Source organism: Vespa mandarinia, chromosome 1, assembly GCF_050613455.1.
Source record: "Vespa mandarinia isolate Hongniang chromosome 1, ASM5061345v1, whole genome shotgun sequence".
Classification (NCBI taxonomy): domain Eukaryota; kingdom Metazoa; phylum Arthropoda; class Insecta; order Hymenoptera; family Vespidae; genus Vespa; species Vespa mandarinia.
In genome coordinates, this window is record NC_140810.1 from 4,388,060 (window position 1) to 4,459,239 (window position 71,180).

The 71,180-nt window shown below is 29.7% G+C and overlaps 8 protein-coding genes across 22 annotated transcripts; 2 read left to right on the forward strand and 6 right to left on the reverse strand.

The window, feature by feature from the left end:
* Positions 1–662: 662 nt before the first annotated feature.
* Positions 663–3,693, reverse strand: LOC146873266 (protein Red). The gene is made up of 3 exons (XM_085655251.1): positions 3,139–3,693; positions 2,499–3,015; positions 663–2,175 (listed from the first exon to the last, which is right to left on the reverse strand). Exons 2-3 carry the CDS (start codon positions 2,988–2,990, stop codon positions 1,114–1,116), a joined length of 1,554 nt encoding a protein of 517 aa, XP_085511377.1. The 5' UTR covers positions 2,991–3,015; positions 3,139–3,693; the 3' UTR covers positions 663–1,113.
* Positions 3,694–3,956: 263 nt separating this feature from the next.
* LOC118444861 (N(4)-(Beta-N-acetylglucosaminyl)-L-asparaginase-like) lies at positions 3,957–6,200 on the reverse strand. Its single transcript, XM_035873565.2, has 7 exons — positions 6,061–6,200; positions 5,621–5,651; positions 5,349–5,553; positions 5,112–5,268; positions 4,803–5,028; positions 4,381–4,688; positions 3,957–4,290 (listed from the first exon to the last, which is right to left on the reverse strand). Exons 3-7 carry the CDS (start codon positions 5,479–5,481, stop codon positions 4,026–4,028), a joined length of 1,089 nt encoding a protein of 362 aa, XP_035729458.2. The 5' UTR covers positions 5,482–5,553; positions 5,621–5,651; positions 6,061–6,200; the 3' UTR covers positions 3,957–4,025.
* A 219-nt stretch (positions 6,201–6,419) lies between these two features.
* LOC118444856 (thioredoxin-related transmembrane protein 2 homolog) lies at positions 6,420–7,743 on the forward strand. Its single transcript, XM_035873558.2, has 5 exons — positions 6,420–6,563; positions 6,645–6,825; positions 6,920–7,106; positions 7,176–7,371; positions 7,490–7,743. The coding sequence occupies exons 1-5, from the start codon at positions 6,420–6,422 to the stop codon at positions 7,586–7,588; spliced, it is 807 nt and encodes a 268-aa protein (XP_035729451.2). The 3' UTR covers positions 7,589–7,743.
* Positions 7,744–7,934: 191 nt separating this feature from the next.
* On the reverse strand, positions 7,935–13,246 carry kz (putative ATP-dependent RNA helicase kurz). The gene is made up of 17 exons (XM_035873557.2): positions 12,893–13,246; positions 12,637–12,816; positions 12,256–12,540; positions 11,778–12,189; positions 11,456–11,691; positions 11,032–11,383; positions 10,714–10,942; positions 10,419–10,608; positions 10,115–10,347; positions 9,796–10,019; positions 9,477–9,722; positions 9,187–9,376; positions 8,981–9,118; positions 8,723–8,926; positions 8,388–8,606; positions 8,211–8,308; positions 7,935–8,138 (listed from the first exon to the last, which is right to left on the reverse strand). The coding sequence occupies exons 1-17, from the start codon at positions 12,965–12,967 to the stop codon at positions 8,062–8,064; spliced, it is 3,588 nt and encodes a 1,195-aa protein (XP_035729450.2). The 5' UTR covers positions 12,968–13,246; the 3' UTR covers positions 7,935–8,061.
* Positions 13,247–13,568: 322 nt separating this feature from the next.
* mask (multiple ankyrin repeats single KH domain) lies at positions 13,569–32,808 on the reverse strand. Of its 6 annotated transcripts, none has more exons than XR_014983410.1 (29): positions 32,443–32,808; positions 28,637–29,080; positions 27,852–27,999; positions 27,266–27,546; positions 26,871–27,156; positions 26,478–26,779; positions 26,176–26,391; positions 25,335–26,051; positions 25,054–25,234; positions 24,387–24,949; positions 24,054–24,248; positions 23,587–23,800; positions 23,134–23,493; positions 22,681–23,016; positions 22,403–22,594; positions 21,884–22,249; positions 21,598–21,752; positions 21,345–21,520; positions 21,103–21,235; positions 20,031–20,773; positions 19,567–19,875; positions 19,190–19,384; positions 18,917–19,064; positions 18,564–18,771; positions 17,449–18,362; positions 16,071–17,312; positions 15,783–15,971; positions 14,941–15,535; positions 13,569–14,347 (listed from the first exon to the last, which is right to left on the reverse strand). XR_014983410.1 is itself a non-coding variant. In XM_035873797.2 (28 exons), the coding sequence occupies exons 1-28, from the start codon at positions 32,644–32,646 to the stop codon at positions 15,512–15,514; spliced, it is 9,435 nt and encodes a 3,144-aa protein (XP_035729690.2). In that variant the 5' UTR covers positions 32,647–32,808; the 3' UTR covers positions 13,569–15,511. The 6 variants fall into 6 exon arrangements, 4 of the variants coding, with proteins under 4 accessions (XP_035729690.2, XP_085519282.1, XP_035729689.2 ...); XR_014983408.1 differs by having other exon boundaries at positions 14,920–15,535; XM_035873797.2 differs by having other exon boundaries at positions 13,569–15,535; positions 24,387–24,943.
* A 1,995-nt stretch (positions 32,809–34,803) lies between these two features.
* Positions 34,804–44,862, reverse strand: Sirt1 (NAD-dependent protein deacetylase sirtuin-1). Its single transcript, XM_035873556.2, has 10 exons — positions 44,715–44,862; positions 43,209–43,338; positions 42,900–43,134; positions 42,592–42,807; positions 42,287–42,494; positions 41,772–41,930; positions 40,964–41,240; positions 40,028–40,881; positions 39,695–39,931; positions 34,804–39,492 (listed from the first exon to the last, which is right to left on the reverse strand). The coding sequence occupies exons 1-10, from the start codon at positions 44,860–44,862 to the stop codon at positions 39,398–39,400; spliced, it is 2,559 nt and encodes an 852-aa protein (XP_035729449.2). The 3' UTR covers positions 34,804–39,397.
* A 1,764-nt stretch (positions 44,863–46,626) lies between these two features.
* Positions 46,627–50,408, forward strand: Noc3 (Nucleolar complex protein 3). Its single transcript, XM_035873621.2, has 10 exons — positions 46,627–47,073; positions 47,267–47,535; positions 47,605–47,896; positions 48,034–48,325; positions 48,441–48,775; positions 48,845–49,215; positions 49,302–49,466; positions 49,545–49,902; positions 49,979–50,076; positions 50,168–50,408. Exons 1-10 carry the CDS (start codon positions 47,068–47,070, stop codon positions 50,391–50,393), a joined length of 2,412 nt encoding a protein of 803 aa, XP_035729514.1. The 5' UTR covers positions 46,627–47,067; the 3' UTR covers positions 50,394–50,408.
* Positions 50,409–51,597: 1,189 nt separating this feature from the next.
* Positions 51,598–60,590, reverse strand: Ranbp16 (Ran-binding protein 16). Of its 10 annotated transcripts, none has more exons than XM_085662636.1 (15): positions 60,368–60,536; positions 58,538–58,778; positions 58,260–58,426; positions 57,920–58,144; positions 56,954–57,824; positions 56,590–56,875; positions 56,368–56,512; positions 56,140–56,287; positions 55,899–56,058; positions 55,396–55,798; positions 55,147–55,309; positions 53,750–53,827; positions 53,490–53,683; positions 53,299–53,426; positions 51,598–53,164 (listed from the first exon to the last, which is right to left on the reverse strand). In XM_085662636.1, exons 1-15 carry the CDS (start codon positions 60,368–60,370, stop codon positions 53,065–53,067), a joined length of 3,312 nt encoding a protein of 1,103 aa, XP_085518762.1. In that variant the 5' UTR covers positions 60,371–60,536; the 3' UTR covers positions 51,598–53,064. The 10 variants fall into 10 exon arrangements, with proteins under 10 accessions (XP_085518762.1, XP_035729466.1, XP_035729463.1 ...); XM_035873573.2 differs by having other exon boundaries at positions 51,599–53,164; positions 60,462–60,590; XM_035873570.2 differs by having other exon boundaries at positions 51,600–53,164; positions 58,538–58,954; positions 60,462–60,584.
* Between the last annotated feature and the right edge of the window lie 10,590 nt (positions 60,591–71,180).

A 71,180-nucleotide genomic window follows, 5' to 3' on the forward strand; every position in this document is an offset into this window, starting at 1 on the left:
TTTATCAATGATCGTAGATTTAGATAAAAATACGTTTCGAGATAAATTCATTATGTTTTTATTTAATGAAAAATCACTTGATGTTTTTAAAAATTCTACGAAAAGAAATTTGAAAGGAAAATTGATGTGTCTTTTAATATATATAATCATTTAAGCAGTACATTAAAACTTATCTATGCTTTCTTTTCCTTTTTGAAGAGTACATCTTCATGAAACTTTTATAATTATTAGTTCAACAAAATCTAGAATAATCCAGTTCATTAAAAAGATTTCCTAGTATCTATTGGTCATAGATCAACGATAAGGTGTTTACAAAATGCATGTTCAACGAATTAAGGTCACAGATTTGTAAAATTTCGTACGATTTAATTATTGATATGTCTTGTCAAAGAATTTGATATTTCTCCGTTACTTTTTTTCAAGTTATTCATAATATATTTTATAAATAAATAGGGACTACTGAAGACATTTATGTTTATTTTTTCCTGTAATCTATTAAAATATAAGAAGTGTAATTTTGTTTATATTTAAAAGTTTTAGCGTGTATATATATTCAAGATATTTTATTTATGTATAATAAAATCTGTAAAAAATAATAAACAATTAACTTTGAGCAATAATAAATATATATGTATATATATATATATTTGTGGGCATTATTTTTATTTGTTATATTCATATTTATGTCAATATATTGCAATAATACTTTAAATATATGTATAATTACTATATGTACAATGCAAAATACTACATAGTATTGTAGACGTATAAAAAAATGGGTCTCTGATTGAACCAGGTTTCTAAGTATCCCGAATCTCAGCATTTTGCGTATGGTATTCTAATCACTAAGCCACCCAAGAATTCAAAGTTTTGATTAAATAATTTATTAAAATGATCTTCTATATAGATGGACATTTTTAATGTAATACAAAATAATTTTTTTTTAATGTTTAATTTAATACAATAGTTCTAATAAAAATCTTTTTCAGTTTTAATTTTTAAAAAACCTATAGTACCTTAAGAGATATTACTATTACTTAATTCTTTTATTATAATCCTTTTATTAACATATAATATCTTTGCACTAAAAAGTTTATAATCATTAAAGAATATTTAATATCTCGGTACTTTAAATTCCGAGCCTCCTTCTAAAGTAGCAGCCGGTTTTCTTTTATTCATTATATTTTGAATTTTCTGCCATTCGCGATCCAGTTCTGCTTTTTCATTTTTTTCTTTATTATATTTCCTAGTTCTTCTACCATCTGCCATTTTCACACCATACTGAAAAGCTGCTTTTGGTAGTGCTTCTTTATTATTCATATATTCGCTATATTCTTCTGGTGTATCAAAATCCCATCTACCAATAGGACCTTTTTTATTGCCTAAATCCATTTTGGTATAATCTACTTCATCGTCGGAATCATCTATAGCATCCTGCATTTCATCCAAACCTGGATAGCATTCTGCATAACCTTCAGGTTCAGCAGCCAATTTATTAAGAAGTGCTCCCTTTTTAGGTGCATTAGTTTCGACAATTTGAGGTAAAGTACTTGGTAATTGTGGAGTATTTGCTTTATCATCTGTGTCTAAATTATTCTCTGGCTTATCAAAGTATGAACCTTTCTTTTTGTCACGATGCTGCATATTGTCCTTTCTTCCAATAGTGGGAACATAATCACCAATATCCCCATATATACTCTCATCCTGAGGTCTTGGTGGAAGATCCATATCATTTGTATCATCCGCTCTAGAGCGACCATCCTTATTTTTCTTACCTTTTTTTCCATGTCGATTACCTTGCCTTAGGTATGATAAAATTTGTGCTAATTTATTTATTACTATATCATTGGTTGTCAATGTTGGCGTATTTTCCACAGTAGGAACATCTGCTTTACTTCTAATTAATGTTGTTGGAATATCTACATCAGCATTTTCATCATCCAATTCTATAACATATGCCATTCGTCCTGGAGTAAAAAGTTCATTCCTTTCTATTTGTTTAGACTTCATGGTTAAAATAGTTTTATAAATATTGCGACCAATTTTAGTTTTAAATTGCATTTCATCTTCCTTTTTTTCTGGTTCTTTCTTTTCCTTTATTTTTTCTTTTGGTTTCACTAACTTTTCCATTTCTTGCTCTTGTTCATGTTCTTTAGCTTCTATCTCACTACGAACCTATTAAAAAATAAATTCTTTATTTCATAATGAAAATATAATCATACATTTAAGTTTAACTCTTTGCAAATCTAAGGTAGGCTATGCCCAATGTGCTTAACATGCAATGTGAAAAATAAAATAGGCAGAAATAAATAATTGTATTTAAAATAAGAGTAAAAAAGTTTTATTTTATTTAATAAAAAAAAAATTATAGGTACAATAGGATAATCTTTAATTAGATGTATCATGTCATTTGCTTCAAAATAATTCTGACTAGTAGAACAACCAATGCTCAGCACACTATGATCATAAAGAGTTATTTCATATTTTATTATTATTACCTTTTGTAAAAGGGCATAATCTAATCCTTTTACTAAATGAGTATGTTCCATGTCACCTCCTAAGAATTTAGATTGTTGAATCATTTGTCTTCTACGTTCTGCTGCATCCATGCCTGATTTTAAATCAGGGGCAACAGCACGATATGCGCTAGCACTATTCATAGGATCTTCTGCTTGATAGTCTTGATTAGTTCCATCTCTGCGCTCTCTTGCTCTATCTCTATATTTTTCAGCTAACTCTGCCATTTTATCTTCCTCTTGTTTCTTTAATTTAGCATAAAAACTCTTTTTCTTTCTACGTAACTCTGCTCTACTACCTCCGGTAACAAGAGGTGTTTGAGCAGTTTTAGCACTAGCATCTCGAGCTGTGCCTGGAACTGAAGCTGGTGTAGCTGAAGGAGCAGCTGCTCTTGGTGTCATCAATAATTTTCGAAAATCATCGTTCGTTAAACGAACTGACATACTCATATCTTCCTCCGTTGTATCCGGCATTTTTATTTAATGTATTTATTCTAGCCTACAAAGTTGAAGTTTTATTAACATAGATATGTAAAATGCATACTCTTAAATAAATAATAAGATCACACAGATCTTGTAATATAATTTATTAATGTTATTATTTTATATTATATAATATTACCTTTGGTTATTAATAAAATAAAAGTATTAATTTAAACTTTGTATTAATACAAATTTTATTTGATATAATAACAGGTAAGCACTTTTCGGTCCTTTATGTGATATGACGCTTACGTAAGAATTATAACACTATTCTAATTTTTAGCTTCAAAGCTAAAAATTTAAGTAAATAGCAAGAACATCTAAATATTATCGATTTAACGTGTATTATCTATTTTACATTAAAAAGAAAAGGTGCACATTGAGTTTTTTATTTTGGAGTAAATTTATTTGTATATATGTCGTAATCCAAGCTCGGCATCTTGATGTCACAAAACCCCCCATCAGATGTTTTAATCTTTTTCCGTTCGAACGAAAATCAGTTTAGTAAGAATATAGTGATAAGTGAAAGAAGTACATTGTGCATAATTCAAACCATAAAGATATTTTTATCGTAATTATTATGATTATTATTGTTCTTTGCTTTATAATAAAGTTTATGTAAAGACAAAAAGTAAATAACTTTATAAGTCCACGCAAAGCAACCACCAATCAAAAAGCTACAGCGATTGCGCAAGCTAACTCGTCATTGGATAAAATAATAGAATCTCCAATGAGAAGAAAAATTAAATTGACTTTCTTATATATATAATATAGATATTAAATTCTTTTGTTCTTATAAAATAAAAATTATTGACTCAGAAAAAGGAAAAAAAAATTAATTGTCTGCTGTTATATGAACTGTCATAGGTTTCTTCTCGATATTGCTATTTGGCGGTAAAAAATAATTATTCAAATGAACGAAAATTAACTTCTCTGAATTTGATGTATCTTAATATTTAATTATTCAAAATATTCATTTTTCATTTATAATTATTTATATACTTCATATATTTTTAAAAAGACCTATCAACAAATATTGTTAGTATCACTAACGCAATATGTTTGCTGTATGCAAGATACGCTATGTAATTTAGGCTCTCCGAATTCAAGATTGCTAACATAAAATGGAAACGAAGGGATGCCATTGCATGCTGCTCCAAATTGACCATCCTTATTTAATGCAATAACTCCACCAGTAAAGTGAGGATAATGTTCGGCAATTCTACGAATAGCTGTTTTAGCTGCGTCTACGGGCGTGGCACCATGACGCATTTCTTCTACTGCAAGAAAACTAAAAAAATAAGAAAAAAATAAAAAGATATAACATTTTAATTATTGTATCACTGCATTTTCTTAATAATTTAATATACAATTATAATACCTGGGCAAGAACCGCATCATAATATCTCCATCACCAGTACCAGCAGCTGCACCAACCTGTTGATCGGCATATGCACCTGCACCTGGTATAGGAGAGTCCCCAATGCGACCCGGAATTTTATGTCTTGCACCATTGGTGGAAGTTCCAGCAGCTATATGCCCATTTTTATCTATTGCTATGACTCCTATTGTATCATGATTTTCTTCATTTGTATATGATACTTTTCCATTCTCTTTTTCTATAAATGTATCCATAATATTATTTTGTTTGTAAGGGCCACAAGTGGTTTTTGGATTTGGTACAACATTCTAGAAAAAATAATACTAATGACTTAAAAATTAAACTTTGTTATAAAATATTATGATTCATGGAAAATGTATGTTCAAAATCTGTGATCAGAATTATGCATAAGTAAAAGAAACCTTCCAAAAATTGGGTTGGCATTGATTGTCTTTCCATTTTTTCCACATATCTTGGGATTCATTAGTTCCTAAAGATTCTGACTTAAATCCCATTTGTATAGCAAAATTTGTAGCAAGACTTCCACCAAGCAAAGAATGGTCTGTATGCTCTAACACTTTACGAGCAACGGATATAGCACTTTTAATATTTCTTAACCCTCCAACACCACCCACATCCATTTTGAGACTGTTACAGTTTATATCAAGTGAGTAAAAATATAAATACAAAATTTTATATTAACAAATAAAGAAACATATTAATAATTGTACCCATCCATGATCATAGCGTCCAATGTTGTTTCTCCTGATTCATCTGGACTACCACCGAATCCTACGGTTTTACGACATTGCATTTCCTCACATAAAGAACAACTAGCTTCAATTGCATCTAAAGCACTTTTCCCTTCATTATTTAAAACATCCCATGCTTAAAAAAATAACTTGGTCAATTTATAAGTTATATACATAAATCTTATATTCTTATAATGAAATTATTCATAGATATACCTTTCTCTGTAGCATCTTTATAATCCCAAGTTATAACTACTAAAGGAATGTTTTTATTGGTATCTGTTAATATGCATGAAAATAATGAAAATATTGTAAAAATAAAAATTGCAATATGCTTTGTAGAATACATCTTGAAATTATTAAACACAAACTAAATTTAATCACTGTGCAGTCATCTTTTATAGTACTTAATCTTTGACCACTGAAAAAATAAAGATATTAAAAATCTAAATATAATAGCGATATTATGTTAAAATATTAGTACTGACCAATAAATGATAACTTGTAGCTGTCAATGACCTGTAATCAGTAGTAATACTAATAAATAACTGTAAGATTATCTCTGGAGTTACACGTACATGTGTGTAGTAATATTATTACTATACTACGTTTATATATAATTTTATACCAAAAACTATATATTTAATAATAAATAAATAGGATTTTATATAAAAAATCTCTACCATTTTCTATATATTATCTAATTATACTTTAATCATATATGTATATTTATCTCAATAATTTTAATTATCAATATCAATAAATTTTATCATTAAATAAATGTTTAAAAAATTACGATAACAATAAAATAAATGTAATAATATAAATAAAATTAAAAAATACGCGCGTTTTTCGAACTGCCTTATTATATGTTGATTGACAATAAATATTTCATAAAAATACACGAGTTAGTATATATAATTCTTACAAATGGTTTCAATATTTTCTTTTAATTGATAATTTTTTTATAAGGTTTTTTCAAAAGATTTGAAGATCATCGTCGATAATTTTACAATCGATATTGAACAAATAGGTCAAAAATCTCGATAATTCTCGGATATTTTGTGTCCATTTAGCAGAAGCTGTGATGATAATTTATAAAGATATGTGCCTAATTCGTGAAGTTGAAATTAATTAACAAGAGATAGACTTATGTATTGTCATTATTATTGACTATAATTAAAAAATACATTAATTCAAAGTCATTAGTAATCGAATGTTTTTTTTCGAAAACTTAACCTAAAATTTGTATTAGTGTTATTTCATACGTATTACTCCATCGTTACAATGTCTTTTAAAAAGGATTTGAAGTTACTTTTACGTCCATATTATCTAATAAATATTATTCTTAGTATTTCTTATATCGTTGCTAAAAGACTTCCTTTAATTTGTCATTATATCTTCGCACAATCAGAGTGTGAACTTGATGGGGTATGTTATAGAGAAGTATATATTTTCTGTTAATTATAAAGAAATTAAAATTAAAATAATTTTTTTATTTTACATTTTCAGAAAGAAACAGAAATCTTATTTTTCCTCATGATAGTAATAATGATAAGGACAAGAAAAACTGGAAGCGTAACTATGATTAATTATTTATCATCCAGTTTTGTTTACACAAAGGTAGCCAATTTGGTCTTGTGGTTTTATGCCGATATACGGATGGGAATTTTGTTTGCAATTATTTTTATTCGTAAGCATTTGAGAAAAAATACATGAAATTTTTCTTTTTTTTATAAAATTAAAAAATATATGATAAATATCATTAGACGTATTTGAATTTATAGTATGTGGTTTAATACTGCCTGAACCTACATATCAAGGACCAGAAAATGTTATTTATTTGCGTGGTGCAAATGGATTAGAAGAAGAATTAACACGCGATACTAAAATAGTTTGGGTTGTAGCATTTTATACTGCGTGGAATCCCTCTTGTGTTAACTTTGCCCCAATTTTCTCTGAACTCTCTGCAGAGTGAGTATATCTTGAATATACAAATGTTTTTGTATATTGATATATTAAAAACAAGAATATATGATACAGGTATAGTCTGGACAATTTAAAATTTGGTAAAGTGGATATAGGAAGATATCCTGATGCAGGTGCTAAATACCACATTAGTGATGCTAGTACCAGCAAACAATTACCTACCGTGATACTGTTTAAAGATGGAAAGGAAATAGAAAGAAGACCACATGCTGATCATAAGGGCAAACTCGTTAAATTCCTTTTTTCTATGGTATACATTAATTTAAATAATTTTTAATATTTATCTATAAAAGTATAGTAATATAATACATATTCCTATATGATTGTAATTTTTTCATCTTTTTATAATCGGAATATTATTTTTACAGGATAATGTAAAAGCAGCATTTGATCTCAACAATGTCTATAGAGAATGTAAGAAGAGTCATACTAAAAGAAAAGAAAAAAAAGCAATAAAAGCTGAGTAATACTATTTAAATATTTAATAGTGTAAGAAAATAGTGAACTTTATTGGAAATGGTTTCTACTATGTAGAAAACCATTCAATATAATCTTTATAAACCAAAGCTTAATTCAAAACAAACTTTAAAGCTCTGTAAATATTTCCATTATATCCATTATTGTTTTAAAAAGTTTTTATAACAGTCAAATTTGCTGTTACATTTTTATTGTTAATCTGTTGCATATAAATTTTCTTTAAATGCATTTATCAATAATCAATTGCTTGTTATGAACGTATTAAAATACATAATGCACACATAATTTATCTGTACAAAATTTTTTAGTATTCATATACTTTTCATGAAAATTTATTTATAATATTAAGTTACCAAATGTATAATGCCAATTAAAAAATGATCAGCACCTAATTATATTATTTCGTTATTAACATATTCGTACATTACAAATTTACAAGTTTACAAATGGACAATATAAATTATTATATTGGTGGCCATAATGAAACTATTTCTGAATGTGTCGATTCAGGTAACCACTTTTGATAAGCAGATAAAAGAACTAGAAAACAATAAAATTAATAGATAAACATTAAATTAAAAATTAGTATTGTGTTAAAATATATATACTTACAGATTTTATCTTTATCCCAAACTTCTATTAATTTACATTTTGACATAACTCCTTCTGACAATAATGTTTTTGTTATTGCTTCTGTACGTGGTAATAATCTAAAAGACAGTTTTTATTTACTAATTTATGATATTAACTAATAAATTGCAATATTTAAGGTAATATACAAAAACATACTTAGCCCACGATTTGTTTACACTGCCTGGTGTTGATAACAAAATAGGTACAAATCTTTTTAATTTTGGACACACTTCACCTTCTAAAAAGAACCGTGCAAACCATTTTACTCCTTCTACGTTCATTGGATATTCTATTTCTATCATTGGTAATTGCCAACCAGCTCGACCAAATGTGCCTGTTATATGACACAAAACTTTTCCAGAATGAAGATCATATCTAGATTAAAATCGTATTTTATTGAATAAATCAATGACTTATTAAAAAATTCATATAAGATTTTACTGACAAGTATAAATATTACAAGTTACATTCTATGAGAATATAATACTGACCTTGGAGAAGGTTCAATCAGAGGCTCGCTTAATGTACATAAGGTTGGAGCGAACTTCGGAAGCCATTCTGGTTCTATTGCGGTTACACCACGCATATATAATTTATTAGTTTCATATATCTCTTGATAAACAACCCATTCTGGACTTGTCTTCCGAAGAACACACGACGAATGCATAAATACAGGGTCTTCCATTTCTACAGTTCTGAAAATGTACTATATTAGTAAAGTAAAATAAAAAACATTTTTATATATTTACTTATAAGCATGTTTCCATTTCGTTTTATCTTGATCTTCAACCTCATCTGAAAGTACTTTCCGCGCGACTTGATCTGCCATACCAGCAAGAAGTATTTGACGCAATAATTTTGTTTGTATATCCGTAGGTGGAGACATGCTATATCAAACAAAAAGAAATGCAGAAAATATTTGCTTTGTTACATTTGGTTCTTAAATAGTACTTACTTTGGATCGATAATAAGATTTATGTTCGGCACATTTAAGTTTATTTCGTTAGTCAGTTGCTGTCTGAGTTTTTTAATTTCTACAACTGCTTTATGACGCAAACCATTTTCTTCACAAAAAGGTATAAGCTTTCCTTTAAACCCTGCATATTCAGCAGCTCCAATAGCTTTTATCAAAACCATTGGATCACCTTTATAGTTAAATAACATACATTACATTAAAACAAATACATTAAGGGATAAACATTGTAATTATATTATAAATATAAAATTATTTTATAATATACATACCAAGAAGTAAACTATTCCCAATTCCAGCCCAAATACGCCGCGTTTGCAACCATTTATTTTTTAATTTACCTTCCATATTAAGAACTTCTATTAATACTTCTTGAACAGAAAGAGCTGCAACCATACAAATTGTATATTGCAATAAATTATGTTGATACGACAATGCTAACATTTTGCCATATCGAGGAGCAACTGGGAATGCAGCGATGCTCCGTCCAAGTGGAGTCACTTTTGCGTTAAATGCATCTAAAATATGGTGATAATAGTTAATGAAAATGAACACAACAACTAAATAATCTGAAATCATGATTTGTTTTACCTTCTTTGTAAAGAGAAGACTGTTCTAGTGCACCTAGAGTTAGAAGACGTGTTTCGGCTATTCTTAGTTGTAAAGGATCTGGCGCAGTTGGGAATGGAAAATTAACAACTTTATTAATATTCATAACTTTCATTTGTAAAACTAAATCATCAATTGGTTTTCTTTGAATCTCAGACATACTAAATTGTGCAAATTGATCATTGAAAACTGCAGAAGAATACAATCTAAAAACAAAAAGAAATTAATAAAAATGATATACTCATGTAGTTTGTAAGTGTTATATATTGTTAATAAACTATAATACATATTATTGTGTTACCTATAACAATGACCAGCTGCCGTTCTGCCAGATCTACCTGCTCGTTGATTTGCAGCAGCTTTGCTTATATAACAAATATGATATGTACTCACACCAGTAACTTTATCATACATTCTCATTTTGCATCGGCCGCAATCGATGACATATTTGATATTTGGTATTGTTAAAGAAGTTTCTGCTACGTTCGTTGATACTACACATAAACGACAATTTTCTGGAGGTTGTTCAAAGACCTGTAAAAAATATTGCTCATTTATTTCATTATTAAAATAATATTGTATAATTATTAAAAGTTTTTAAATACCCTTGCTTGTTTATAACTAGGTAGTAGAGAATAAAGTGGTAGAACCCATAGTGGTTGTGTATTTGATAATCCTTTTAAAAGGAAAGCATCTTCATCTTCGCTCTCATCTTCATCTAAATTGCCTTCCTCATCTCCACCTCCAATATCAACAAAATCTTCATGCGTATCATCCGTAGGCATTACCGAATAACTTTAAAATTATTTCAAAAAATATTTATAGCTCTTTATATATCCATTACAAATTACTTTAAAGTTATATATATAAATATAAATAAAAATTCGTATGTATACATACTTATCTAGATCAATACGTGGTAAATTAAAAAATTGTTTTTTATGTTGTTGTTTATTTCGTTTAATTGCTTCTTTGTCATCGAAATCATCATCAGAATTTTCTTCATCATGATCACTTGTATCTGTTTCTTTGTTTTCTTCAATTTTTGCTTCTAATGAATTAGTTTTATCTTTTTTAAATGGAAATGCTTTACGTAACTTACGTACAACTGAATTTACTTCTTGTTGACCTACATTTGTTAAATTGTATAATATTATGAAAATATTTACTATATATAAAAAATATAACGATATTTGACATAAAATATAAAAAAAATACCTGTTAAAAATATAAGAATGCCTCCTTCTGGTAAACGTGTATGAATTTTTATTGCTTTTCTTAAAGCATCACTGACATAATCCTCACTGGTTCTTCTATTAAAATGTATTGTTACAGGAAATTGTCTTGACTCTACTGTTATTACTGGGGGTTTCACTTTAAATAATTTAGAATTTTTAACAAATTCTTCAATGCATAATGTTGCTGACATAATTATAAGCTTAAGTGGATTTTTCCTTTTGTGACGCAGTGGTACAATACGGGACAATAATCCTATTAAAATATCAGTATAAACACTTCTTTCGTGTGCTTCATCCAAAATTATCACAGAATACTTTGTCAATAGAAAATCCTAAAAAAAAATGTATGTATTTCTTACAATTTTTATCTATTATAACGTATTGATATAAGTGTCATTACATACACTTTGTATTTCCTTTAATAAAACTCCATCTGTCATAAATTTGATTTTTGTTTCTGGTGTAACATTTCCTTCAAAACGTATAAGATAAGAAACTTCCTTTTCAGTAAGATTCATTTCTTCTGCTACTCGTTTACTCATAGACATTGCTGCTACTCTTCTAGGTTCTGTTACACCAATTAATTTATTTCTTGCATAACCTGCTTCATATAAAAATTGGGGTACTTGTGTTGTTTTACCTATAATCAATTGTTTAAATTAATATTTTCATATAATAATTATTTTTTTTAACTGTAATATTTTAATAACAATGTTATGCACATACCACTTCCTGTTTCTCCAGTAATGATTACTACTGAATTTTCATTAATAGTTTCTACAATAACTTGTTCATCTGCTACAACTGGTAATTTTAATCTGGCTGCTTGAATTTCTGCTTTTCTATTCAATGCAACATAAACTACTGGTGTTTTAGTAGTATTACTCGTAGCTAAAGTATTTTGGGATACTTTTACTTTTGATTGCACACCTGGTAAAATCTTTTCATGTTCATTTTCAACAGATTTGATTTCTTCTAAATTAATATTTTCTATTTGTGATTTGTTCCTTTCCACTTCTTCTTTTATATAATTTTTTTCATTCATATTATCAATTTCACTTTTCTGTTGTTTATCTTCCAGATCATTTTCATTCTCACATTCACCACTACTACATTCAGATTCATTCTCACTAGAATCCTAATAAAAGTTATACTTTAATACACCTATTCATATCTGTATCTAGAATTTATATCTATAACTTACATCAAATCCAACCGTACTTAAATCTGATTTAGAAAACTCCTGTTTCTCATTATTAAGTATAGACAGTCTTTTTCTTTTTCCCCCTTTAATCGCATTTAAACCAGATTCTGTATTATTTATTTCACATTCATCAATTGGATTAATTAAAGTTTCTGTAGTAGATACATTTAAATCTCTAAAGTGACGTTTCAATCCTTTTGTTTGTACTGCAGTCAAAGAAACATATTTCTTTAATTCTTCCTGTGGAGCTTGTACTTTAGCTAATTCTTCTAATAATGTTGATCGCTGTTCAGAATATACAAATATTATAGATTTTATATAGACATTATACAGAATTTGTATTTAATAATAAGATTTTATATTTTATAGTTTACAACTTACTTGTAATTTTTTTTGTTTCTTTTCTACTATTTTTTCTAATTGCTTTCTACGCTTTTTAGATAATATACGTGTTACTGATATCTTTTTTTCTTTATTTTTAGTATTTCTTTTTTTATTTGGTAGTACCAGAGCATTACAATTATCGTAATTATCTTTTCTATATTCGATATCTAAAGGTATCTGTAAAAAAGATTGGAAACATTTGTAATAAAAAAAAACAAGAAGTAATACAAAATTATTTTCAAAATAAAAATACCTTTTTCGTTTCATTATTATCTATTTCCATGTCAGAAATATTCCTTGCTTTCCAATTGTATCTTTTCTTTCCCATTTTTTTAATTAAATTCTATTGTATTTAGCCACTTATAATAGTTATTACAGAAATAATTGAATAAATAATTATTTCACACACAGAATAATATAAAAATAATTTAAAAGTTGAATCATCCACACAAAGTTACATTGCAAGGTGTGTAATACCATGTGCTTTCCTACCACTATTTACAATATTGAAAAATATAGGTTATGTTCGCATCATGCTTTTTATTCCTACTAATTCCGCTCTCTATTTTAAATCAATTAAATAGTTATTAATAATTAATAATCAATGATAAATAATTTAAACGATTCAATGACAAATCGGATAGACATGAAAAAATTAAAAATAATAATAAAGTTTATTTTAGCGGAAAACTCAAGAAAAATCATATCAAATTATAACTTTAAAATTTCATATTTTTGCTACCTTTAACAAATACATATGGAAAAATATAACTTTTTATATTAAAATGGTTAAGAAAATAAAAAAGAAAAAGAGATTAATTTAAATATAATCATAAATGTATATTATATTTACTTTTCAAAAGAAATGTAAAAATGTACATAAAAGAATGAAGTAGGGTAATCAATGGATACACTTAAAAAATTCAATCTACCATTAAATCATTATTTATTTAGTTGCTTTATTGTTATATGTCATATAATAGTTTTGTATCATATATCGCAGTTATCATAAATCAAATTTGAAAATAGGCTTTAAATTATAACAATGTATCTTAGAGAATAATTGAAGCGCTCCCTGGAATATAGGTCAAAGCCCTCGTATGATTTTTCATGAGCTTAATTGAAACTTATACGGGGACCGTTTCAATTATAGTATCGTCGTTATGTATTGAACACTTGCCGAAATCCCCGCCAAGAAAGATTTTCAAATGTTCAATTAAAATGAACATTTCATATATCGAGTGTATCTATATTATTTAGTATATCCTACTAGTCCAGCCGAGACAGCAGGTGACACATTCCTATGCACCTTCCTTTCCTCTAGTTGTTTTTTTTTTCTTTTTTTTTAATAATAATCATAATATAATAATAAACATTACCACCACAGCAATAATAGTATTATAATAGCACTGTCGCTAGGACACGCTCAGTTATATTACGTGTTGGCGGTCCGCTACCACTTTAATGATGAACAGTATTCATTGATCTGAATAGGATTCAGTATACGTAATATAATGTATTATTAATACAATCTTATATGTTGGTTTTTGCCAACATCATTGCTTACGTAGATTGGGTTTTAAGAGCCTGGTCATTTCCTTGCGTTGTGCTCAAGTATAAATTTCTCTTTGCTAACAGTCATACGATAATCTGTGCACGTAATAAACTGTCACATGGTGGTGGTTATTATCTTGTTAATAAGGACAATCTGAAAATAATATATCCGTGTATGCTTGTATCAGCGAATGGTGAACTAAAGCCCCGAACTAGCATAGTCATTGAATATTGCCAATGCAACACCAACGTGTGTTCGTTGCAATCTATACAATCAGTTCGCTATAGGTTTTTCATTATCATCGCTGCTAACAATGATATTGAACATGAGTTTTATAGAGCGCAGTGGAATTATAGTACTAATAGCATCAATTAAATGATTATGAGCGAGTATAGAGGATATAACAGGAAGAACGAATATATCGATTATACGAAATTACATAGGATTCTGAACTCCCACTTATTTTTATCAGTATCTTCCAGCATATGGTTGTATTCAAATTTTAACGCAAAGCCATGGAATAAACACGACTTTGTGAAATTCGCGAAAATGTTTAATGCTTATATCGCGTCTTTTATATATTAAAGAATTATCAATAACAGCATACTTATATTCAATGAAACTAAAAACATATAAGAATACAGAATATAGAATACAGAATAGTAGAGAAGCATCAAAGAGACTGCTGATAATGATGAAATAATTGATCATTGGCAAAGTCTTACGTGTTATGTAGGATTTACTACCGTCAAAATCAAAGCTGAACATTTGTCTCTGGTGCATGTGTATTACAAGTGTGCATATTTGCATTATAATATACGCGCACACGTTGCATCGAATGGTAAAGAATATTATATTCGTATTTCGCAAATTGGCAGAGTATTCCAATGACAGAGTAACAGAGTCACCATCATCAACATCGTTTCGATTCTTGTCGGTTAGTTCTAGAGCGTGCTACTACCGGCGCTAAGGATCGACTTATGAACGAACGAAGTAACTTAATTGTTACATTACTTTCTGTTTTGTCGATCCTTCGCCGTCGTTGATCTGTTTATGCCGTATTCAATATTTATCGGATAATTACTCTAGATAATAGCAATAAGCTGTAGTAAGGATTTGCTATCTTATCTTCTACCATGACAAGTAATATTGGATCTGTAGTTTAATGAATATAATAGGTAGTAATGTAGTTGATGTGCCTAGAAACAACGCTTCGTTATGTCAGTTCCATCTATCGCTACTTTGAATTGCGAATCTATTTCTCTTCATCCAGATCAGACGATAAAGAAACATTATCTTGAGATGAGAGATCTTTGTTTAATGAGTCCATTTATTCCACCCCTAAAAAGAGAGAATAACACAAAAAATTATAATATGTGAGCATACATATTGTTTTTAATTACAATTAAAATATATTACGATAATGAATGTGTAAAATTTATTATACGATTAAAATTGTTGAAGTTATTTCTATAGCGTATGTACCTGAACGAAGTACGCCATTCTATATATCACGAAGAAATAATTATTGATCTTATGATATTTATAAATTGATTATCAAATATAAATCGAAAATGTATAAAAATACCGGATGTTGTTTGTCTTGGACAGCATCAGGAATTCCCCAAGAGGGAGCATCTAATTTCGTTGGTTCAGTAGGAGGCATTTCTGCTAGTCCAGGTGCCCCAAATTGTCCAGGCAACAAAGTTAAACCTGGCATTAAAGATAAAGTGGCAGCACTTCCATTAGGAAAAGGTTGTTGAGCGTCCACATGACCCTATACAATTACGAAAATAATCATAAAATAAATTATTTTCTAATAGAAGATTTTCATTGACAAATCTACTAGTAGTTAAAATAAATCATAGATATATACCTGGAAGGAAGATTCCATCATTTGATGAAGTTCGGCATCAACATTAGATATACGGTTGTAAGTAGCATTTGAACGAAACATCTGATGCCTATCTATGCCAGGAGCTAAACTTGCCCAAGATCCCACTAGTTTTTCGTTATTAAGCATCCAATTGAGGGATTCGGCATCACCACCAGGTCCCATTCCTGTAGCTGTATAATTCTTCCACGCTCTTTCCGTACCAATCGGCCGCGGCACTTTTCTATCTTCTATTTTCAATTGATTAATTTCCTGAGCAACCTGTGCCGGTGACGATGGTGATATTGTTGGTGAGCCTCCATTTTCCAGACTTGTAATTAAGTCTATACTACCAGGTTGTGCGGTCATATTTGCCATATGATTCGAAAAACTAATTTGTCCCATCATTGGATCCTGATGCGGAGGATAATTAGTATGAGGAGGTGCAAATGGCCAACGAGTTTGACCATTTGCCGAGATGCCAGTACTAGGTGTTCCACGTGATGGAGCTTGATATTTTCCTAGAGGGAAATTACCCAGCATGGCTAAATTATTGGTTTGCATCGCGGATGGAGGAGGTGCTGGTACGGTAGCAAACATATTGGGATGAATTCCTGATCCTGTGTTAAACATAGTCACTTGAGGCTTGCTACTCAAGTGCAATGAACTAGAGAAGTCGGGCGCTCTGGGGTTCAATCTGGACATACTAACGGTAGTATTTACAGAAGCAGACTGTGGTATAGTCTGTGTATAACTTTGCATATGAGGATGAAAGGGTAATAAAGGATGCGCTGCTTGCCCTTCGTTTGGTACCATTTTAAGTAAACTCGAATTTACGCTTGGATGTTCGTAACTGCCATTATTAGTTTTGAATAGACCAACGTCTAGCGTAGGCTGAGACGTAGAGGGCATAACGTGTGGCTGATGCGTTGTCGCGTTCCGGGTTGTAAGATCACCTTGAAAGACTGGCCGATTAAATTGCGTGATTGTCGAACCCATTTCCATACTTTGCTGAGGAATCACTGGTCGAGCTACGGCTAAACTACCCGGTGGCTTATTCGGAAGAGGATGTTCGTTATAATTCGCGGAGGATTGGAATTGAGGAGGCTGTATTGGATTATGTACGGAGGATGAGATACCACCGCCTATGGCATTTCCAGACGTATTCGTTACGCCGCTAGATTTACTTGAAACGGGAGAACACATAGCTGTTCCTCTGTAACCTGGTGCCTTAGATGCATCCACCTATACAAAGTAAACAAAGGTCGAAATAAATTATATCTTTGTCAAAAATTTAGCAACCGATTATTATCATATTACTAATGACAGAAATTCCTGGTAAATTCTATTGCAGAAGTATTCAACAAGACAATATGCTAACCTGAGGTGGAACACTATCGATGAATTTGGATGTCGATGAGCCAGATGTATTTACTGATACTCCACCTCCTGCGACCGTGGCGAAGTTCATACTTTTTTGAGATTCATTTTCTCTGCCACCCCACATTGATTGCTGTGTCACTTTTGTGAAACTATCATTAAATAGGGAATACTCAAGTGGTGCATTGTTCGGTTGTTGTTGCTGCTGCTGCTGTTGTTGTTGCTGTTGTTGCTGTTGCTGCTGTTGTTGTTCTTGCAATGTAGGCGCAATAGGAGTAGAACTACGCACTTGCTGTTGCTGCTGTTGCAATTGCTGTTGTTGTTGTTGCTGCTGCTGTTGTTGTTGTTGTTGTTGTTGTTGTTGCTGCTGTTGTTGATGTTGTTGCTGTAAGTTTTGAGCTTGCGATACAGCAGGCGGTGAGGGTGTTACACGTACAGAATTAGCAGAAGTTGACACCACATTGGTTTCTGAACAGGTCGACGTTACGTTTATGCCAGACGGAGTTACACTTGAGCCAGACGAATAATTAGGTTTTCCAGTATAATGAGGTGCAATAGTTGGCGGGGCAGACAATGTAGCTAGTGGTCGGCAGTGCTTTGGCGATGTACTAACTAGAGACTGTTGAGAAGATGTCTGAGCTGTACCTGCGGCTGTGGCCGATACTATGGTCACAGTGTTGGCTTGTAGAGACTTTTGCTTGTTTACAGTAGTATGAGTCGATTGCATGACAGTGGTAGAAGTATGTGTCGAGGCAGTGATCTCAGAAAGTTTAGCTGCAAACGTTTGCGTGGTACTTGTTGTTACAATTTTTGTTGCCCTTCCCGCTGTCATGATTGCGCTGGTATAAGACATTGTTGTCTTCGTATTTGATGATGAAGCCATTTGGGCAGCTGCAGCTTGTGCACGTTTTTCAGCTACGAATGAATCAATGTAGTTATTATTAATGTATTTATATGACGGATAAATACAATACACAGTTGATCGTATTTATATTGCACTTGATTCATTTTCGATTTCTATTTTTTTTTTAAACTAAATGGCTGATATTTCTCACAGTGCATTTGATAAATATTTAACGAGAGATGATTATTCTTAATAAGAAATTTTGAACTTACCTGCAGCTACCAATCTAGGCGCTGTAGCCCTTGGTAAAGATGTTGGAAAGGCACCGGCAAGTTTAATAGTGGACGCGCTCCGAAGAGGAATCAGCTGATTGACGGTGGATACTCCCGATGTGTATCCTGATTTGTTCGATTGAGGATTACTGGTAGTAGATCCCAAAGTAGTAGGCTTATTTACAGGACCAACTTTAGCCTTCGTTGCCTATAAATTTATATACGAATTTATTAGAAAAAAGATATTTATTTAATTTAATGAGATGTTTTTTACACGAAATTATGAAACTTACGGCAAGAGTGGAGACAGCTTAATGAGGTTTTTTTTTTTTACACGAAATTATCAAACTTACGGCAACAGTGGAGACAGCTTTATCCCAAGATGAAGTTGTAACAACAGTAAGTTTGGACTTTGGCAGCATTTGCAGGATATCAACATCTGGATCTTTTATAAGTGCTGCAATTAGTGTGTGTGCTTGTTTTGTAGCATCAGACGATCCTCTACAATTAAAATAATATATATATATATATATATATACATATATGTAGAATGTGTATACATATTAAATGCAATTTTTTTATTTAAAGACATTTATATTATACAAAATTATGCTTATAATACATACTTGATAGTAATTATTCTTTCTCCTTGAGACTTGCTTTGTTTTTCTACTTCAATATGAGCACCTGTTGCACCTCTAATGGCATTTATATTACTTCCACCTCTACCAATTACTCGACTAATAGCGTTTGGTGGCACTGAAACTTTTTTAGAACGGAAAGGAGAGTTCATGAATCTCCCCGAATCATCAGATTGGCCCCTGTTAAAAATAATATATAATTTATTTATCTTCCTTTTTAAAAATAGAATTTATTATTATCCAAGTATAATCAAATATCAGTTAAAATAAAACGTTAATATAAACTTAAAAAAGTGTAATAGGAAGAAATAGACATTAAAGTATAGGTATATGATAATCAGATGTAATCTTGAATAACTTACTTGCGTACAACTTCTTTCCAACCTTCCTCGCGTTTACCTCCTTGTTTTGGACTAGTCGTATTAGTTGCTTTTGAAGATGTATTTAAAGAATCCCCATCATATTGATTACTGTAAGGTTTTTTCCCTTTTCCAGGTATATACGTTTCATTGCCAGTGGCCTCAAAATCTTCTCTATCAGCTGGATGCCTTGATGACTCAAATACCAATTGTCCTTTCAGTTTACGTTCTCCACAATTGACAGAGGTTCTTGTACTTGTGGTCGAAGCGGAAGTCATAGATGTTGCATTGGTGACATTACTCAAATTTCTTCTATATAAAGATCAAATAAAAATGATATACTCGGATATGAATTATCATACTTAAATTTTGTCATTTAAATCATTAATAGTTAAATAAAAAAGAAGAAAAATATTTTACATCTAAAGGACTTATAATTAATTACGAAAAGTGAAGTGTATACTTACTTTTCGGAAGTACTATTTTGTGATTTAGTAGGTGTTACAGTATTCTGAGGTAAGGAAGTATTCTGCGTGATAATAGATTTAGATGATCGTTGTGGGGAAGTATCCTTGTCATTGTTACTAGGACTATTACTTTTTTTCTTTTTCTTATCTTTTTTCTTCTCTCTCGCTTTGACATCATTACTACTACAACTACCTTGACTGTTTGCATCAATACCACTATCACCTTCCTCCCTATCAGGATCTTCCGGGTTTCTATTAACAGGTGATGGTACACTGTCCACTCTTTCACAACTATCGCCACCTTCGTGTTCACTATCTTCCGTTCTATCACATTCTTCGTCCACAGATTTTTTCTCATTTTCTTCCTTTTCATCAAAATTCGATTCGTTCTTTTTATATTCCTCATGAAGTTTTCGTCTTTCCTCTTTCTTTTCTAATTTCTTCTTTTTCTTCCTTTCACGTCTGCGAGCAGCTGCTGCCTTCTTCGATTCCTCCCTTGTCTTTTCCATATCAAGTTCCTCCAATAGTATTGTTGCATTCTTATTGGCTTTAGCAGCTTGAGTTTCTTTCGCAGCTCTTATTACTTTAACACACTCTTGACATTTTTCTAAAAGCTCTTTGTCGCTAATAGTAGCTATGTATCTTGTCATATCCTGATCACTCGGGAATTGTGTTACATGATTTACCATCCACTTGACCACTTTAATATGTCCTTTGCGAAATGCCGCCATTAAACACGATACCTGAATATCAAAACAAAAGAAGGAAAAAATATTTATGATCAAGAATTAAAAATTATCAAATATCATTCACTCTTAGCTTTTATTTATCTTTATATCTAATTTTTTTCTTTTACACATACACATGCTCATGCATATATAAATATATATATATATATATATATATATATATATATACATATATATATAAAAATATTTATATATAAATATATAAATATATTTTTTATTATAATATATTGTATTATGTTATACTATACAATACTTTACTAATAATATATACTATTTGTCTCTTTATAGAGACATCCATAAAAATTAACAAAGGTTAACTTTACCTTGCGATTGTCCTGAGAATCTATATCCGCTCCAGCATGATACAATAAATCTACTACGTTAAGATGTCCTCCATTAGCAGCAAGCCATAAAGGACTATTTCCTTTCTTATTCTTCACTTCAACTTGAGTTCCTCTGAAAAATTTTACATTCTAAGTTACTATCTGATCGTATGCAGTACATCTAAAGATAAACCTAAATACTAAAGATAAACCTAAATACTAAAAAATGTTTATAACAGTACCTCGATAGTAACAATTCTACGAAACGGCAGTGACCTTTGTCAGCAGCAATTGTAAGGGCAGTATCGCGAGATGATGGAACAGGAGTTGCATTAACATCAGCGCCTTTGGTAAGCAATACACGACCTACTTCAACGTAACCTCCACTAGCAGCTTCCATCAATGGTGTTAATCCCGTCTGTATATTAAAATATTTTACGCTTCATATGCTATATTATAGTATATGTATAATATATGTATAAAAAAAAAAACTACCTTAGCGCGATGTTCCACATTAGCTTTTCGATCAAGTAAAAGGCTAACAACTTCATGTCTTCCTTGGAAACATGCTAGTGTCAAAGCAGTATTACGATTTGTTTCTATTTGTGCATTAATATCGCTGCCCATATCAAGAAGTAATTTAACTGCCGCTATAATTTAAATTTAATCTATGCATTTATGTATATAGAGAAACATTATTTTTATTTTATTAATATATTAAATACATATATATATATATATATATATATATATATATATATTTATTTATCAAACTGCATACCAGTATGACCATTCATAGCAGCAAGCATAAGCGGAGAAATGCCCAATTTCGAACCAGTTCTTGAATTAATTTCAGCGCCATGGCTTAAAAGAAGCTTTATTATATTCACATAACCACCAGATGCTGCAAGACTTAATGGCGTGTAATCGGAAACATTGCGATGTTCTTTATTGGCACCACGGTTAAGAAGGAGCTCAACCACTTCGTATCTGCCTCCGCTACATGCAAGTGACAAAGGTGTATCCTTTGTACGTTCAGATTGGGCTTCTATGTCAGCTCCGTGATTAAGGAGAATTTCTACTACTTTTTGATGGCCAGCAGTAGCTGCTAAGATCAGTGGAGTAAAACCTTTTTTATCTCTATGTTCTGTAACATTCAGATATAGAACATATCAATTAATATGCATTCAGTATTAATTATCATTAAAAATGTCTTAGAAAAATATATAAATTTATTTTATTATTATCTATAATCATATAAGGTCATATATAATTCATTCATAATATTTATTCACTTTACCTATATCTGCACCACGACTTAAAAGAAGTTCTACGAGTTCTTCATGACCACCTGCACATGCCAATGTCAGTGCCGTGTCATGATTGCTATCTGTTTCCGAATCTACATCCATACATCCAAATGGCACTGGTGGTACTTGATTGGTAGCATAACCACCTACTGCTGGAACGCCGGTTGTATATTGACCAGCAGCTGGAATAAATTCACCATGAAAATATTGTAAAAAAAATAAAATAAATAAATTTTAATTAAAATTAATAATATCACATTTTTATTACCTGCTGCTGGATCTAATTGATAATTTTGTGCTGGAAAGTTAGGAGTTTGTTGTTGGCTAGTGGTAGTAGTTTGTTGTTGACAAGACTGTTGTTGAGAAAGAAGCGGATATCTTGCTTTCTTGCCTTTTCCTGTTGTAGGCGCTGTATAAACTTGTTTCTTGTCAGGAGGAATCACAGTTGCAACGGTGGTCGTTGCTGGTGCTTGAGTTTGCGTGGCAACTTGAACTTGATTTGTACTACAAACTGTAGATTGTACATAACCATTTGATTGATGTGGCATATTGTCCATTATTCCAGCTGCTCCAGTAATTGTGGGTAGTGTTTGGGTAGGAAATGCTTTTTGTAGAAAGTAAAATAAATATGTAAACATTTCATTAATTTACATACATGTATATTCCATAAGTTAAAATGTATGATAAATAAATAAATATTTAAGTAAGATAAAGGACTCACTTATTTGAGAAGACTGAAGTAGCAATTGCGACTGAAATGTATCATGGATGATCTGCTGTTGTCTTAATTGAAGACCATCGCGATAACCTTCTTGGTAAAGTCGAGCTTTCAATACTTGACTTTGAGCTATATCTGCTTGTATTTGGACTCCGGCACTTGTCACTTGTAAAGATGGTAGAGTAGGTAAAGAAACTGGTGGTACAGTGGGTACAGGACCAGCAAAATATTCTTGAGGTGTATGAGGACTGGTTACTTGTTGAATTATTTGGGCAGTTTGCAAAAGTTGCTGTTGGTTTTGTTGTTCCTTACTATTGGAAACTTCTAATCTCTTCAATTCGAGTTTCTCTTGATCTTCAGTTGCTGACAAATAGAGAGTTGCATTTGTAAATTGTTATATAAATTAAAGAACAATAATTAATATATAAAAAATAAGAAAAAGAACTCAATATTTACCATCCATAGTATCATCGAAACTAATGGAACGGAAAATTTCAAAAGCATCATCAAGAGGAATATCAGTTCCATCTTCAAGTTTTATTACTCTTTCGTTGTTAGAAAGTGCTTTAGCTTTTTGAGCAGCAGCAAAGAAAGGACAAGTTCCATCTCTATGTAATCTTGTTAATTGAGGATCTGTTGGTTCTGGAAGGTTCTGCTGAGATGTTGCTTGCTGAATAAACCCAAAAATTATTATATTGCGTAAAAAATAATATTATTATAATATAATTACATAAAAATATTGAGAACCTTGTGATATATTAATTACGAAAATAAAATAAGAGGTATTGACATTAAAATTAATTTGTAAAGTAATTATATTTTAAAACATAAATTATATTTAAAACATATATTAGTTGATCTTTTTTTATATATAAATATGAATTTCATGTTTACTCTACTTTTAATATGAAGATACATCATACCTGATTATGAAGATGATGCGTATGAGTAGGATGAAGGTGCGACATCAATTGAGTAGGCAACAATACTCCTCCACCACTACCAGTAACAATGCTACTTTGTTGAGATTGTTGTTGCGATTGTTGCTGTTGTTGTTCTTGCGGTTGTTGTTGCTGTTGAACTTGCTGTTGTTGTGGTTGCTGCTGCTGTTGCTGAACCTGTATGTATTTTATAAGCAATTATAGTGAAGGCTTCTATATTTTTATATTATACATCGTTGATATTAAAATTACTTCAGCCTTACTGATAATTTAGCGTTCAAGCATGTTGACTGAAAAAAGTGAAAACATACAAACCTGTACTTGATCTAATTGCAATTGAAGTTGTTGGTTCAGTTGTTGTAATTGATGCACCTGTTGAACTTGATACGTATGGTGATGTTGTTGCTGTTGATATTGTTGCTGGAGACCAGCAATCAATGTCGCTTGTTGTTGTTGCATTTTTCCATCCGCCATACTAGATGCGGCTTTTCGGATATTTTTTCCCTCCTTTTTAGATACGGGCTTAGCTTTTGGGCGATCACTAATTGCAGTGTTCTGGCTAACATCACTACTTGCAGTAATAGGTTGAGAAATTGCCATAACCGTTGGCGGCGTTGAAATACTAGGTGGACTTGGTGTAGTCGTCGAGGATGTATTAGAAGTTACCAGAGTTATTGTTGATGTTGCAGGTATTGTAGCAAGAGATAATGGGGGAGAAGTAGGGAATTTATTTGCTGTAGAGAAAGACTCTTTTTTCATTGCACTGGCCATGCCAACTCTCTTTCCCTCAAGAAAGATATTGTAAAGGGTCATTGCATCAGGCGTTGCTGGATGCGTTAATGAATTTCCTGACATGCCAGTTGTACTGCACACTAAACCTTACAAAAAATTGAACATATCTAATATTTGTTCAATTTAACAAATAAAGCAAAAAAAAAATATTGAAATATTATAATAAATGATAATGGAAAAGTAGCAATACCATGAGGTGCAGTTGCTGGTTGAGCCGGTAAGTCAATATTGAGCATACCAGGTAAGAAAGTTTCAGGTTCATTACATTCTTGCTGTTGAACTTGTGGTTGCTGCGTAGATCTAACGTTGGCATTTCTTGGACCATTAAATAAATGACCTGCACCCTTGATTTGAAGTTCTCTTTCTACCCTCTATTAATCATAAAAAATTTTTTATTACATAATATTACGACATAATTCTTATATTTTTATAACAAATTTTAATTGCAAGCAAAAATTATTAAAAATTTACTTGCAACTCTTCAAGGATGTGTTGCTTATGTAAAATTTGCTCTTGTCGAGTGTTCTTTCTGCTTTCGGATGTATTCAACCCAGATGTTGGAGCTGGAGCAGGACTCAAACTGATATTCGGTGCAGACAAACTATTGAATCCTCCGCTACCTTTATCCAGAATGTTGGTATCATCTTTTGCTGTAACTATTGTTTCTGTTGCAGGTTGGGAACGGACTTGCTGTGCTTCAGCAGAGGTAAGACTTGTATCTGGTATTATGGTTGCAGATCGATTTTTTCTTAACAATGATTTTTGTGTATTATGTTTTGGTTGAAGATTCTGCACTTGTGATTGTTCTCCAGCTTGCTGTTGTTGCTGTTGTTGTTGATGTTGAGGTTGTGTAGGTGTTGGAGGCTGGTGCGATACATGCTGTTGCTGTTGCTGTGGTTGCTGCTGCTGCTGCTGCTGCTGCTGTTGTTGCTGCTGCTGCTGCTGCTGCTGCTGTTGTTGTTGCTGCTGCTGCTGCTGTTGTTGCTGCTGCTGCTGCTGTTGTTGTTGCTGCTGCTGCTGCTGCTGCTGCTGCTGCTGCTGTTGTTGTTGTTGTTGAGGGAGTAACATAGGAGCAGGGGTAGTATTATGAGGTGCAGTCATCATAATACTATGAGGATAATCTAATAAAAGTTGGACTACACTAGTGTGTCCACCTTTGGCAGCTTCTATCAGCATAGTAGAATTATCCTAAGATATAAACAAAAATGAACAAACATATGTATAAATAAACACATATAAATAGAAAATATAATTTTATGCAAAATTTATATATCATTAATTATATACGTTAAGATTTTGATAAAAAACATACTTTGAGTCTATGAAATGGATCTGCAGATTGTGCAAGAAGCAGTTCAACAACTGGAAGATGACCTCCAGCACAAGCTAACGAAAGGGGAGTATGATCATTGTTTGTTGTTTGTCGATTAACATCAGCACGTTTGGAAATAAGAAACTGAGCAGTACACAGATGGCCTGCTCTACAAGCTTTCATTAAAGGAGTTCTACCTCCTTCAGATTCATGTTCCTAGATGAATAGATAAAGATAGATATGTCAACAATAAGGCATATAAAATGGTCAAAATTTTTGATTTTTATTATTGTTACACATACTAGGTCAGCGCCAAATTGTAATAAGAAATCAGCGACATCGGTATGGCCATTTTCACAAGCGTATGTTAACGCTGTATCTCCTGTTTGTGTTTGAGCATGAACATCGGCAGCAGATTCAAGTAAATATCGAACAAGATCCAAATGTCCTTCCTGTGCAGCTTCCATTAAAGGAGTAGATGCACCCAATTCAATATCAGCCCCTGCTTTAATTAAAAAGTCAGCTACTTCCAAGAAACCGCCGCAGCATGCTAAAGTGAGTGCTGTTTCTTGAGTTTCTTCTGTCTGAGCGTTGATGTTAGCACCTGTTCGTAATTTTTATATTTTATTCATATTGTTCCAATACAATGCTAACTACAATCATTTGAAAAGTTATTACTTATAACCAAGACATACCCTGACTTAAAAGCAATGCAACCATTTCTTCGTGACCCTCTCGTGCAGCTTCCATCAAAGGTGTATAACCCTCATCATTGACTTCTTCAATATTCGCTCCTCTTTCAATGAGAAGCATCGCAAGATCTACGTGACCTCCACAAGCTGCCAAAGTTAATGGCGATTCAAAACTATCTGTTGGCATATTTACTTGAGCTCCAGAATCTAAAAGTAAACGTGCAACTTCTACATGGCCATCCATAGATGCTTCCATAAGGGCAGTGTGCATTTCATCAGTTTTATGCTCCTAAAAACATCATTATATGTATGTATAGTACAAATAGGATAAAATAGTATAATTATATATTAAATACATAAAAAAAAATTTTTTTTTTTAAGTAAAAACAAATTTTTACCTGATCAGCTCCAGCTTCCAATAGGAAACGCACCATTTCGAGATGTCCTTTGTAACATGCCAATGTTAAAGCAGATTCTTTAAATTCATTAGAATGAGTATTAATGCCAGCTCCATGTTCCAGTAGAATCTTGGCAACTGGAACATGCCCAGCACTGGCCGCTTCCATTAAAGGTGTATGACCATTTTCATTATGATCTTCAACATTGGCACCTGCTTCTAACAATACACGTACAACTTCCTCATGACCACCAGCACATCCATACATCAGAGGAGTGTTACCTTCAAATATAATTAAGAATGCACATAATATAGAAAGTAAAGTTTATTTCACTATTACTATTAAAAAAATTTATATTTAAAAAAAATAGTTCTAATCTTTTCTATGTAAGCAATTTAATAATCTAATAGTTCTAAAATGAATTATATTGTTTATATCATGTATTACATATATTTACAAATTAAAAGTTGAGCTTATTTCATAAAGTGAATACTTGTATCAATTGCTTGTTTTCATATTTCAAAGATATTAATGTAATAAAATTATTCTGAAATCTCAATATGCTAATTATACAGTATTATCTTACCTGAAGTTGATTGAGCATTAACATCAGCTCCATGTGCTATAAGTAAGCTTACAATATCCACATGGCCTGCACTGGCAGCCTCCATCAGAGGGGTACAATCCCCTTTGATGCCACGATCTTCTACGTTTGCATTCATTGCCAACAATACCTATATATAACAAATAATACGATATACACATTATATATAATACAATTTCATCGGATATAAATTATTTACAATATAAATATATTGGATATAAATTATTTATGATACTTTTATATAATGTATAGAAATTATAAAAATATTTACAAATTTCACATATTTTGCATTCTAAGTCTAATATCTCTCTCAAAATTTGAACTAATATCGTATAGAGATTTTATTATAATACATAATAATAAGAATTTTCTAAAATATAAAAGCAATATTATTATCTTTCTTTTCTTTTATTCTGATTTATCTTATCACGTAAATTTTCGTTTTATTACTATTTTATAATTGTCTTATTAATATGAGTTTTAAATTTGTTTTTATTTATAGAAGATAATTAATATAATAGTTTAAAAAAAATAAAATAATTGTTAACTATAAAGATATAAACTTATAATTATAAGTTAGACGTGTGTACCGTAAAATATTTATCCACACGTATAACGTTTATGTGCATCATGCATTTTAAAAATTGTATACGCATATACGATTGATGATGCATATATCAAAAATTCATAATATTTGAATAAATGCACATACATTTACTATTATAAATAGATCTAAAACAATACAAAATAAGAGAACAAAGACAAACCTGAGCAAGTTCGTAATAACCAGCTGAACAAGCAAGAGAGAGCAGACTCTCTCCTTCTTCCGTAGTTTCGTGAACACTGCGACCTTCTGTCAGCAACTTTCTTACAGTACCAACGTCGCCGTCAGTGCAGGCCTCCACAAGCGAGCGCTTCTCGTTTTGGGTACGTGGATTATCGCTACGCATACGCGTTAATGCTGCTGCTGCTTCGTCCAATGCACAAGAAACACTAGATGTTAAACGACGGAGCACCTCGTGATCTGCCAAGTGCTTCCCATCGCCTGACGACAATTTGCCTATACCTGCTGCCTCCAGAAGAGCTTCCAAACGCGCTTGAGTTACAGGATCTACTGACCTTTCAGGGTCCTCCGGGTTCAATAGAAACTTGGATGACTCTAAATGATTATCTTCATCCAACTCAACTTGATCAATTGCAAAACACTCCACCTATAATTATTATAAAAACAATACAAATAAAATATCATTTATATATATAAAACAACTTTGATTTTGACTATGTAATTAATTAGTACGACAAATGCAAATATTTAGATAAATATTTTTCTTAAAATAAAAGTTTCTTAAATTAGTTGGACATTTAAATGAAAAAAAAAAAAAGAAAAAGAAAAAAAGAAAAAAAAAAAAGAAATACTTCTTTCGAATGGTTTACTAATCAAATCAAAAGATTATATAATTTTTGATTAAAACTAAAGTACAAATGAAAAATAAAATATTTTATGAACTTGTAATAGAGAAATAATATCGTAAAATAGATATAAAGTAGAATAATATATATTAATTGTGAATAAAAGAAATATTGAAAGTACAGATTATTACAAATACAAAAGATACAAGCAAGATATTAACTTTGCTAACTATATAAGGAAAGATACTTTTCATTCGTAACAACGGATATAGCTTGATTATAGATACAACAAAGATGTCTCTGAAAATGAACATCAAATAATTTTAGTGAGCCTAATAATAAAAGATAATAAATTTATAATTCATATTTAACACTAATGTTTAAAAATAACTTATAATAAATAAGTATAATAAATAAGTTTAATTAAAAATTACTAAGTCCCTTTGTTTTATAATCAAATATAGTTAATTGATCAATAAAATATTGTCACAGAACACATCAATAAATAAGTATTAAATAAATATAATTACACATTACCATTTAACACATTACGAATTATAACAAATATAAAGTCATCATTATTGTTCTTTTTTTTGTAGAATTAGGAGCATAATTGAATTATGAAAATAAAATGAAAAAAACGTTTTATTGTATAATTATTTGAACAACATGGTATGTATAACTTTATCATCAAGCTTTGACACGATTACAAAACGTGACGCTCCTAGATAATTGAGGTTATTTCCGCCAAAGGCAGACTATCAACGGTTTTTATGTATAACCGTATAATATAAATATAATCTTTAATAAAACGAAGTGGAATATCAGCACAATACAATAATATAAATTATTTATAGATGATGAGAAATATATAGTATAAAGGCCACGTTGAATTAACAAAGAGGAATGTAAATGAAAGAATTTAAATGCATACGATGTCAATTTAAACTTCGTTAATATATAAAAAAAAAAAACATCTCTCGTTTTACAATATTCGATAAGAATGAATATTTGAAGATGAAGAAGGAATTCGCGAGTGAAAGTATGAGAATAACCTGGCAACTAAACGGTTATAAGAATAATGTGCAGCCATTCCAAGAAGCACACACAAAGCTAGTAATTCCTCGTTTAACTATTTCATGCGTACCTACGCTAAAACTTAGTTTTTTGCCCTGTTCCAAAATTAATAGGTTCAGGCGAATTTGCCTTGTGTTCACGACCGTTGTCTTCCACTCTTTTCAATAACGAACACGATCTTAAAAGCGCGCAAGAGAGCAAAAGAAGTAGACAGAGCGGTAGAGAGGGAGAGGGGAAGGGGGAAGAGACAGGAAGAAGACTGGATAGAAAGGTGATCGGAGGGGAAGAACGAGAAAGAAAGACGAAATTCTGCGAAGGTTTTTCGTAAATTATAGAATATGGTGGTCTTCCTTCCCAGTATTTCCTCGCACACGCGTTCAACAACAAGAAGGAAGGCGACCGAGCGAGCGAGGAATATATAAACGAGCAGACAAGCCTTCATGAACACGCACCAAACGTGAGAAATACAAACGAAATCCGCTGGGTGGCGCCCGACATAGTACACGGTTATATAGCAAGGATACACTTGTACAATGCTATATACATATACGTGTCACTATATACGTAGAGCGCGTGCGCGCACGCGACATAAGCGCATATACATACACGCGCACGCGTGCCCGTATCCAGTAAAGCGCAAGTTCCATTACGAACATGTGTATGCGTACATTCATAGTACATGCCATACATACATGCGCGCGCGCGTTGATCGGTGTATGCGCACGCGCATGGTTATGCAGCATGCCACTAAGAAATTTCAAGCGGCGTGTATATACACACTCTTGCAGTCATGTGGATATATGAAAGAGAGAGACACGAGATGGCATACGAATCTTAACCATCCGAATGGCACCAATGATATACGTACAAGGTTCATTTTTCGATGATGATACACAGTATTTTCATATTATTTTTTATAATTTTTGCGAACTTCTTTGTCTCCGAGAGAGTAATGTAAGTGTTGAAGGACGAGTTTTCAGAGAAGATGCAGGAAAAAGAGGGATAGGTAGACTGTATAATGGAGGATGAGAAGAGAGAAAGAAAGTATTGAAGGATCGTCTGCACGTTTTGCAAGAGCAGGGAAGACTTGCAATTGTCTCTTGTTCACTGAATCTTCACTGGCGTTCTCTACCTATTAACGCATACATTTCGATTATATAACTTCTCTATGCGAATTTCCTTTATCGTTTATTCGTTCGCTCATTCGCTCGTTCTTTCGCTCTTCCTTTTCTTCATTCTTTCTCTCTCTGTCTCTCTCTGTCTCTCTCTCCTCTCCCTCTCACCCACTCCTCTCTTTCTACCCCTCCCGCTCATCTATCCTTTTCTATCCACCACTTCCTCTTTCCTTTCCCTTCGAAGGTAGTAAGGTACGATAAACGGCACATAATTTCACATTTATTAAAGAAAGAATACACAATGCTTTCGATATTAAATATTAAGTCAGACGAGAGAATGATCTCAATGGACTTCTGGTAAACGACAATAATAAAATTTCTATCCAACGAAATGGCAAGAACTTAAAATGACAAAAAATTGATCATTCTCGAATAATTGTTTTTTTGTGCTGAAAAACCTTCGACCGTTCGTATTCTATATATATGTAGTTGGATCGAAATGAGATCGTACCTAATAGTAATAAGTACATGCGTACTACTATGTGGAGAGAGATCTCGAAAAAACGCGTGAGACAAAATAATTCCTAATAAATTCTTATAAGTTGATCGTTCATTCATCGTATCGGCACTAATGTAAGAAGACGCATATAAGTCTTGTTCCTAGAAAAACGAGGAACGTATTTTTGGTTAATGAAGTAGAAATGCACGCGCGCGACTCGTCGCGATTGACGTGTCCCATGAGAGGCGCTCGTCGAAAGTCTAGCGATCACGAACGGATGACTCGATGCAGGGACGGGGCTCTCTCTCTCTATCTCTATCTCTCTCTCTCTCTCTCTCTCTCTTTCTTTCTTTCTTTTTCTCTCTCTCTCTCTCTCTCTCTCCCTCTTACGCACACACACATCCATGTTTCTTGTTTCTCGCCTCGAATCACAAAGATATTATTCCTTAATATAAGTTGGTTTCGCGTTTACCTCTGAAACGCTGTCTTCTTCGCTCTCCGACGAGTCTGTCATAAAGCGTGGCTGCAATTCTGAAAAGGTCTCGGTTTCCGACTTGGTGGGACTAGAGTTCGAGGACTGGGGAGTCGACGACGTCTTCCCAGTATCGTGGTGAACGCTCGCTGATTTTTCGTGTTTTTGGCTATCCGAGGTTGTTCCTTGTGCTACATTCTGCATCTTTACCTTCCAGATGAATCATATGACACTGAGTTATCGCTTCCGTGCCGCGAAACACACACGGAACACTTGCTTTTTGACGATAATCTCAAGCACGATCGCCGTCATTCACGTAAGCTAACACCCGCCATTTCCACTATGGCCGACAGCAAGAGTCCCGGATGCCTTTTCGGCCGTTCGTGCGATTTGGTATGATTCGACGGGTCACAGTGCCTTTCTCTTGGCGCGCAATTTTGAATTCACTTCCAAGTATATTTCTCTTTTTCCCTTTAGTTTTCTTTTGTACGCGTTTAATTTCATACTCACAAAATACGAACTTTGGTTTCTATATACGTGTAATCGTTACACGCATGCATTTGTCACTACTATTTATAATTCAATAGAAAATGTTATGGCAAACTGTCATATGCGTCATTAGTTTTAAAACTTAGTAAATGACCGGAAGGTACATTTTTTCCCTTAAATTATTTATTACCTTTAAAAGAAATTTGTCTCTAAAACCACGAATATAGTGTAACTAGTTATTAAGTTATATTTGTTTTTATAAAATAAAAATAATAAAAAGAAAAAATTTTTTTTTATTTCATACATATTATACATTATAAACGTAATAATTATTAATTATATAACGTAAAATTCACTATATATTCTACATCAATCTAAGTTATCTGCTTAATGATTTATGTATACATATTATAACATGTAATTTATCTTTTATATTATTTTTTCTTTTTTAAATATATAAAGTATATATGTAAGAAGAACGTTTCTAGTGGTAGAATATTCTAGTTTTAAAAAGTGAAAAAGCATCTCTTATCCGCCATCTTCTTTTCTTGACCAATGATAATTCATCAGTTCTGTATGTCTAAACGTTGTAAAAATGAATTTACTTCTAATCCGCCATTTTTACTATTTTTTCGAAATGTAAGTCAGTGGTAAAGTATATTTACATGAAACAATCTGTAAATTTTTATTATAGAATATCAATATTGTAAAACGTTTAATTGAATCACGATGTTACTCGTACTTTATAAAATGAAATTTCATATTTTGTATCCTATATATATTTTAAATATATATTGGATATAATATATATATATATATTTTTTTTAAGTTTATATAGCAGTGATAAGTTTAATAAATAAAATTATAATTATAGAATTATAATAAGGTAATATATATTATATATTAGTATTTAGTTAATATTTTATTAAATTTAAAGTTAATATTTTATTAAATTATTGCATAACATATATTTAAAAGAAAAAGATTAAGTGCCAAGAAGAGGTAGAAAGAGTCTTGAACTATAATAACATAAAAAGGCAAAACCTTTGACCTCGTTGCCCTAAGTAAAAGAAAAATAAACGATAAAGCTTGAATTTTCAAATATAGTATGTTACATTTTTTTAAATCAATGTCTGAAAGATAGATCAATTATCTTTTAAAAGTAGTCAATGTCCGAGTAATACAATACACAAATTAAACATAATCACATTTTGTGTCATTTTTTTACATAAAGAGCTATTTTGATATTGATACTTCGTGTAATTTTAGTTTTATTGAGCTTTATTGAATTGTTTTCTAAATGATTCATTTTTAATATATATCACTTTCTATAATAATATTATTTATATAAACATACTATTTTTACAATTTTTATATTCCTTTATAAAAAAACATATTGATTGATTGTAACAATAAGATTGTAATTATTAATATCAGCTTTATTCCATCTTATCTTTATCAACTTCTATCGATATGACTATATAGCAGAGATATTCAGTGTTAACACAAAAATTGAAAATGTATAGCATAAATCATGTAATACTAAACTTATATTTAATATATTAAAAATTAATTCATTTACAATGATTTTTTACAATAGAATTTAATATTTAGATATACCCAAAGTATTGTAAATTATATATATTTAGGTATAGAGAAATAAATATATCAAAAAAAACATTTTAGTAATTTGATTATATTTTATTTAAAGTATATCAAATGAAGTAAAAATATATATCAGATTAATTATTCTAATTTAAATGAAAACGTATCTTTTATAAAAACACATAAGTAATTTATTTTCTACAATAACTATAAAATATTTAATCAGTTATTTATAATGTTTTAATATTGTTTACTTTACAGTAAATAAATTAAGCAATTATTATATAGCATTGTTAAACGAATCAAAAGTAGAAAGCTTTGCAGTAAAGTATATGATAAATGTCAAATATCTAAAAGTACTTTGAGTAGTATATAGTATCGCCTTAACACTATTGCTTTTTAATGCATTGTACTTGTTTTTCTTATGTATTATTTCAATTTTTTTTTCTCTCTTATATACTAAATGTGAGAAAAAAGACTATCTTACATTGATTTTTCTAATGATTCTCAAATATGGATTTGAGTAAATTACACATAAAACCGCATTTGCTTATATTTAACAAGACTTAACGTACAATTTATCTTATTAATTATAGTTGCATCCAATGTTCTTTGTTTTAAATCGCCATCATGAGTTACTGTATTTTTTGTTATACACACAACATCGATAACTATCAAGAATTAAAATACAAGTATACGTCTTTCAAACAGATACTTGTACATAATGACACGTCAAGCATATAAATCAAAATGATCCTTTTTTTACATTATCAATAAAGGTGTAAACAAGACTGAGTATACTCGCTTTCACTTTTATTTGTACATTTAACCTTGTTACATCATTTTTTCGTCTATTTAAATGCAAATATAAGAATTAATAATTTGTTGGGGGGCTCCATTGGGTGATAGAATAAATCGTGTAGCTGCTATTATATAAAATTGTTTAATTTAAAAGATTAAGCTTACACGTTAGTAATACCAAAAAACAAAACTTACAACGTTTATAATAGAGAACATTTTTTTTTAACATTCGTTAGATTGAATAACAAATTATAAAAAAAATCAAGAACTGTTTCTACTATTTTCGCCGCATTAGCTGAATTGTAAAAATTAATTTTTTTTTATCCTTTTCTCTTTTTTTGACATATTATATAATATACATATACATATATATATATATATATATATATATATATATTCGCGTCTCAACTAATACGACGAGATCCATAATCTGTTACATATAGTAAAAATAATAAATATTTACATATGACGCATTTATACAAAAAGTCAGTACTCTTGAAAAAAAGTTGGTATGATTGTCAAATCTTCGTAAATGAACACTTCTGTCTTTCTGAATCGACCGCGTATTTTATAGGATTAAATTTTAATTATCATGACATGGAATAATACTTTTAAAATAATTAATATATTTCTAATAAATATACACAATATAATAAAATTATATAAAAATTTTCCATATTCCAATACTATCTGAATGAACAAAAGATAGGAGTTATAAATATGTAAAAGAGATTGATTTTTTTTGTTAATGCTATCATATTAAACTAACATTCTTTTAACTATAATATTAAATGTTATCGATAGCAGAAAGATAATGTTCCGAAAGATTTGCGTAACTTTGGGCGCAATAATAAAAACCAACTTTTTGTTCTGGTGTGTATACATGTATACATGTGTGTGTGTGTGTGCGCGCGCGCGTGCGCGCGCGTGCGTGCGGCGTGTGAATGCGCACTCTCATTATATCCTAAATAAATAAAAGAAGAGTAAAAATAAAACGAGGTGTGGATAAAGAGAGGGAGCCTTTCATAAAATAATACCTAATCTGCCTTTCCTGCACATTACTTCGCAAAACAATGATAAATAAAGCCATTTGTACAAAGCAGAAGATAATCTCTTCGTCTAATCTTATAAAATTGACTCTTACTGTTAGGAACCAGAATATATGTTTATATATATATATACACACACATATATATATATATATATATATATATATATATATATATAGACATATATAAAGGTAACAGAGCAGATTAAGAGTCTTCAATCCTTCGCTGCGTTGGAATCTTCACACGTGTATTATAATTAACGTCCAAAAGAGGATTGGTGGCTTAGAAACTTAGAAGAGAAAACTTCAATTCTTTAGCCACATTTAGTAAATGTATTACTAGATGTCTTTAATTAGTGCAAGATTCTAGTAACTAGTCGGACGTGTGTTTTCCTATATGCGTAGTTTATCGTTATATGTCAAATTCCGTAAAGCAATGTCCGATATTTTTTGGGGAGGGGGACATTGCTATTAGTACACATTAACGTTTACTGTATTCATAATCTGCTTGTTGCGCATATAATCATTCTGTACAATTTCTTTGTTTTATTATTTTTTTTTTCTGCAATAATAACTTTGACAAATCCCTTCGTTTTGATGCACGCACACAAAATGCTTGAGTTTTATAGGTTTTATTTTAACATATTTGACTCGAATTTTGCAATGCATCGTCTTGCAATTATCTTGCAAATATAACACAATCGAATGTGACGACAACGATTGTCGCCAATGGTTTGTCGAAAGTTATTGCATTGTTGTTCTCTGTGTTTATATCCTGTAAATTACTAATCTAACCTTTTTTTTTTTCATTCATATAAAAATAACACGCAATGCGAAGCTATCCAACATTGCTTTGTACATTCGCCCGTGCTCCAATGAAACAAAGTCGAACTTAATAAGCTTAAATAATTAATTGCCAAATCATTAAGACCATCATTTAATCGTGCTGATGTACAATATATATATATGTATATATATATTTATGTGTATATATATTTATATATATATTTATATATATACATATATTATATATATATTTATATATATATACATATATTACATATATTTTATATATATATATATATATATATATACATATATAGAAAACAGATTTTTTTGTTATCAATACGATATTCGAGGAACGTTACTTTCTAAGAAATTTTTCATTGTCCTTTTCTTTTTAAAGAAAAATCAATAACTTTGAGACATAACACGTTAATCTATAGAATCTATATGTATAAAAAATACATATATATATACCACTAGTTTTTGAACGAGGCTAAAAAAAAAAGTTAGCTTTTATCTCAGCCTGAAACACGTTACAATCGAAAAATTGGTATATCTTTTCTTTGGAGAATCGCAAAGAAAGATAAAGAAGAATAGTAATATACAGTTTATAATTGGAGCAAAAACAACGTTTGATAGAAAACATAAATTGTAATAAGAGCACTAACGCGTAAATAAGTCACACGATTCTAAGTGAAACATAAAAATTGATGGAATTTGATTAAAATTGTCTTCAAAGCTTTTTGATAAAGATTTTACATAAAAAAAAAAAAAAATTGTAATCTCTTTAACAACCATTTTAAAGAAATATACGGCAATGATTTTCTTCGACTTAATTATATTCGTATCTCTATTATTTCGGTGCCAATCTCTACTTATAACGTAAATTCACGTGCATACTGAGTGTGATTACGTTAGTTGAAAACATTAAAATGTTAATATTAAATGCTTTTTTTGCACGAGATGGTCGGTAATCTAAAGTGCTCATATTAAACGTGTTTCTATATATATGATTGCTTGATATTTACAATCCTTTCAATACTTTGGCTCTCAAATACGAAGAACAAAAGAACATTTATTGCATGTTATCGTCTCATGATTTTTTTGTGGTAATACGAAATCATGGTATAACTATGATATTTATATTTACATATCCCTTTATAAAGAATCGATCGATAAATAATAATAATATTAATAGCAATAATAATAAGAAGAAGAAGAAGAGAAGAATAAGAATAATAATACGAAAGAGGATTTCAATATACTTACAGAATAATCACTGGTATCTCTCAGAGAGAAAACCTTAATATATAACGTATTTGTGTGAGTTCGAGTTACATTGGTATATCTATGCGCCGATGTAATAATATTTAAAGTACGTTATTTCATTTGAAATATTATCAAATACGATACACGGAGATCGTCACGAAAAATGCGATTTCTATTCTCATTGGAAGAAAAATGCTTTCAATTTGTAAAAATCGATAGACAAATTTGTGAAACTGTAACTTTACAACAATATAACACTTATCATTTCCATGAGATTATTGTTTCAATAATTATTATATTCAGAATGTTATTTTGTGTTCAATTTATATCGCATTTTCTATAAAGAAAAAACCACAATAGGATGCAGCTTGTAGAAGCTGTATTTAAAAAATCTAAACGATTACTTTCGATGTTTGTAAAAAGTTTCATCTGTACCATTTTACCTACCAAACTATGTGAAAACATTAAAATGAAATTACAAAGTAACACATATTAGAAAAACATGTACATTATGTATACCGTTGAATGTATATGTTGAGGTTGTGAAATATGTTACACCATTTACAATGTAACTCATGTTTCAACAGAACTATCGATTGAAGTTCAACCTTGATTTTGTCGTGAGTCTACAACCATGAGTAAAAACTGAACATTTCAGTATTCGGTGGTAATACTTTATGGTCAAGTATCGTTAATCTCATGTCTAATGAATCGTATAAATAAGCTTCTTTGCCTCTACCGCCTGATACAACTTAATTCTAATTACCAAGCAAGAAGACTTCTACACAATTCATTCGTGTGTATTCCGTGTATGACAACGTATATCTCGAACATTGCTTTGTGTTACGTCGATAAGAATTGCACTGTACATTAACTACTCAACGATATCATCAAATTCTGCTAAAAATTCATTAAAGTAACAGTGACTAAAATTGACTGCCACATTTCTGTACACGTTCAATTTTGTATACCACTATACGAATTACTTGCCCAGTTTACATTGTTGTCTTCGGCTTCATTGTTAACTTTCTGTGTTGGATTATCAGTGGAACCTGGATAGAACAATAAAAATAAAAATAAATATATAAAAATAAATATATAAATATATATATATAAAAAAAAAAGAATTAATCGAGATAATTTGAAACTTTTGAAAGATATATTTTTCTTATTGACTTTTCCATCTCAAAATATGGAAAGACAGGTATGCTAAATTTGAAGAAATTAAATATTACGAAAAGAAAAAGTACTTACAAGTGTCATGTATCTCTTCCTGCTCCCTTTCTCCCTCACCTTCTTCTTCTTCCTCCTCTTCTTCTTCCTCCTCCTCTTCCTCCTCCTCCTCCTCGTCACCCGATGAAGATTCACTATCGCTATCAAAACTTTCGGAATTTGCTGACAAAGAATATCTATCATAATCTTCGGGATCAGAATATACTTCTGCTCCAGGAAAAATATATCTTCCAGGTGTTAATTGATAATATGAATTATCTATGAAAACAATAATTTTTATCAAATTAAAATATAATAATCGGTCAACTGAGATGTAAATAAAAAAATTTACATTAGTTTTATTTATATATATACCTGGTAATCTAGTAGCAAGACTTTCTCTGATTTTAGGAGGCCAGCAATATCTCTCTAATTCATTGGATTTCGATTCTCCAATTTCACCTTTTTCTTCAGAACTATCAACGCTATTACAACTATCGCCTATACCAGAATCCATAGCCGAATCAATAGACGTTTGACGTGGCTTAAAAACAGTTTTCTCGTACGCAACATGATTCATTAATGTTGATTCTTCATCAGATTTTGTTATTTCTTCCCTACTGCCGTCAAATCGATTTGTTTCTGAAGTAATGTTCGTTAACGTATTGATTGAAGGAAATTCGATTAATCTTGGAGCCACTTGGCATTCTTCTAAATTATAAATTTGGCCATTATGTTCAGACGTTGATTCCACAGATATAATATGATTCTTAGATTCTACAGAATGTATCGTTTGATCACTAGTTTCTGTTGCATCCTTACACGTAACGTAATTTATAACGGAATGGCACCCAAGATTCATTCTTTTAGGACTATTTTCATTACTCGAAATATCTAACCTTCGCTTTGGACTTTCATCTAAATTATAAGTTTCTTCTACATTTTCTGTACGAGTAATTTGGAAAGTCGAAGAAACACATACGTCTGTTGTATTTTGGACGTATTGAGCTATCGGATTTGGATTGATTATTAAATTGTTTGGACTCTCTAAAGAAATATTATGTGATGTTAAAATATCGTCTGTACTACTTTGTGGTAATATCGTGTGATCGGCAATATCTTGACTTTGTTCCCACGTATCGTCCGGTACACAACGCGATGGTAATAGTTGAGATGCTTCTTTTAGGACTTTTTCACGCCAACATACTTCTTTGTAATTATCACCCATTCTGTAAAAAAAGAAAAAAAATCATATTAAGAATATCGTACTCGTCGTATATAAGATGAGAAAGAGAATTAAAATCAACTTACAAATGACAAAGTTGATTTATAATAATATCACCATCTCCCAGTAGCTCAACGTCAAATTTGAGATGCGGCAGGGATTCACGATTGATGAGAATTTGCGGCACGTGAGATGGAATAGATGATGGTATTAATGCTACCGGCTGAACCTTTAGAGATGATCCAATGACAATTAAAAGATCACAATCGTCCTTATCTTTTGCCATGGCATCATGAAATGCATCCGGAAGACCTTCGCCAAAGAAGACTATGTCAGGTTTCATAATACCTTGAGACACGAGATCTGAAAATTAAAGAGACAAAAATGTATTTCAAATACCAAATTGATTTTTTCAATTAAATATGGGAGAAAAGAGAAAAAAAAATCAGGATCAGAGAGTAATGGCGTCTTTTTCACTCAATCATAACATACTTCAATTGTAAATGTCAAATGTGATAAAATGGCAAGCGGTAAACTGTAAGCCCGTAACCACGTCTGATTGGCGTTTACGGGGTTATTTGATGCAATTTTATAAGTTTACCTTATTATGCTTATTAATAAGCGAGGTTTTACTCGCAGTTATGATTGACATATCGACTTATGTGTGGATCAGTGTAAATGGCAACATCATTTAGCGAAGATGTATTCCGAGAAGAGCAGATAATGTTCTCACATGGCCATCGACTCGCGACACAATATAGGAAAGGCTAATAGCAGAAACTATCTCTAGATAGCTAAGTTTCCATACCATAGAAACTGATAAGCCAGATTACGAAAGACTGCAAATAAATATACTATCAGCGGAGATCAAATATAAATAGGTCATCCATTTACCTCTATAATTTTCATTGGAGTTGGTCTCGGCTATTGAAGGTAGGGCGTTCACTCTGCATTTTGGACACAAAGGTATTCTTTGGGCAAAGATATCTTCTCTGATGTCGTCCGCTTTAACTTGATATTTACACCTTGTACAGGAAGCAGTAGCAAACGAGCCTTTGAAAAAAAAAAAAAAAATAACCATAGAAAAAACGAATACATAATAAGAAATAGAACGATTAAAGAATTTCAATATTTTTTCTATTTAACGAGAGATACTTTCGATCTTACATTTCCATTTTTTCTTGAGTACAAGCAACCCTTGTATAACACGATACTCCAAGAACACGGTTTCGATATAGCACGGTACAAAAATTGCGAAATACCCTCCTATATCACGGTTTTGATATATACAAAACAAATTCGCCTAATTTATATTACTTCCTAGCTTTTTATAACACGGTACATAACCACGGTAATTAACCGTGTTATAGGAGGGTTGCCTGTACCACAGGAATATCGAATTTACATACCGTGGCACTCTATCACGTTTTCAATGCCAGCTACTTGTTCCAAAGTATCGATATTTTGTGAATAATTTCGTAAAAGCTTTTTCTGTTTGTCCAATATTTTTATAAACCTATGACAGGGGCTAGGTTTAAACTGTCCTGGATATATTTCACGTGCAAATTTGTAAAATGGCCTGGGATCTTGACCAAAATAATTGATGTCAAACATAGCCTATGAAATAAATAGTAAAGATCACATATTAACAAAAATAAATATATGAAGTTAAATAAAATATATTAAAGCAATCAAATTTATTATTTTGCACTACCTGTGGATCGGGTAAATCTGGAAAATCTTGAGCGAGTCTTGAATATATACCATCTCTACTTCTAAAGTCAGGTATACCGCAACTTACACTCACACCAGCGCCTGTCAGAACTATGATTTTTTTACTATTGCGAATTAATCTAACAACGTCGGACAACGTATTTATATGCCTCAACTTTTGCCTTCGTGGTGGTTCACACATCATATTTAATATTATCTAAAATATCGAATTGCTTAGCATTAGTATATCCTGATCACAGATATTTTATTTAATATATTTTCATATTCTATTTACTACTTAATAGATACCTTCCACAGCGTCAGGTCATCAACCTGCTCTGGAATCTGTGTGGAATCCATGAGTAGGTGATGTAAAAGATCTCGTGGATCTGTACCTATTAACATTTGCTTTTCCACCCACGAACAGGCGTTTTGCCACTGATTACCAACTTCTCCGTTACCAGAAAGTTCAGATAAACCTGATAAATCTGACAAATTGGATACTGTCGATGACACTTCGTCTTTTTCATCTGCAGTGTCAATCCTAATACACGAATGATAACAATAAATAACTTAAAATATTTCAAAGTACGATATGATTTAATGATTTCAACTTACGGGCATCCAGTATCGTCACTGGTCGAATCAATTCTAGATGAAGATGTCAAATTTGTAGCATCTGAAGAAGTGGAAGCAGACTTGGATTCATCGCTTAATTCAGCATATGCGCTGTCTGTACCCGATGTTTCTATATATATATAAAAGAAAATAATCATTAATTATTTTATTACAAAAAATTAATGTTAGATTTTAACTCTTAAAAAAAAAAACCACCTATATTGTTATATAGATTCTAATGAATACTATACATATCTAATTTTAAATATTATTTCAACCAATATATTCATGCAATTATAAATTATTATTTCATATGAAAATATACTTTCTTCTTCTTTGTATAAAAAATTTGTATATAAAAAAAATACTTAATAACTTTATATATCCTTTTAGAAATAGAACAATACAATAAATCTATTAAATTCTGTTTTGTTATCAATGGATTATAAATATAGATTTCAAAATTATTTTATGTAATTATAAAAATAAATTTATATTTTTATTACTTCGTGTCAATTTTTTTATTTTTTTTTTTTAATTTATAGAAGATGTACACTTATATTTATTATTATTAATTTATTATTATTATTAATATTTACAATATTATTAATAATTTATCATTATTATTAATATTTAATGAAAAATAATAGTTCAGATATAAATTTCATCTCATTATTTGTATATTTGATTTATAAATCGTTGTTTTCATAAAAATAAAAAAAAAAATAAAAAAAATAAAAATTAAAAAAAAATTAAAAAAAAAAAAAAATAAAAAAAAATAAAAAAAAAATAAAAAGAAATGATGAAAAAAATGAAAAATGTAATATTGATTATATCCGAAGATATTAATAGGGGGAAAAGAAAAATGGTTTTATTTAGAATATCGCTATCCATTTATAAAAGTCGATGAATTATTATTAAAATACCTTTATATATATACATACATATATATATATATGTATATATATAGACACATATATATATGTATACATATATTTGATACATATATATATATTCTGTAAAAATGATTATATTTGTAGGATATCATATTTTTCCCGCCTATCAATGTATATGCGCAATGAAGGAAAAACAGTTACGTTTCTCTTTTATGTGAGAATTGTGCCATCTGTGAATCTCTGCGAATGAAGCGCACCGAGATGCTACTGTCACACTAATCCTTCGATACGCGCCTCGAATGCTTTATGTTCTAAGGAAAATTCTTCTGTCTTTTTTTACACGCGACATTGAAAAAAATGCGACCAATAGCAAGGAAATCATAGAATACCGGCCTTATAAAGTTGCTTGAGGAAACTGTTAACTGCGGTAGAAGTAAAGTATTTAGAAAATACGACGCACGAAGCGCAACTGTCATGGCGTCCTCAGTACTCGCTGCAAACAGGATCAAGCTAAGACAGACCATGGAAAATGAGGTGACGCCTTTCGCTCCGCCATCTTGCAATTTTTGTCGATTTCTTTAATTAATCGTTCATAATATTGCGAACATACCTTCAAAATCTTCATTCGTTCTGTCGCGTAAGATCTCGCAATCTCTGAAATCTGGTTCAATACTGTTGATAGACGTATAGTCGTAACCGTCGACCTTTCGCCGTTTTGCTGGGGACGAATATTCTGGCACCTCCGAGCCCGACGCCATTTTCAACAGCAATGCATTGCACACTTTGATGAGCGGGCCGGTAGCTTAACAGAGGTCGCTTTTGTCCACGATATCCCCTCCTTGGTCTTAGATGAGAATAGGAGACGGCAACTAGACCGATTTCTACCACTTAACAATAAAATCAAATAATGGCACAAAAACCATCATTGAAAATTATAGTCATAAATTTTATATTTTAATCTCGATTATAATTCTTCATAAAAGATTACGCGTGCATATAACATTACATATTTTATTAAGAAATGCCATTTAATTCATCAAATAAATTCATAAAAATTTTAACCATTTTTTTCATTATTGTACAATATATAAAAATATCAAATGTAATAAGAAAAATATATTTTATTGATGTAGTTCTATAATAATATATTAGTTTTATAATACAATATATATTTATCATTCAGTATTTCATGATGAAGTATTTCTCAAGATCTATATCATTTCTTGTGTATATCTGACATGTAAATATATATGTATGTCAAATATAATTGAAGTAGGAGAATTTACATATTTTTTATTTTAATACGTTGTTTTATTAAAACATACAAAGAGTAAAGGAAAAGAAAAATTAATTTTCTCTTTGAACATCAGTGAACTGCTTCGCATACTTAATTACGTCAAGAGGTTAACCAAGTAATCACAAATAGTGTATTTTTATTGATTTACCTACCTTTAATAATTGTGATAGTTATTGCTCTCGTAATACTTTAAATGCAAGGAATATTTATTACGTGAACTGTAAATGTACATCTCATATAAATAATTGAATCGACTAAAACATATATATATATTTGTATAATGTAATAACATATTTATATATGAAAAATAATTAAACAATACTAAAGAATAATACTAGTACTAATTAAATAAAACAAATTTAGCATAAATTTAATATTAACAACTTGATTGTATATAACAGCATATATACAGCACACACAAACAATCTATTTTTTTCCTTTTACAATATTTTGATTAATTATGTCAGAATTAAAATCATAATAAAAAAATACTATTTTTTAATGTAATTATTTATTATATTACAAAGAATTATACATTACTTTAAATTAATTATACATTAATTTTCATCATTGTCTCTTTTCTTTGTATCTTTTCCTGTAAGATATTTAAATAGCATAACAACAGGAATATTGCTCTGTTCATATTTTGGCACATATTTTTCTCGAAAAAGATACCAAACAGAGTGTATTACACTTGCAAGGATTACAAATGATGCTAACGAACGTACCATTAACTTCATGGGTTTTATGGGTTCCATTTTTTCAAAAGTATTATATTTCTTTTTTGCAGAAATTATTTAACAAGATGTTAATATTTCTTGATTGATATTAATATCAACAGGTTCATAGAGAAAGTGCTTTTATTTCATTGTATTAATTACTCGGACATAGGATCGGAATTTCTAAGAAATTTTAAAAATTATATTCTCCTGAAATCAAATATATATATATTTATAAAGTCTTTTACAATTATTAATCATAGAGAAATAATAACAGCAAATTATAATATTGACTTTTACTTCAAATTTGAAGTTCTATATACGAAGAATGTATTTCAAATGGTATATATTGCATGAGATAGTAAAATTTAAGAAGTTTAGTTATCTTAAATTATCTGATTCGTTAATAAAATTATTTATTATAATTATTACTATTACTTAAGATTATCATGAAATAAAAAAAATCGCTTGTTGAAAATAAATTTTTTTTTTCATGTAGGATGTATATTAAATAGGTTGTGTACAATACGTAATGGATGCATCTATGTTACGTGATTTAAATTGGAAAGATATAGCTTGTGGAATTTTTTTTCTTGGAGAGAAGCCCATTAATACCTTAAATATAGAAGAATCTACAGAAAAAAGATCAAAAGAGTATATTCCCTATGCCACTCTATTTTTCTCACAGAGAAATAATTATATATGCACATGCGTCACTTATAAAACTTTCGTTGTGCCTTTATAATGTATCGTATCTGCTTATATAGAAACGAAGCTTAAGTTGTACCAACACAAATACTTACAGTACAACTTTTAGTGGTGGTAGTGTAATACACGTGTTGACTTTAAAAGTATACAAATTTAATTTACTATTAATTTATTAATAAATATTTTCAAGATTTGACAATATCTAAAATTTCTAGTAATTTTTTAACAAATACATAAAAATGAGTGTAAGTATTAAATATATTTTGATTTTATATGAAATTTGTAATTTTGTTATAAAATCTAATCTTTAAATATGAAAACAAGTTTAATAATTTTTGTTTTATATTTAATAAAATAATTAAATGTAAATAGAAATATTTTTTATATTTTTTAATATGTATAATAATATATATAAGATAATATTTTTTTTTCTAACAGAAGCAAAAGAAACCAAAGATTAGTAAAATTAAAAGAAACAATCAGACAAAAACAAAACTTTCAAAACAAGGGAAATTAAAAACACGTAGACATAAGCAATCTAAAAAACAAATTCAAAGAACTTTACCAAAAGTAGACAAAGTAGAAGAAGAAGAAAGTGATAATGGAGAAGATTTATTACATATGGTTGAAGAAGATGATTTATCTTTTTTACAAAATGCTATTTCTAATAAATCTTATAATTTACTGAAAAAAATAAGATTGAATGAGTATGAAATTAATCATTTTTATACAATTACATAATCAAAACAATCAACATAAATTGATATTTATTTTAGGATAGTTGTAAATCATAAACAAGGACAAAAATCTAAAAGAAAACAGGAAAAAGATCAACTAGAAGAATCGTATGAAGATCATATATCAAAGTTGAATGAAAGAAACGGTATAAAAAAGATGCGTATGTTACTTCCTATAAAAACTCAACAAGGTGTGATAGAAAAGAGAATTATAGAAGAAAAAGAAGAAGAAGAAGATAAGGAAATTGAAAATAATGAAGAAAGTATGTTTGAACAAAATGGGGAAGATGAAGAATTAGATGAACATGGAGAAATTAATTCATATTTACAAGTAAATCTTTGACAATTATACATTGACTTTATATTAACCAAATATGTTATATTACATATAAGAGAGTTACTTGAATTCAATAACTTTCATTTTAACTCCAATAACGATAAAATAATGGAATTTAATTAATATTGTAGAACAATTTAAATAAGGAAAATGGTGAAGCAGTATCTACTGTAGAACTTATAGCATGTCGTGAAGAAATATTAAAATCAAGGCGCTTCAAAATTGGTGTATTGTCCAGTACACTTTTAGAGAATCCAGAACTTAAATCTAGTAATTTTAAAGTACTTTTGGATTTCATGGAAGAAAGCAATCCAGAAATCTATATCACAGTTAAAAAATTGGCAATGATATCACTTTTAGAAGTATTTAAAGATCTTTTGCCATCTTATCAAATTTTACAACTCAAACCGGAAGGCGTCAAATGTTTGTATATTTTGTAAACCTAGTACACTTAAAAATAATTATATTTGTTTAATATCGTTTAGTTATTAATTTTTATATATTTTTGATTTATGTTTATTAATATTTTATATTTTAGTGAAAAAGGAGACATTACAATTACAAAATTATGAAGCTGTATTACTAAAAAGTTACAAACAGTACTTACAAAAACTTGAAAAGATGTCTAATATCCTGAGAAAAAAAGCAGGAGACACACGAATTGTTTATGAAAGAGAAATTTTATTGGGAGAAATGGCTGTAATGTGTATGTGTGAATTATTAGTTAACCATCCTTATTTCAATTTTTCCTTTAATATAGCAAACTTTCTCATACCATTATTAAATAACAAAAAGGCTAGTGTAAGAGAAAGAATAGTAAAATATATTTCTGAAGTATTTAAGGAAGATAAGCGTGGAGAATTATCACTTATGGTAAGAAAATTGTACAAAATTGTTGTTAATTAACTACATTCTGTATATAAATACTTTTTATGATTACAGATAGTACGTAAAATAAATCAATTTATAAAATCTAAAGGTCATAGTGTACATGCTGAAGTTATATCTGTGCTTTTATCTCTTCGTATAAAAGATATTGATCTTGATAAAGAGAAAGAAGATGAAACTAAACAAAAGAAACTAATGTCTCACAAACAAAGAATTCTTTCATTAAGCAAACGAGAAAGGAAAAAGAACAAAAAATTAGAACAAGTAGAAAAAGAACTATTAGAAACCAAAGCAGAAGAAAACAAACAAGCAAAACAGAAAATTTTTACAGAAATAACAAGTGTAGTGTTCACAATTTATTTCAGAATTTTGAAGCAAACTCCAAATAATAAAATTTTATCTGTATGCTTAGAAGGATTGGCAAAGTAAGATAATCCCTGTATTATGTATATATATTTTACTTTATTATTAAAAAGAAAATTTTCTTCATATATATATTTTTGATTTTTAGATTTGCACATTGTATCAATTTAGATTTTTATCAAGATATAGTAACAGTTATAGATAGATTGATGGAGGAAGGTAATTTAGGATTGAGAGAACAACTGCATTGTATTCAATGCGTATTTACAATATTATCAGGTCAAGGTACATCATTGAATATTGACCCTTACAAGTCAGTATATTTTATTATGATATATAATCATTGAAAAATATTTTTCTAAGATAAATATTATATATATCCATTTTACAGATTTTATGTACATTTATATAAAAATCTTTTAAATATTCATTGTGGTAAAACACAAACTGAAATAGAAATTATTTTGAGAACTTTAATACAAGTACTTATTAATAGAAGAAAAAGAATTTCTTCTAAACGTTTAGTAGCTTTTGTAAAAAGAATGATTACTTTAGCTTTACAATTACAACATAATGGAGCGCTTGGTTTACTAAGTATTATCAAGCAAATAATGCAACTTGGTAGAGCAGTAGATGTTTTATTAGATACAGATTATACCAGTGGAGATGGATTTTATCAACCTGAAATTGAAGATCCAGAATATTGTAATGCACATTGTTCTGCATTATGGGAGCTTGTTGTCCTTCAGGTGTGTAATTTTAAAGATTTAATTTAAAAAATAAATCATGTTTATTCTACATTAACATTTATTTTCTATTACGCAGCGTCATTATCATACCATAGTGCGGAAAGTAGCAAAAAATATAGCATGGAATGTACCTGTAAATGGTGAAGGTAGTTTAAGTTCAGATATTGCTAAACTGTAAGTATATACATACAAATGATATTTAAAAATTTAATAAAATTTGTAATTTTTAACTTATTTTAAAGTTACTTATTTCTGAAATTTTTAGAACACCAGAACAGTTTTATACAGAATTTGATCCAACTGGTGTTGCATTTAAACCTCCTGTGCCTGCACCTAAGAAAATAATTAATAAAGCAAATTCGACAGATAATTACTATAAAAGTAATGAATTTGAAGAATACATTAACACTATTAAGAATCAAGAATTGTTTACAGATGGATATGTAGATTTTTATGAAGTATTAATAAAAGATTTGTCATGTAACATATAATAAAACATATAATAAATTTTTGTATAATAAATGTGTATATTTCATACAATTGGATATGTTTCAATACATTTTGAAAAGTTTTTGTTTTATATTCTTCTTACTTTATTGTGATAATGTTCATTAAAATTTTATATTGAAATCGACGTTTTTCTGTGTTCTTGTTTTTTATTCTTTTTTTTATTTTTTCATTGCAACAATACATTTGTGGCAAAAATACTTTAATTTATTTTCATTACGAATAAAATAAAAGCATTATTACAGCAAATATAATGTTTCTTCTTTGTTCTAAAAATAAACTACAGAAATAATAACGAATATGATTCCGTTTATTCGCTCTACACTTTTTAAATAGTAAATTATTATTTCGAATACTTATATATTTATATATCTAGAATTTATATTGAAAATATATGAGCAAGATCTTTAATATTTCTTTTAATAAGTCTTAGCTAGTAGAACATAAAATGAAAAATCAAAGGAACTAGACTATCTAATTGACTGTATTGTAGGAGAAAAGAACATAAATCCCTAATTTTTCCAATTATCTCTCATATAACTCTTTCATGACTTTACAATGACATAATTTCATCACTTTGTACATCAGTGGATATAAGAAATTGTAATTAATAAGCTTATTGTATTATATGCAATTTTATTCTTAATCCATTATATTAATAAAATGGATATTCTCACATATATATATTATATATATATATGCTATCATTCATCCAAATGCTAAAGCTGTACAAAATATGTGTAATGAAAAATGTGATACCATACCAAATGCTATATATGTACAAAAGATTCCTTTTTATACTATACAGTAAAATATGAAATTTGAAAATGAAACATGACATTTAATTTTGTTATCAAAAATGTGTTATAAAATAAAATATTTTATATAAAAAAAAACTCATCAAGCTTAGAGAAATATATATTTTTATTTGTTCTTTTATTTATCCTGTAAACACTCGTAGAACAAGCCCTAAATAAAGATATTATTTAATCAGTTTTTGACCTAGAAAATCCTAGTAACCAATAAGATTTGTAAATTCATTTTAAAAAGTGCATAGCTTTTGCTATCAAATTAGTTAAAAAAAAAAAAAAAAAAAAAAAAATTATAATGAAAGCATTATATAATTAGATATAATAAACGTCATATACAGGTGTTTATTATAGATATAATTCTAGTTTAGAATATTCATTTTATAATATAATAATCACATCCAATATGAAACAACACATACATATTATTAGATCAACAACTTGAGTATTATCAAAAATGTTGCAAGAAATTAAGTAATGCGTACTTATTACTATATAAGGGCTCATCCTAACAAAGTTTACAGTTATTTTTTTTTTTATTCTTGAGTACTTTTCAAAATATTTATTGTATTAACAGAAAGTAAGTTCGAATAAATGTAATATTATGTACTATTGTACGATTGTACCATAGACAAATACATCTTGACACTATGAAGTTCCAGTCTATATCATTGTTGTACATTCATAGAATATTTTAAAATGTGATGTTTTTTACGAATTTTCATTAATATATATAATCATTCATTAATGAAAAAAATTATTAAAGTGAATATCGATTGTAATGGAATATCCTCAAATGAATTGTATTGTAAAATTAAATTATGTGTCTTTATCTACATAATCAATGTTATCTGCTATTAATAATTTGATGAATTTACATTAGAAGTTTATATTAATGACCAATTGATTATCAAGTAATATTGTGCCAATACATTTAACAAGATTATTGCAACCTTGTATACTGTAATATATATTTAAGAACTGATTATATGATATTTGAAAATTTTAATTACTTTATATGTTAAAGTAACCGAAATATATACTGTGCATAAAAATAATAAGTAACAACTTGTACCATGTATTTTATAAATAACATCACTTTTGGCTTCCTATTTTAACTAGTACACATAATTGGAAATTAAACTATGTTGTGTGTAATGTAATTTATGAATTGATCAATTAACAATCAATAATCTTTTATGTATGAAAATAATAGCTTTTTTAATAAAATAAAGAATGTTCATCTTATATTAATGGAAAGAAATCAATATTGAATTGAAAGGTATCTGTAGTAAGTTTAGTTAAATTCTCAATATTTTGTGTATAGTCATGAACACAAACATTCTGGAGCATTTGTTTCAGCAATATTTTACAAACAAATTCCATGAGTAAAAATAAGAATAAAGTGTTATGCAAGAACGTGCTTAATAATGCTTCTTAAAAAGTTACAGCAAGAATAAGAGATTTTCAATTTGAAGTTTTAGTAATAATAGTAGAGTATAAAGGTAATAAAACAAAGTATATATTAACTTTTATTGGAATGAAGAATAGGATAAGCTAGGTTAAATAACTAAATAAAAAATTTATGAATAATATAAAATTTTTGTAATTATTGTTACAATATTTGGTGCTTGTTCATCTAAGTTACTAGAAATGTAATAATTGAGAATAGGAAGCCAAACAGCAATACAGCAGTAAAATGATATTACTTAATTTATTATCTTTATACTCGTCTAAAATCATAATTGTAATTGCATCATAATTTATAGTTTCACTCGCACACACATTCAAGCATTTGGCAGGCAAGAACCTAATAGACAAATCTAATTAGAAGAGAGCAATATCACTACGATGTCATCATATCACTGACAGAATTTGTAGACATATTAGGTCCTTTTAAAGCATCATTTATATCTCTTCTAAACATTGATAAATTTTGTGTAAACCTAAAATAAAAGCAATTATAATCATTATATTTTACAGTTCTTTGATTGTTATAATGAATAGAGGAACTAACTTTGAGGGAAAAAATATTCTCTATTTAATTATAAATAGAATAATAATATATGTCATTATTTACCTATCTCTATTCTTTGTAAGTAAATTTCTTTCAATGCCATCCATCAAATTTTCAAACCATTGAGCCATCGCAGCTTGTTTATCAACTGGTTGGCTTCTAATAATATTTTCTCGTAACTGATTAAAATACTAAAATATAGGAAATTTTTAATAAAAAACGTATAATGTGTTTTAAGACCATACTTTACTTACCTCTTCATTTAAAAGTATCAGGCCTAATAGAGGACGAGACATGCTCCATTGATTTCTACAATCTTCAAACATTATCACATTTAACACAGTACTTAATATTTGTTGAAGTATTTCAGGATGTTGTTTCAAAACTTCTAAAAATAACTCTCCACCACCAGGAACTACAGCATTTTTTCTTCCTGGATAACCACCCGCTAAGGAAATGTAGTAATCAGATACAATTTAAACAATATTGTTAATATTAAAGATTTGAAACATACCTTTTTGATACAATTGTTTGAATAAATATGTCACTATATGATCAAGGGTTGCACAACAACCGGTACATACCATAGTATCTGAAATAATATTATGTAATCTTAATGTAAATGAAATAAAATATAAAGAGACAAAAAAGTTGTCTTGTTAATAAACAATTATACACTGCAATATTTTTTAAATGCAGTGCTTTATCGCTTATTAAATAATTGTTACATAATATAACACAAATACAAAAAGCAAAAAAACAAAAGACATGAACATGAAATAAAGGCACATGCATGTAATAATATAATGAATTATATTGCATAACAATCTAAAATTAAAAAATATGGGTTGTATATATAACTAATAAATAACATCATTATTCTATGATATGCTGCACTAATTAATTGCAATGTATTATTATAAAGGCAGAAATAAAAAAAAGCATTGCAATGTAATATACTTTCAATGATAACAATTACTAATTTAATATATCTTAAAAATCTATCTACAAATGTTAATGTACTTAGTAATTATGTCAGCTGTGCGGCTGACTGTTCTAGACCCATTGTTTTGCATAATTCTAATAAAAATATTAAATGCATAAATGTGGGTAGCAAAAAAGGAGGCTTTAAAGATAGTCAATTATACAGAATTATGTATCAAAAATTCTGTTTGTAACATCTAGGGTCTAGATTCTACACACTCCAATCCTCTTATTGCCTCTGTTATTACATAAATATTCTGTGTAATTATTTTTTTCTCATAATTACAGAAGTATTTCATGTGTGTATATCTTTATATTACTCCAAATCTAATATGTGTATAAGGTAGATTTTCATTCCAAGCAATAATGCAAAAAAGCATATAACATAGATCTCAGCAAAAGAACTTCATAATTATGAAGAACTACTATTTAAACTAGAAGCTTGAATAATATTAATAATTTTAAACAATCTGAAATATATGTTACAAAATATGTATTATAAATTCGATTGTGAATATCTTATTCAAAGAATATTATCATATATCGTATAATTAACAAAGTTGATAATAAAAAATATTTCAATATACACTATGGCTGCACATAGTTATGTTCATTTTTAAAAATATTTATCTTCCATTTTATGATATTAATTTGTACAAAGGCATAAAGAGTATGCAAAGAATTTAGTTATCATAAACTTATTCTCTTTGCCTGTAAAAAAAAGCAATCAAAAATAATTATAATAAACAGTATAGAATTTTGTATCATTGAAGAAATATATAAACAAATTTAGAAGAACTAAAAAGACTGAATTAAAAAAAGTAATGTATGTAAGTTTTGATAACCTGAAGTAATTAATATAATAGTTTTAAGACATGGCATAGAGGATATAGAGGGTAGTTGTAGGATAGAATCAGCCGCACAGACCTGTATAGGAGTCTTTTTGCGCACCTAGTGCTGTAAGGCCTTCACTGATACTTGAAAGAATATATAAAAAAACTCTTGGTTCCAATGTTGAAAGGAAGACCATATGGTCCTGTGCCAAATATTCAAGCAATACATAATATGTTGCCGATAGTTTTGGATAATCCTATTAAAAATCAATATAGAAATATAAATGTATTTGGAGTATTTTTAAATATTTTATATTAAAATATAAACACACATAATACATACCAAAAGATCACTTTGTGGTATACTGAGAAGTAATTTCACAAATGTATTAAGTGCATTATCTAATGCTTCATCTCCATATAGCCTAAAGACTCCAAAATTTACATAACTACCACAAAGAGCTGCTTTTAACATACTGAAACATATACTAATCCCCTTGAGCTTCAAAGGATAAATCTGATCCTTGGGAACTTCAATATTCAATATATGATTGCCATAGCTACATATCACTTTACTAGCTTCACGAAATAATAAAATTCCATTTGGAGAAGATGCATCAAATTGCAATCGTTGACTTCTATTTAATACTAATTCAGCAAATAATTTCAGGACGGGTGTAGTTACTTGTGGTTCATGATGCCACAATTCCACAGCATGTAATAAGATGGGTGTATAATTCGGATATCTAAACTAAATTCAGGAACAATATTTTTATATAATATATAATACACGCGCGCGCGAACTCACACACACACTCACTCTCTAATTAGTAGCTATAAGGATACATCCAATCAAAAAGCATCATGTAAGATGTTTTAGTTGTGAATGCATATGCCAAACCCCTGAGATCTCTTGCTACACCAATCAACGCCTTTTTTGCTTCTTCTGCTGCAAACAGTGGAGTATCAGCAGCTCCCATTAGCTGACCAAGACTTTCTAATGCAGCTATATTTATGGAAATAAATATTATCTCACGTGCAATCTAAATTAACTGTATTACATATTTCATTAAATATAACTGTATACCTGTGAGGGGTAACATAAATGTATGAAATCTTTCTTCATCTTCGCCTAAATCCACCATTAATAATCTACCCAAAGATGTATAAAACATTGATCTGCAGCGCATTTCTGTTACAGCAACATTATTTCCCAAAAATGGAAAGTGTTCTCTCTATATATCAATAAAAATGATGACATATTTTTCTAATATAATATCATTTCTTTTTTAATCTTATATAATTCAATACTCACTGTATGATTATTAAGCATAAATTGAACTTCTTCTAATTTAACAAGTTTTCGAACACAACTATATCCAACAGAAAGATCATTCAAAAGTTGTAAAGTTTTTGAAATAATTTGTTCACTTCTTCCCCAATATTTCAAATTTGTTATTCTGCGAATTTTTATATAAATTATAAATATTATGTTCGAACATGATCAAACTAAAGTATAATATGTATAATGACTCACATTTTACGAATAAATATACTGAGTACCATGGCTTCATCATTGAGGCCTAAAACATCCGACAGTCTTCTGTATACTTTGGAATTTTTCTGTACCTGATCACCTACGTATATTTTACGGAATTGTTCAAAAAAACTTAACATTGCTAACTCCAATTTTTCGCAACCACCTTGTGCAAGTCTAGAATCTGTAAGGTTCATTAATTGAAGAACTCTACAAACAAGTTCACCATCCATTGCATCATATTCCTCATTACTGTTAAATGTAACTCTTCCACCAATAACACCACCTAATGTTACAAAATAACCAAGAAAATATAAATAATTAATTATAGATTTCATATAATATTGATATAAGTGCTCATTACCTATAATATAAACAAGCCATGTTAATTGTCCTTCTTGAATAGTTATATCAATTTGTTGGGTTGGGGATGCAGTTTGGGTCATTAATTCTTGATACGTTGTAGCAGCCTGATCGAACAATTGAACTAATACAGTACATGTTTTTTGATATTCGCATCTTCCTATCACTGAAACTTGTTCTAATTGTTGATGAAGTACACCTAAATCATCAAGTGGATCTTCCAAACGTTCTCTAACTACCACTGCTACAGATTCAAGTCTTGATGTAATATATGCATTTGCAATTTCAGGAGTATATGTGTTCAATAAATGCGGATCCCCTGCTTTTACATAGGGCATGGATGATACCATTCTTTGCCAAAGAGTTAAAAGATAATGTAAACTATTTGGTGCAAACTGCCACATTTGTAAACTCTGAACTGTAAACTTTGCGATTAACTGTATTGCTTCTGGATAACCTTCTACCAAAACTAATTCTCCAAGTTGAAAATTACTTTTCAATCGAGATAATAATCTACAAAATTCATGATAATTTCCAGGATCACTGAGACCTTGTGGATTTTGTAATATATGCTTCACTCCATTAACTAAATGCCTTAAAAACTTTGCTCTTTCTGTATTAGAAAACAAACTTCGTCTAACTGATGCTATCTGAACTAGACAAGACAAAGCTAAAGATGATAATGAGCTTGGCAGACTGTGGTATAAATCAAAGAATAACTTTAATGATGTAAAATCCAAAAATGCGGGTCTCCAACTTGTTGGTATCTGTACTGTACTTAAATCATCAGTGCTTTCATCTGTAGATGTTCCAATAAAGTCAAATGTCAAACAATTTTGTGCAAGCTTTAAGAGTTGTCTAATCAGACCATGCTAGATAAAAGAACATATGAAAATATATAAGCATTAGAAATTGAACTGTGATTTAACTAATTTATATTTCAATTAATAATTAATATTTAACCTACCTGTGCTTCGTCATTAAAATTTAAATTTTTACAATTTTCTCGTGCTGTACTTAATAAAGTACAAGACAGCCTAAATATTTCAAAAAGCTGTGTATCCCTGAAACTACTAGCAATTTTTCTATGCTTTGTAAGTGACCTATTTGCGTCAGCTTCTGATATTTGATTCATTTCACATGTTAATTGTGAGAGCAACTGTACACCTATCATGCAGTGCTCTACTGATCCCTGAATTATATAAAAAAAAATTATTAAATTTTATTTTACAATACAATGCCAAATACATATACATTTGAATTATTATATTATACATAAAATTCGTTTTATACAAATTTTTTCAAACCTGAAGAAATTTTGCTACATCACCAACAACATTTCTGAAAACATATTCCTCTTTGTCTGAATCAAACCAGCCAAGTTTTGATATCCTAGCAAACAATGCAACCAAAGCTTGTATAACAAAATTTGGAAGTTTTGGTTGTGTTGCTAAATAATTAAGGACGTAATTCCCTGTGTGTCAAATATTATATAAAAATATTAGTTTGTAATTCATATATAAAAGTTTTTAATATAAAAAATGTTTTGACAACAAATAATATCGTATAAATATAAAATTCTTACGTATATCCAGCCTTTGTTGTAAACTAAGTCCTTGTGCTGACCGAGAGACCAATTTTGTTAAGGTAGTAGCAGCCAATAATTGAGCATAAGCTGAATCTCCACGATCCAGAAGGAGCTGGCACTTAGTAAGCGTATCTGGTGCATTTTGAAATGCTACAAGAGCTTTTTCAGCCTCAGCACGATGTGCAGAATCTTGTGACTCATACAATTGCTTGCATAGCAATTCCAGCTGCCGCACTTCCTGTATGTGATCCATTCTTAATGTCACTATTTATACTTGTATTTTAATATTTCCATTTAGATATGTCAACTCTCTAAATTGCAAGGTCATTGTATTCACTTTTGAAGAATTTCTGCACTATGTTTACAGTCAATGTTCAAATTTGAAGATTTATTTTAAGAATGTAACTGTTGAATCTGTTTAAAAATTATAATTTCCACTTTACATAGAAAATTAAACTATTTTTTTGTTGTCTTATAAACAAATTTTACAAAGAATTGTCTACAAATATACAACTTAAATATTTCTTTTTCTTCCAGAAATAAACATTTCTTATTAGTATGATCGAAAGAGATTTAAATCTGTTTTTATTCCTGCAATATAAAATTTTGTTTTAAGACTTAATATTTTTTTTCCTTAATGTAATATGTATATAGTATTTCAATTGTATAGATCTCACAGTGATTACAAATCATAAGATTTCATTAAGGGAAAAAAAAAGAAATGACTGAAAAAATATATAATAAATTATTATCATTACCAATATATAATAATATATATGATTATTATATTCCTTAAAAATAATAATTATTGATAATTTACTAGACCTAACCCCAATTTATTGTCCAAACATTTATAGCTGAAAATTATTTACTTTATTAGACAAAAACCTGATGCAAACATTATTTTTTCAAATTAAATTTATATACATTGAGATATTGAGAATTGTAAAATATTTATAAAACATCAAAAATCTTAAATACTTTCAAAATTGGCGTCAAGTTTAAAATGTGTACACACAATATTATAGGTTATACCGAAGTTGTAAATAACAAAATTGAAATCGTTGACAAAACTTATGTTTATATCTACTTACTATAAAATTATATTTTATACAAGTATAATGAAATTATCTTGGATTAGTTTAAAAAGAAATATATCGTATAATTTACGATAAATTCATAATTACAATAATATATAAAACAAATAAACAACCACCGAACGTAGGAAATTTATAAACTGATCTTACACCTCTCTTTATCTCTCACACTGACATTCTCTCACACACATTCTCTCTCATTCTCTCTCTCTTTCTCTCTCTCTCTCTCTAGCCATACACACATACACACACCAACTAAAATCCGGCATTAAAGAGGTTATGACGATTTTACTAAAGATTACAGGACATTTGTATAAAATAGATGAAAAATAATGAGACGCTTTAATCCTCTTAACAATAATCAAATGTGAATACCATAGAGGAAACAATATATCTTATTCCATTGATTATCTTTGTACATGCGAGTGTTTTTTTCGCACAGAAAATAATATTTATTCACGAACTTGCAACAAAAGAGTTCAACACATCCCTGACAGTTAATCGTTTATTTACGAGATATGCAATGTTAAAACAACACACGAAAGACGAAAAAAATTCAATCGTCCGCCGCAGTGTGTTTTTATTAATAGTGGAGTTATTAATTCGTTAAACACTTTTGATTTCGGCAACAAACGTTGTATAGTTCGAAAGATCGTCTTTTAATTTCACCGCGTTTCAGACACGTTCTGTTTATGCACATTGATAACCGCACAGGTTGCATCGGGTTTACCATTGACTGCTTACCACACGACTTAGGAGCCGCCTTGTCGTAGATAACTTCCTCGCATTTCGAGGTTCGCACGTTATTTTGATCGGCAACTCACCTGTTCATCCGCCATTTTCGTAGCTTCGCATTATCTACAATGAAGGCAGGATCACATGCACGGAGAGTCCTCTACGGCGCAATACGTTACGGAATTATCAGAACTGTGTATCTCGGAGAGAACTCTTCTGCCATCTTTGACTCGATTAAAGAAATAATTTTTATCGAAATAGCTTGATACTTTACTTTCATTTTGTTTTTACCTTTATATCATTATATTATGATCCTCATTTTATTGGTATATATTTATACCTAGGTTACCAATAAAATTTTATACTTTACTTCATAAACAGATAGAAATCAAAGAATTAATTATTTAGAATATTCTTCACTACAAATTCAATTAAAAAATAAAATTTTATAACCAATGACGATGAAGATATAAACACTGACCAATAAAAATATAGTATAGTATAATTGTTATATTAAGGCGATATTTGCGTATACTACTTTAATATTATTTTAAATAAATATTTATATGATTATTGAAATAGATTAATAAATATTATCATAATATTACAGTCTATACTTTGTATATACTTTATATTATATAAATTATCAAAAAATAGTAATATATATAGTAATACACCGTTATATATGAAATTAACAATTGTATGCAAATATAATATAACTAATATATTTACGTCCAAATAAACGTTACTTAAAGTTATTCATCACCTCTCGCTCAAAGTATGTGTAACTGCAGCGACAGCCATGGACAAAATATGAACTACAAGAAGAAACTTCAAATAAGTAAGAAACATAATAAATTTATAATTCGAAATTTCAATATTTCAGAATGTATCTATGGGAGATGTTGAACTTGCATAATAAAAACATAAATATACTTTATAATAACTAATAATACTTTTTTTTAACATTGTCGATTGCTGAGTTAGTTTTCTTTTGTACCCCGAACTATGCACATCGGATCTACACGCGGAAATTTATAAATGAATAATTTCGGTAATTTTTTAATTATTTTAACAATATAAATATACACAGAGTGAAGTAATATTTGAACAATAGTAGATTCGTTTAAACATTATAAATAAAGAAGCGCATTAGAAACTCAAAATAATTTTAATATAAAATACTAATACTTCAAAATATTAACATCGGGGTGGTTACCTTATACAATATAAACATAAACGGTTCTTCGATTAACTTTGACGATTCGCGAGTTAGTTCTCTTTTGCATTCCGAGCAGTGCACATCGATTTTCTCTATTTCTAATCGGAACAACTTATAAATTAATAATTTCGGTGATATTATAATTATTGAACACTATAAATATACACGGAGTATAGTAAAGCAATATTTAAACAATGGTAAATTCGTTTAAACATTATAAATAAAAAAACGCACGAGAAACTTAAAATAATTTTGGTATAAGATTCCAATACTTTAAAATTTTATCTCGGCGTTGTTGGCCTTCTGCAATATAAACATAAACGGTCCTTCGATTAATATTGACGATTCGCGAGTTAGTTTCCCTTTGCACTCCGACTAGTGCACATCGACGCTCTCTATTTCTAATCGCGGGAACTTATAAATTAATAATTTTGATAATTTCTAAATTAATTAAACAATATTTAACATACACGGAGCACAATAAAGTAATATTTAAACAATAGTTCATTCGTTTAAATATTAAAAAGACAATAACGCGCGTGGGACTTAGAATAATTTTAATTTAAAATTTGGAAACTTAAAATTTTCATCGCGTATTTGTTGGCCTTTTTTTTTATTAACATATACGATATCTTTAAAGACTTGGACAATTACCGAATAAGTTTTTCTTTTTCCTTTGACGAGTAAACGTCGAATATACCTCAGGATGTCTTTGCTGCAAGTATCAACGAATATTTAAGGTAAATCTATTTATATATTTCTGCAAATATTTTATGTATTTTCTTATTATAACAATGTTAATAATAATTTTGTTTTTATTTTTTTGTTTCAGAACATTATTGCAATCGCGTGCAAAGCATTGATAAAAGCGAATACTTGTATCGCTTAAATAAAAATATCGCGAAGTAGAAGCAGTGTTTGTCCGTTCGGGTTCCGCGATTTAAATAACAAGTATATTTGCATCGATTGCGTGCTATGCATTCGTTAGAATCAGTGTTTATTCAGCAAAGCGTTTTACTTTTTTATCATTCACATAGATTGTATTTACAAAGGAAAGTATAGCTTCGCGAAATAAATTCAATGACCGTTCGTCGAAAATTATTTATCGCGTAATAGAATCAGTGCATCATTGAAGAGGATTTTGATCAACTTCGATGTCGACCTACCTAATCAACAATTTCGACTAAATCGCGGACGAGTGTTTTGGAGCCATCGCAGAACTTCTTAAGTTGTGAGTGAATTTTTAAATCCCTCCGATCACTCAATCATGTCGAGGACGAAAGGTCCGTATTGGCACGGGTGATTGATTGTAATTAATTAGTAAAAGAGCATTGAGTGACCACGAGTAAATTTTTTCGGAGATTTACTCGTGAATGGTTTTTTATTTTTTGATTTATTTATTAGATTAGGATAGGGTCTTCTTGTTCAAACGCGTTTATAATTATTTCAAATTTTGAATATATCCATTTTTAAATATTTTGCTCGCGCGGAAATATCAAAGAATCATTATTCATGAGTTTTAATAAAGAATGAACAAGAAGATATTCGCGATGGATAGTCTCTTGATTATAAACGATACCGTGCATGATTTCTTTATAATAATTAAAACTATCGTTTGTAAGAAAAGAGCGTTCAAGGAATTTCTTTATATTTTTAAATAATAACGAATTAAATATTTAATCAATTTGAATTAATAAAAGAAAAGTCTCGATAGAGTCATTGCTTTTGAAAGAAAAAAGTCGAGTAGAATAATTGCTAAAAAATAAAGAAACTTATAGAGTCATAGTCCGTAGATCTAGATGATAAATTAATTAATTTTTAGCTCAGGATTTTCAGCGATTAATATATTAATTTCAATTTTTTACGTTTAGCCAATAGATATCTTTCGAAAATGTAATAATCAATTTCTGATTTAATAATAATAAATATTTTTTTCAGGGAAATTAGGGTTGTGTAAGGATTTTATCTTTCATATCTTAGAATTTGAAATCAAATTTTGTCGTTACAGTTTTAGAATGATAATCAATTAGGTTGAAGCACGAAGCAAAGAAGAGGTTATATACCGAAGAGGCCCCCATAACATGTGGCTCAAGAGAGCAACTATTAGGCTATTAAGTTATTTTCGAAGGTTCACTAAAAACTTTCAAGAATGACTCTTAGTCGTACTTTAATTTTACCATATTGTCACTCAAAATGCTCTTATGGTGATGGGTGTAGGGGAGTAGATTTAAAAAACTGAGATAAAGTAACATTCCGTAAATAATATTCCGACATTGCCACGCGTACGCAAATACAATTATTTCATATTTTATACATTTTTAATATTACATTCGAAACATAAATTTTACATATTTTCTCTTTTTTAAAATTCAATTGAATTCATAATTCTAGTTTACTAAAATCAAATTTTACGTTAAAGTCGAATGATAAATTGTGTACATTTTTTCTTTTCTAAAGTTCAATTAAATTCATAATTTTATTTTAATAAAATCGAGTTCTATATTAAAATCATATATCTATGAAATGTACAAGTAATACAATATTTCTTTCAAAGATAATAATATTTCTTTAGATCAGTGTTCAACATATTTTATTTTTTTTTGTTAATTAATCTTTTATTTTCCTTAAATTTAATTAAATTAAATCCAGAATTTTATCGTTCGTATAATTAATATACATATATACATAATCTTTTTTGTTTCCTTATTTCCTTTCAGCTAGCTCCAGATCGTGGGATCGTCAACACGGGAAGGAATAATTAATAAAGAAGATTATTTTAACATTTAAATAATGTACGATATACGTAAATTATAATTAATTAATGTTTAAACAACAGGATATTCTTAACAACGCTATAAAGATCATATACATGTACTGCTATATACTATTGATTAATAAATATACTATCGATTTAAAATTGAAACGCACAGAAAATTCTCTTCACTGTCATTACTTTTTACTCTAATTTATTTGATTAATTATCCTTTATATATCTCGGGAGGGATCCATGGGATGGGCCCATGGGTGAGAGCCTCTGTGCGGGTTGCTGTCTCAGCATCATGTAGAGCTGCTTCTATTCTCTTATCTATCTGCGGCTCTCTTTTTTAAATCATATTTTTCTTGTTTTTATTTTCTATGTTGTTAATATTCTCTTATGAATTACGATTTATAGTCTCGGGTGGGACCCATGGGATGGGGACATGGGTGTAGGCCTCTGTGCGGGTTGCTGTCTTAGCATCGTGTAGAGCTGCTTCTATTTTCTTATCTTTCTGCAGCTTTCTTTTCTATCTAATATTTTTCTTCTTCAATTATGTTTTTAATTATGTTATTTATATGTTATTCTTTTCATTATGTCCTTTCAGATTTTTATTATGTTATTTCTTTTCATTATGTCCTTTCAGATTTTTATTATGTTATTTCTTTTTATTATGTTTTTATGTTTTTAGGTTTGTTATTAATATATTCTAATTAATTTTAATTTTTAAGCATTAGGTAGGACCCATGAGATGAAGCGGACTGTTGTTTCAGGAGCGTGCAGAGCAACTTCTATTTTCTTATCTTTCTTTTATTCATCTTCTTTTTTTCTTTTTCAGGAATGATCGAGCAATCACTGCAGCGATATTTAATATGTTTTTTCTTTTCTTTTTCTTATTTTTTCTAAATTTTTTTTCAGGATAGATCATCAAGGCATAGGTTCACCTCTGGTCGAATGCGTCATCGCCTGGCATAATTCATCATCGATTTTTACGCGATTTTTACGCGATTTTTACGGGAAGGATAAGAAGAACATTGGCGCGCGTGTCGGCGTGCACAAGCGTGGGTGTTCTCGGGTGCAATGAAACTTCGTTTGATTGCTCGTATCGAAAACGCGAATTTAGAGTAGAATCACTGTTTTTCTAACACTCACGTGAATGAACGCGGGTGCGACTTAAAAGTCCTACCGGGGACTTCGTTTATATTTGCTCGAATATTCAATTAGATTTCATCGCGAACGCGTAGAGTCACCGTTTTCCGAATACTTGCGTGGGTGTCCGGGCGCGAATAAAAATCCTACCATGGACTTCGTTTTAGTGTTGAAATTCGGGATGCGCGAACGGTTTACCTTGTAGTGCTGTACATAGCTAGCCGATGTTATGACAATCCTCATATTTGGTAGCGGGGCGGAAATCTCGACAAATATCATGGAAAGTCTAAATACCGGTTAACATATGTCACTTTGGATTTCAACTTAGAGTCACCGTTATTCTAACACTCACGTGAGTGTTCGTGTGCGCGATTAAAAATCCTACCGGGGACTTCGTTTTGTTTGCTCGAATATTCGATTAGTTTATTTAGAATAAAGTCACCGTTTTCCGAACACTTGCGTGGGTGTCCGGGCGCGATTAAAAGTCCTATCATGGACTTCGTTTTAGTGTTGAAATTCGAGGTGCGCTTCGGATTTCAACTTAGAGTCACCGTTATTCTAATACTCACGTGAGTGTTCGCGTGCGCGATTGAAAGTCCTACCGAGGACTTCGTTTTATTTCTTCGACATTTTGATTAGATTACTTCGCGAATTTGGATAGAATAGTAGAATCTACGTAACTATGATACACGTGAGTATCGCGAACGCGATTAATGCGCTTTGATTGTTCGAAATTCGAAAGCACGAATTCAGATGTGCTTAATAATCCGTTATGCCTGAGGCGGAGGGTGTTGAACGATAAAGCTTTCTGTAAGTGGAGTCCCTGTAGCTAAGGCTAGATACTTCCTGTTAGCTTTGAACCATGCCCAAAATATCCGAAGCGGAAGACATAAGGGATCGGTATCGCGGTACGCGGATTTTAGAATAGAGTCACCGTCAGTCTGTGGGTCTCCACATGCAGCAACTTCCACGTAGTGAGACCTGGGTCGGTATTACTTGCATATTCTAATTATAAATTCTTTAACGCAAGTACTACTGAGCGAATGGCTGCATATTGTATTACTTTTCCAATATCTTCTCAAACTAATTCCAACTAAACATTAATATATTTTTATTTTATATAGCTAATAATACTTCAAAAGAAGTATAACAGAATTAATTGTACAATAATTTCTAAGAGATACGAAAAGGGAATTTTTCTATCTCTCTTATATGTCCGCTGTCATTTCTATTTATTTTTATTTAATCTCACTAATTATCTTTTATATATCTCGGGTGGGACCTATAGGAGGCTTCTGTGTGGGCTACTGTCTCAGCATCATGTAGAGCTGCTTCTGTTTTCTTTTCTATCTACGTCTCTATTTTCTTTTCTTTCTCTACTTTCTCCTACTTTCTCCTCTATCTCACTTTTCTCCTCATTCTCTTTTTCATCTTCATTTGTGTCGAGTGGAACGATATTCAATATATCTTTTTCTGAATTCCATCGTTGTCACGTTCGCGCACGTTCTGACTTTCTTTTCTTCTCTTACTTTTATTTCCTCCTTCTCTTCTTCTTCTCCAGACTGGATCGTCGATGTATATATCCTGTTGTGGTCGGATAAGTTCGATGTATTATCGAATGGCTCAATTCATAATCAATTCTTACGCGAAAATAAGAGAAGTATAGGAGAACACTAGCGCGCATGTCGGCGGTCACAGCCGTGGATGTTCGGCCGCGATTAAAGACCCTACCGTGGACTTAGTTTTATTTGCTCGAAAATTTGATTAGATTACCTCGCGAACGCGGATTTTAGAGTAGAATCAGCGTTATTTTAACACACACGTGAGTGTCGTGAGAGCGATTATAAATTCTACCAAAAATTACGCTTTTATTATTCGAAATTCGAAAATTATGTCTGAAGCTGATACAATGAACGGAAACTATCTGTAAGAAGGGTCTCATACTTCTCTTGTTAGTTGAGAATCGTGAAGCTCCCGAAGCGGAAAGGCATCACCGATCGGTATCGTAAAATGTTGTTTTTTAGAGGAAAGTATCAGTGTTAGCCTGTGGGTCTCCATATGCAGCAATCTCCACGTGATGAGACCTGGGTCGATAGTACTTGCGATATATCGAAATCTTAAGTAAGTACTAACAAGCGAATAGCTGCATATATCAAGATTTTGAAAAAATCTTTTCATTTTAATTCTGATTGAACATTAAATTTTAAGTAAAAGTATTAACACTTTATATTACTAATAATACTTCCACAAATAAATAAATAGGATATACTAGAATTCTAAAATAATTTCTTAGAGAAACTCATTGAAAACTTTTCCATCATACTTATGCTCCCAATCATTCGTCTTTATTTTTATTTATTAATTATTAATTATTAAATCTCGGGTGGGACCCATGGTTAGAGCCCATGAGTGTGAGCTTTTGTACGGACTGCTATCTCAGCATCGCGTAAGTCTGCGTCCTTTTTTTCTTTCTCTTATTTTCTTTTTTTTTCCTTCTTCGGCTCTCTTTTTTTCTTTCACCACTTCTCTTTTCTATGTCACATTTGTTCTCTTTTACATTGTTTCACATTGTTTCTCTTTCTCTTCTTCTTTTCCAGCTATCATCGAGGGATCATCGAGGCATCGAGCATAATTCTGACTAAACAAAAGTATTTATACTTTATATTGCTTCTTATATCTTCCATATATTCAGTAATAAATAAACATTAATTTCTATTTATTGAATCGCATAGCTATATAATAGTTGAAAGAATTATTCTATATTAATTATTTTATTAATTATTATATATATTAATTATTTGTCTCGGATGGGACTCTTAAGTGTAGACCCTTAGGATGGGACTTTAGACGGATCTCCTTCTTTCAATAAGATAAAATCGAGCTTGATTTTGGTGCTTTGGTTTTGATCAAGTGGGGCAATCATCGAAGGATAGATTCATCTTCGATCGGATGAATCCGATATATCTTCAAATAGCTCGGTTCATCATTAATTTTTACACGAGAATACACGAAGAATAAGGAGAACTTTAACTTACATGAAACCGATTGTTATTTAAGCGTAGAAGGGTATATTAAACAAACTTATATACCGATAAACGCGTGGTGGGAACAGCTTGCGGTTGTAGTTCATATTTTGTCCATACCTGTCGCTAAAGTCATACACGTTTCGAACAAAAGGTGATGAACATCCTATAAAATATATATATATAATGTACATATAATTTTTTAATTATATGTGTGTGATTATATATATATAATCAATAAATCATCAATTTTTGTTCGTGAATAAATAATATTTCGTTTTATTGCAAAACATACCTGTTTCCATACGATTCTGAAGTAGCAAGCATAAGCCTCATGTTAATGAAATGTCATCAGATTGGGGCCTTAATAAAATGAATTTGTATCATATTTTTTCAGACAACTCTGATTGTTGTAGATAATATCATAAATATCCAAATATATATTACACGAAAACTTTAGTAATAATATACAAATCAATATGAGTAATATAGCCTAAGAAAAATATGTTTTTTATATTAAGAATATCCTCTATTTTTTTTATATATATCTTATTAACGAATAGCCATCTCATAATTATCTTGATCCTTACATGAAACAGCATCAGCAAGGTAAAATATTTTCTTATATATCAAGGAGTATAGCTATTCCATTCACAATCAACGTTTATTTTACATACACATAAATCTTGGCAAAAAGACGAAACATAAATGGTAATAGTTTAAAAAAATCGACGAGAGAGGAACTGTACCGTGCAGCATGTTGACTAGTTCTAATTTAAAACAATCCATTTTGCACAGTATTTGTAGCAGTGCTTGTACTTTATACAATTGTATAAATTTCTTGTTTTTTTTTTCCATGATTTTTTAAGCATGCAGAATAATTACAAATAATACAGATCAATCTGTATTAAATGTTATAGCGACATGCTACATTTAAATTACTTTTTCAGAAAATGTGTATAGCCATTTTTCAAATATGATTATTACAAACATCATATGTTGTAAATACTATAATTTTGTTACTTTAAATGTATAGTTAATCATTTGTATCTTGTTATGCACATATATCATTATCTCATCGATAATAATAGTTCAAGCTATATGTAATTTTATATTTTTTTTTTTTTTTTAAGAAGACAGGTTGAACATTTTTATTAAATATTTAATTTTTTTTTATCTTTTTAGATATTCTTCCATCTTTTAAATTTCTTTAACTTTGTAGGATATTTTAATACTTATTAAATATTTCATAAGTTTGTTGTTATAATTTATATATCTCTGATATGTTTTAATACTTGTCTTTTCCAAAGGGATGACAATAATGGATACTACTTCTTATTAAAATTGCCTCATCCAGTTGTGTAGGTATTATATTTTGAATATAGCTTTTGCACAGCCTTCATTTCATTTTCACTTAATTAAATCTGCATACATGAAATTTCATGTTAATATTAATAGTAAGCATCACAATGTTTTTTCTTATAGATATTTCAACATCTTTACCTCCATTGCCTATAAATATGTAAGTTATGATCAAGCCATATTACTAAGTGCAATGATTTTAAAGAGTAAATAAAAAAAAATGTAATGCCTTATATTACTACTACAATGCCTTATATATTGTCTAAGAAATATTTGGCTCTATATGAAGTATCCTTAATAATATTGCTTAATAAGTTTCATCTGAAAACAATTTATTAAAGGACTTTATATTCTTAGTTAATAATAATGACTTTATTCATTGAATGGTTTAAGACCCCAATCTAAGTAAAAGATACACTTGTACCACTTAGCAGGAAAACGTAGTTTATGGTTTTTCATAAAATCTACATATGTGCATTCATAGACAGCAAAACTGTAATATAATTGGGTATGTGCACACGAAGAATATGTTAATAATTTATAAGAATTTCGTTCTATAATATCTCTACAATTTACATTTCACAAAAATTTTGAATGCATTAAATACTTATAAAAGTATAATTTTACACTGTTACCCCCGTATATACATATCCCCGTATATACTTACGGTTATATATAGAAAGTTTTTCATATTATCATTCCTAGCTTTAACATCACAATTTTTTGTACCCAATTTGGCTACATGCTGTTACTTTTGCACGGTAAGAGCTATTATTCGCGAAAATATCGTATGTATCCGTTTAATATTTTTCATTAATACTTGATGAGTGTGTGTGTGTATATTTGTGTGCGCGCGTGTTTATATATATACACATACATACGCGCACACCCACACACACACACACACACACACACTTGTAATATACGATGCAAAATCCAAAATCATGTATTGAGTTAATATCAGAAATTACATACGTATAATAAGCTTCGGTTATTTTTTTGGAACATTATAAAAATTACAACAGGATCAAAATATCTCATCTCTGCTGTGTGGAATTACATACTAAAATACATTATTACATTTTATGACAACCTGGAAAACAAATAATTTTCTTTTTATGGCTTAATAAGATCATATGTAAATGTCTATACGCAATATTGTATTTCTATTGATCATTATAACAAAAATCATCTATTCGACATTGGACATAAACATAAAATTTCATTTAAGAGCGATACTGCTTTAGAGAAATTTTTAAATTGATAAAATAACCTCAATGTTTAATCCAAAGAAATA

Excerpts from the sequence above, each read along its gene's own strand:
- Sirt1 (XM_035873556.2), bottom strand. The coding sequence starts at position 44,862 with ATGGCGTCGGGCTCGGAGGTGCCAGAATATTCGTCCCCAGCAAAACGG. Across the intron at positions 41,241-41,771 it reads CTCCAATGAAAATTATAGAG|ATCTCGTGTCTCAAGGTATT; the intron begins GTAAATGGATGA and ends TTTAATTTTCAG. Across the intron at positions 39,932-40,027 it reads TCTTGCTACTAGATTACCAG|ATAATTCATATTATCAATTA; the intron begins GTATATATATAA and ends TTGTTTTCATAG.
- kz (XM_035873557.2), bottom strand. The coding sequence starts at position 12,967 with ATGGGAAAGAAAAGATACAATTGGAAAGCAAGGAATATTTCTGACATG. Across the intron at positions 9,377-9,476 it reads TGGGAATAGTTTACTTCTTG|GTGATCCAATGGTTTTGATA; the intron begins GTATGTATATTA and ends TTAACTATAAAG. Across the intron at positions 8,309-8,387 it reads GTAAACAAATCGTGGGCTAA|ATTATTACCACGTACAGAAG; the intron begins GTATGTTTTTGT and ends ACTGTCTTTTAG.
- mask (XM_035873796.2), bottom strand. The coding sequence starts at position 32,646 with ATGCAGAATGTAGCACAAGGAACAACCTCGGATAGCCAAAAACACGAA. Across the intron at positions 27,157-27,265 it reads TGGAAGCTGGAGCTGATCAG|GAGCATAAAACTGATGAAAT; the intron begins GTAAAAATTTGT and ends TGATGTTTTTAG. Across the intron at positions 19,065-19,189 it reads GAAAGAATAATTACTATCAA|AGGATCGTCTGATGCTACAA; the intron begins GTATGTATTATA and ends TTTTAATTGTAG.
- Noc3 (XM_035873621.2), top strand. Across the intron at positions 47,536-47,604 it reads AAAAAAATAAGATTGAATGA|GATAGTTGTAAATCATAAAC; the intron begins GTATGAAATTAA and ends TATTTATTTTAG. Across the intron at positions 48,326-48,440 it reads CAAACCGGAAGGCGTCAAAT|TGAAAAAGGAGACATTACAA; the intron begins GTTTGTATATTT and ends TTTATATTTTAG.
- LOC118444861 (XM_035873565.2), bottom strand. The coding sequence starts at position 5,481 with ATGTATTCTACAAAGCATATTGCAATTTTTATTTTTACAATATTTTCA. Across the intron at positions 4,689-4,802 it reads GCCAACCCAATTTTTGGAAG|AATGTTGTACCAAATCCAAA; the intron begins GTTTCTTTTACT and ends TATTTTTTCTAG. Across the intron at positions 4,291-4,380 it reads ATGATGCGGTTCTTGCCCAG|TTTTCTTGCAGTAGAAGAAA; the intron begins GTATTATAATTG and ends TTATTTTTTTAG.
- Ranbp16 (XM_035873573.2), bottom strand. Across the intron at positions 56,288-56,367 it reads TTATGCTTAATAATCATACA|AGAGAACACTTTCCATTTTT; the intron begins GTGAGTATTGAA and ends ATTGATATATAG. Across the intron at positions 55,310-55,395 it reads TACCACAAAGTGATCTTTTG|GATTATCCAAAACTATCGGC; the intron begins GTATGTATTATG and ends GATTTTTAATAG.
- LOC146873266 (XM_085655251.1), bottom strand. The coding sequence starts at position 2,990 with ATGCCGGATACAACGGAGGAAGATATGAGTATGTCAGTTCGTTTAACG. Across the intron at positions 2,176-2,498 it reads ATTATGCCCTTTTACAAAAG|GTTCGTAGTGAGATAGAAGC; the intron begins GTAATAATAATA and ends ATTTTTTAATAG.
- LOC118444856 (XM_035873558.2), top strand. The coding sequence starts at position 6,420 with ATGTCTTTTAAAAAGGATTTGAAGTTACTTTTACGTCCATATTATCTA. Across the intron at positions 6,564-6,644 it reads CAGAGTGTGAACTTGATGGG|AAAGAAACAGAAATCTTATT; the intron begins GTATGTTATAGA and ends TTACATTTTCAG. Across the intron at positions 7,107-7,175 it reads TTCTCTGAACTCTCTGCAGA|GTATAGTCTGGACAATTTAA; the intron begins GTGAGTATATCT and ends TATATGATACAG.